This window comes from Mobula birostris, chromosome 4, assembly GCF_030028105.1.
Source record: "Mobula birostris isolate sMobBir1 chromosome 4, sMobBir1.hap1, whole genome shotgun sequence".
In the NCBI taxonomy this organism is placed as follows: Eukaryota; Metazoa; Chordata; class Chondrichthyes; order Myliobatiformes; family Myliobatidae; genus Mobula; species Mobula birostris.
The window spans coordinates 210826975-210897069 of NC_092373.1; the positions used below are offsets into that span (position 1 = coordinate 210826975).

The window sequence follows — 70095 nt, forward strand, 5'->3', positions numbered from 1 at the left end:
GGTGTTAGCTTTCATATGTCGAGGGATAGAGTTTAAGAGTCGCGATGTAATGATGCAGCTCTATAAAACTCTGGTTAGGCCACACTTGGAGTACTGTGGCCAGTTCTGGTCGCCTCACTATAGGAAGGATGTGGAAGCATTGGAAAGGATACAAAGGAAATTTACCAGGATGCTGCCTAGTTTAGAGAGTATGCATTATGATCAGAGATTAAGGGAACTAGGGCTTTACTCTTTGAAGAAAAGGAGGATGAGAGGAGACATGATAGAGGTGTACAAGATAATAAGAGGAATAGATAGAGTGTATAACCAGCGCCTCTTCCCCGAGGCACCACTGCTCAATACAAGAGGACACGGCTTTAAGGTAAGGGGTGGGAAGTTCAAGGGGGATGTTGGAGGAAGGTTTTTTACTCAGAGAGTGGTTGGTGCGTGGAATGCACTGCCTGAGTCAGTGGTGGAGGCAGATGCACTAGTGAAGTTTAAGAGACTACTAGACTGGTATCTGGAGGAATTTAAGGTGGGGGGCTTATATGGGAGGCAGGGTTTGAGGGTCGGCACAATATTGTGGGCCAAAGGGTCTGTACTGTGCTGTACTATTTTATGTTCTATAAACTTGAAGTATGGACATAGACAAGCACACTCGTTTCTCTATTGCTGATTACTTTGGGATGATTCTCGTGGAGTTTAGTATTATAGATTTCCGGAGATTTGCATTAATATTTCCGTTTCGACCTAGTTGTTTAATATCATTCCGTAGTTACTTTGGAATGAAACCAGTTGTATATATCATAATTGGGACAATGTATACACTGTACGTGTGCCAAAGACTTTCTATTTCCTCTACCGAGTCAGTATATTTCTGATCTTTTTCACTACTTAATTTCTGTAAGATGTGTGCGTTTAGAATGGCGATATAGAAACCACAGAAACCATAGAAAAACTACAGCACAGAAACAGGCCTTTTCAGTACAGGAGATTGCATGATATATTGAAGGTTTTTAAAACGTCAATGAGGTCCAATTTGGAATATTCTGTACAGTTTACATAGAAAAAAAAACATAGAAACTACAGCACAGAAACGGGCCTTTTGGCCCTTCTTGGCTGTGCCGAACCATTTTCTGCCTAGTCCCACTGACCTGCACACGGACCATATCCCTCCATGCACCTCCCATCCATGTATCTGTCCAATTTATTCTTAAATGTTAAAAAAGAACCCGCATTTACCACCTCGTCTGGCAGCTCATTCCATACTCCGACCACTCTCTGTGTGAAGAAGCCGCCCCCCCCAATGTTCCCGTTAAACTTTTCCCCCCTCACCCTTAACCCATGCCCTCTGGTCTTTTTCTCCCCTTGCCTCAGTGGAAAAAGCCTGCTTGCATTCACTCTATCTATACCCATCATAATTTTATATACCTCTATCAAATCTCCCCAACCTTTCTCTGTAACTGAGTTTCTCAAGTCCCAGCAACATCCTTGTAAACATTCTCTGCACTCTTTCAACCTTATTCATATCCTTCCTGTAATTTGGTGACCAAAACTGAACACAATACTCCAGATTTGGCCTCACCAATGCCTTATACAACCTCATCATAACATTCCAGCTCTTATACTCAATACTTTGATTAATAAAGGCCAATGTACCAAAAGCTCTCTTTACGACCCTATCTACCTGTGATGCCAATTTTAGGGAATTTTGTATCTGTATTCCCAGATCCCTCTGTTCTACTGCACTCCTCAGTGCCTTACCATTAACCCTGTACGTTCTACCTTGGTTTGTCTTTCCAACGTGCAATACCTCACACTTGTCTGTATTAAACTCCATCTGCCATTTTTCAGCCCATTTTTCCAGCTGGTCCAAATCCCTCTGCAGGCTCTGAAAACCTTCCTCATTGTCTACTACACCTCCAATCTTTGTATCATCAGCAAATTTGCTGATCCAATTTACCACATTATCATCCAGATCATTGATATAGATGACAAATAACAATGAACCCAGCACTGATCCTTGTGGCACACCACTAGTCACAGGCCTCCACTCGGAGAAGCAATTCTCTACTACCACTCTTTAGCTTCTACCATTGAGCCAATGTCTAATCCAATTTACCACCTCTCCATGTATACCCGCGACTGAATTTTGCTAACTAACCTCCCATGCGGGACCTTGTCAAGGGCCTTACTGAAGTCCATGTAGACAATATCCACTGCCTTCCCTTCATCCACTTTCCTGGTAACCTCCTCGAAAAACTCCAATAGATTGGTCAAACATGACCTACCACGCACAAAGCCATGTTGACTCTCCCTAATAAGTCCTTGTCTATCCAAATGCTTGTCGATTCTGTCTCTTAGTACTCCCTCCAATAACTGACCTACTACCGACGTTAAATTTACCGACCTATAATTTGCCGGATTACTTTTCAATCCTTTTTTAAACAACGGAACAACATGAGCCACTCTCCAATCCTCCAGCACCTCACCTGTAGACAGCGACATTTTAAATATTTCTGCCAGGGCCCCTGCAATTTCAACACTAGTCTCCTTCAAGGTCCGAGGGAACACCCTGTCAGGTCCCGGGGATTTATCCACTTTAATTTTCCTCAAGACAGCAAGCACCTCCTCCTTTTCAATCTGTACAGTTTCCATGATCTCACTACTTGTTTCCCTTAATTCCATAGACTTCATGCCAGTTTCTTTAGTAAATACAGACGCAAAAAAAACCTATTTAAGATCTCCCCCATTTCCTTTGGTTTCGCACATAGCAGACCACTCTGATCTTCAAGAGGACCAATTTTATCCCTTACGATCCTTTTGCTCTTAATATACCCGTAAAACCTCTTTGGATTATCCTTCACTTTGACTGCCAAGGCAACCTCATGTCTTCTCTTAGTCCTCCTGATTTCCTTCTTAAGTATTTTCTTGCATTTCTTATACTCCTCAAGCACCTTATTTACTCCCTGTTTCCTATACATGTCATACAACTCCCCCTTCTTCTTTATCAGAGTTGCAATATCCCTTGAGAACGATGGTTCCGTATTCCTATTCACTTTGCCTTTAATCCTGACAGGAACATACAAACTCTGCACTCTCAAAATGTCTCCTTTGAAGGCTTCCCACCTACCGATCACACCTTTACCAAAGAACAACCTGTCCCAATCCACGCTTTTTAGATCCTTTCTCATTTCCTCAAATTTGGCCTTCTTCCAGTTCAGAACCTCAACCCTAGGACCCGATCTATCCTTGTCCATGATCAAGTTGAAACTAATGGTGTTATGATCACTGGAACCAAAGTGCGCCCCTACACTGACTTCCGTCACTTGTCCTAACTGGTTTCCTGACAGGAGATCCAATATTACATCCCCTCCAGTTGGTCCCTCTATATATTGATTTAGAAAACTTTCCTGAACACATTTTACAAACTCTAATCCATCTGGACCCCTAACAGTATGGGAGTCCAAATCAATATATGGAAAATTAAAATCCCCTACCACCACAACTTTATGTTTCCTGCAGTTGCCCGCTATCTCTCTGCAGATTTGCTCTTCCAATTCTCGTTGACTATTGGGTGGTCTGTAATACAATCCCACTAGTGTGGCCATACCTTTCCTGTTTCTCAGCTCCACCCATAAGGACTCAGTAGACAAGCCCTCTAATCTGTCCTGCCTGAGAACTGCTGTAATATTTTCCTTAACAAGCAATGCTACTCCCCCACTTTTCATTCCTCTGCCTCGATCACATCTGAAACATCGGAACCCTGGAATATTAAGCTGCCAGTCCTGCCCCTCCTGTAGCCAAGTTTCACTAATTGCTATAATGTCATAATTCCACGTGTCAATCCACGCCCTCAGCTCATCCGCCTTCCCCGCAATACTCCTAGCATTGAAGTATATGCACCTCAGAAGATTTTTACCACCACTCACAACCTTTCTATTAGCGGATTTGCTTGAACTTTTAACATCATTTATTTTCACTCCAGTCACACTGTCAGCTCTGGCACTCTGGTTCCCATTGCCCTGCAAATCTAGTTTAAAGTCTCCTTAATATCAATTAAGGAAGTTGGTTTTGCTTGTATATCCTGTAATATTATATCTGGACCGACATCATTTATTGCCCTATCTCTAATAATGGATCGATCACAATATAGATGTGGCTCTCTGAGTCTGAAACTGGATCAGGACTGTATTTATAGCAACGCCTTGCATTCTTCATGAGTTTGGTGAATGATGCTTCCCACTAGATTGTGTCAGTGTAAGTAATGAGATTGAATTAAACTGATTGCGGGATCCTGTGATGTGTTGGAGTATTTCTGTTTGCTCTTGCTACTTTCTGCGTTTATCGTCTTAAATGTGTTGCCATTTTATTCTGTATTTTTTGATATTTCTCGGTTAACCACCAGGACCTGTATTACCACAAGGAACCACTCCTTTTCTGGGAAGTGGTCTCCGACTTTGAGCCAGGGTTTAGTCGCTTTCTTGTCAACACCTGGTCTGCTCAGATCGTGAGGATTTGTTCCATGGAGGGTCATGTTCATCCATTGGTTAACGTTTTCTTCAATAGTGATAATATCTTCATATTTTTGGACTGAGCTTTCATTTCAGTTTCGTGGTCTGTACTTCTTACCAGAATAACCCATGTTCACACTGTTACATACCTCGTGGGTATCTTGTAACTGTCTTATGACCATGATATTATTGAGTCTCTTGTGAGCATGATGTAATGGTCTTGTGATGTGGGGTGTGAGGTCACGTGACAAAACTGGGGGCTCGTCTGGATTGTTCCGGTTTTGAGCTTAAGTGTTTCTCTAATTATCAATCTGATTTGGAAAAGAAAAATACCCGATTCTTTTGTTTGATTGGCCTGTGGGTGGTATTCGGCAGCAGTGAATATTGACGAGTTTATGGCATCGCCAGACTCTGAGTTATTAGCGATGGCGGAAAAGAGTGATGTATCCGAGATTGCTAGAAGGTTGGACCTTAAAGGAATTCCGAAGGTTACAGCAAAGCCAGTAATTCAGAGAAAAATCGCGGCACACTATAAAGAGTCGGGTGTTTTGATGAAAAAGTGTCAGATACGTTTCCAATGAGTAACCTAGGGATGCAATTACATGTTGAACAAATATAGTTAAAACAATTAGAAGCTGATTCGGAACGAAGTCGGTTAGAAGCTGCAAGTAAACAGAAGGAATTTAAAGGTAAAGGAGAAGATAAACAGAAGGAATTCGCAACTAGAGAAGCAGATAAAAAGAGAGAATTTGAGCTAGTGATGGAGAAATTAAAGATGGAGAAACAGTCCTCTGGTTCTAGGAAACAGTTTGTTGCTAGTCGGGGAGTTACATTGGCTCCTCCATTTAATAAAACAGAAGTGGATGAATATTTCCAACATTTTGAAACTGTTCCTCTGATTTCAGAGCAGCCGAAAGCGAAATGCCCACTGATGTTACAAAATGTAATTAAAGGTAAGGGACAGCAAGTTTATACAGCTTTTACTACTGAGCAAGCACTTGATTATGATATTGTGAAGCAGCATATACTGAAAGCGCATGAACTGGTGCCAGAAGCTTATAGAGAAAGATTCAGAAATTTGAAGAAATCCGTGGAAAAAAAAACTTACGTGGAATTTGCCTATGATAAATTTGTGTGTTTTGAGCGATGGGTTTCCTCTAAAAATGTGAATGGGGAGTATAATAAAATAAAAGAGTTGATTTTATTGGAGGAATTTAAAAGGAGCATCCCAGTTGAAGTAAGGACATACTTAACTGAGAGGGAGTCTGCTAAATTAGCAGATGAGTATGCTTTCATTCACAAGAATAAATTTCCTCCGGGTAGAACTTTTATAAGGAAAAATAGCACAGAGAGTCAAGGTAAACCAGAAATTAAATCAGATGCTAGTGAGAAAAGTAAGGATGAAGGGAAACATGTGAAGGAAAGACATTTTGGTCCTGTTTGTAATTATTGTAAGGAACCTGGTCACGTATTAGCTAACTGTTTCCAACTGAAGAAGAAGGAGAAGGAGGCAGTCCCAGATGCTTGTGTGCAACATATTGAAACACCTGTAAATCCACAGGGTTCGATTAAATACAAATGAAGGTTTGTCGGAGTCTGACCAAGTTAAGAGGGCATATGATCATTTTATAACCGAAGGATTTCTATCCTTGAAAGAGGGACCCACTTCAGTGCCAATAAATATCTTTAGGGATACTGGACCTTCTCAGTCACTTATGTTAGACAGTGTTCTAAAGTTTAGTGATGAGTCTGATATTGGTGAGGTAAACTATATACGAGGTGTTGGGAGTGCCCTAATGTCTGTACATTTGCATAAAGTAAACTTAAGGTCAGGGTTCGTTACAGGACCTATTAAAGTAGGACTACAACCCAGTTTACTAGTGAATGGTGTTTCTCTATTGTTAGGAAATGACTTAGCAGATGGAGAAGTTTTTCCTCAAGTGCATTTGACAATAAGGTTATGTTGTGGGTCAAGGTAAGTTAGCTTATGTTCAGGCAAAAGTTCGGGCAATTTTAGAGGTACCCGTTCCAACTGGTAAAAAGACACTCAGAAGATTCTTGCGAATGGTAGGATATTACCATAAATTCTGTACGAATTTTGCTGACATTGCCCTGCCGTTAATTACTCTCTTGAAGAAAAGTGAAAAGCTTGTTTGGAGAGAGCCTTGTCAGAAGACATTTGATAAATTGAATACTATTGTATGTCACAAACCTGTGCTCAGGTCACCTGACTTTGAAAAATCATTTTCATTAGCTGTAGATGCTAGTGATGACACTGCAGGAGCAGTGTTACTTCAAAGGGATGAGGGTGATGAAGTTGATCGTCCGGTAGCTTACTTTTTCTAAGAAATTTAATGCCCATCAAAGAAATTCTTCAACTATAGACAAGGAATTATTATCTCTTGTCTTGGCTTTACAACATATTGAAGTGTATGTTGGTACTACTCAGAAACCACTCATAGTTTATACCGATCATAATCCGTTAGTGTTTTTGAGTAAGATGAAAAACAAAATTAGAAGCTTACTAAATTGGAGTTTGATGTTACAGAAATATAAATTTTGATAAATCTTATTAAAGGTAAAGATACTATGATCGCTGATTGTCTATCTAGCTGTTAAATGTACAATGTAAATTTTTAACAAGGCCAAAAGTCCTCTAACTCTAAGCCCAAACACAAGTTCAAAAGACTAAAACCTAAGGATTCCTGCACGGACTCCCGTACTGCAAATAGAAATAAATGTACGCCCTCATCCCAATCATTTTATTTTCTACAGAATACATCCTAATCATAGTTTTGAGGGTAGAATGGAACCTCTCCAAGGCTCCTTGCGATTTTGGATGGTGTGCAGACGAGGTAATCTGTTTTGCTTCCAGATTATAAACTATCTGGTGGAACAATCCAGACATAAAATTACTTCCTCGATCAGGTTGTATTTCCTTAGGCAACCCAAAGTAAGTAAAGAATTTTATAAGAGCCTTTATTACAGTTTTAGCCGTTATATTCCTAAGTGGTATTGCCTCTGGAAACCTAGTCGCTGTGCACATGATGGTCAGCAAATATTGATGGCCAGTTTTGGTTTTTGGCAATGGGCCTACACAATCAATAATAATTTTTGAAAACGGTTCACCAAATGTGGGAATAGGCTGCAGTGGGGCCACTGGAGTAACTTGATTAGGTTTACCCACAATTTGACAAGTATGACAAGTTCGGCAAAATGTCGTCACATCTTCTCTTAAACTAGGCCAGTAAAAATGTTTAAAAATCTTGTTTGCAGTTTTCTTCACAACTTGATGGCCACCCACAGGCATACTATGAGCCAAAGTTAAAATGTCATTCCGATAAACTTTAGGAACTACTTCCTGGTGAAAACCCCAGGAATCGTAGGTGATCTCGACTTCCTCATTCATATTCCCTTCTCAAAATAATATCCTACTGGCACCTTCTCAATTCACTATCTGGAAGAGCTTGTTCCTTTAACTTCACTATCTCAGGGTCTCCCTCACGTGACGTTACCCATAGGCTCCCCGCATCTGCATCTGCTGTCACGTGCACAGCGCCTTACGTCACACACGCGCTGCTGTGATCGAGCTTGGTCAGTTTAATGGCTGAGCAACTAAGCACGGGTCCCCAACCCACTCCCACTGACAACGGAGCACTACTCCCAGCTGCGACTTGGACAACAAAAGAAGAATAGGGATGGCAAAAGACACCTTTACAAGAATGAAGAGTATACTGACCAATACTGAACTAGGCATGACAACCCGCCTCAGAGTACTGAAATGTTATGTTATATGGCTCAGAACGTTGGACAATATCTAGTGACATGAGGAAATGAATTGTAGCAGCAGAGATGTGGTTTTTGAGGAGGATGCAAAGAATATCATGGACGAAACGAATATCCAATGAGGATGTCATAAGCAGAGCAAACAAAAAAATAAATAATGTATGAGATCATGAAAAGGCAATGTAACTTCACTGGACATGTGATTAGGAAAGAGGAGTTAGAATGCATGGTAATTATGGGAAAGATTGAAGGGAAGAACATAGAATAGTACAGCACAGTAGAGGCCCTTCGGCCCACAATGTTGTGCCGACCCTCAGACCCTGCCTCCCATATAACTCCCCATCTTAAATTTCTAAGAAAGCAAGGCAAAGACAAATGATGATGGAGACAGCAGCCAGAGAATTGGAAATGAATGCCAATAAATTGATCCACTTGACCCGAAACAAAAGTGTGTGGGCCATGGCAGCCAAAACTCAAACTGGGCACAGCACCTGATGATGATGATGATGCTCCTCCCATTGCTGCAAGGCAACGTCGATCACTGGTTACACCCAGTAAGGTTATGCCACTCACTCCATCTATCTCTCATGCTCCCGCACCGAAATCCCTATTAGAGCGGAACAAACCTCAAAGTAGATGTCCCGTTTTTTTTTTAGTTATTTCCATTTTCCTCCGATGGAAGTTCGGAGCGTTTGTGAAGTGTCTCTTGCGGCCGGAGTCCGACGTACCGCAGGTAGGAGGAGACCACTCGGCACGTCATTTTGATTCCTGCTCCCCAGGAAGGGATCCCAGCTGAAGAAGGAGGGAAAGAAGGGCTTTTATTTAAAGTATAAAGATGGTGTGAGAGGTGGTGGACAGGATGTTTGTCCGGGTGGCGACAGGAGGAGCTCATCTGTGGATATGTCTGAGCCCACGGTGGTGGCGAGCAGAGATATTCACCACATTGGAGGCCAAACACCAGCAGACTGTTGACTTGCAAGCGGGCCGATGGTCTGGGGAAAGTGACATTTGTTTGGGCTTTGTTGAGATTGTACCTGGAATACGGTGTAAAATCCTGCCCCCTAAAGAACAAGCTTCCAGAGGAACTCAGTGGGTCGGGCAGCATCTGTGGAGGGAAATGGACAGTTAACATTTCAGGCCGAGACCCTCCCTCTGCTCTGAGAGTGGACAGGAAATAGTCAGAGAAAAGAGCTGAGGGGTGGGGATGGGGCAACAGCTGGGGAGTGAGAGGTGGATCCAGGTGAGGGGGAGGTGGGAAGGTGGAAATAGTAACAGAGGTGGAAGGTGAGTGGTTGGGTCAACACGGGGCTGCAAAAGATGGAAATTAATTCAATAGAGGATTAACAAAGAGGTTAGAGGGTATTTGTTATAGAGAGTGTAATGAAGATTCACCAGACTGATCCCTGGAGCGGTGGGGTCATCATATGAGGAAAGATCAAATGGGATAACTCTTTCATTTAGAGAATTGAGGACTGAGAGGTGAACACATTGTAATGCACATCATTACCGGTTGAACCAGGGATCCCAGTCTCTGAAAAAGGGAGTGGACTGTCCGGGACTGAGATGAGGGGAAATGTCTCCACTCCAAAGGTGGTGAATGTCTGTAAATCCCACCACAGCCGGCGGTGAAACCTCAGCGATCGTCCTCACATAGAACAGAGGTCAGCAGATGTGTGGAGACCGAAGGGATCGAGGAAATGAGGATCAGGCAAAAACATGTGGCTGAGATGGGAGAGCAGCCGTCATCTTGTTGATGGTTTGAGGGGCCGAATGTTTCTCACTTGATGTTTCAGTGTTCCTGTCCAGTGAGGCCAGAGCAATGTGAATAGAAATTAGTGTTTATAAACATAGACTGATTTAAATGAAACTTACACATTTCCAGTTTGGGTCTGAAAGGTGTGTCGGACCGGGATGGGAATCGAGCCGTGACTCTGTAACCTGGAGGTGGAGGGAAAGGGACAGGGAAGATATGGAGGGAAAAAATAAAAATGTATCAAATGTAAATATGGAATAATGTGGGAAATGCAGCGGATGGGTCGGGCAGAGTGTTAGGGGCGAGGGGCAGAGTCACCGGTTCAGGTGGGAGACCCCTCAGCCGTCACCTGATCCTGTTTCCTGCAGATCTGCGGGTCACTGCTTTACATGTACGTGTAGCTTCATCTTTCGCCCATTCAGACAAGGCAGTGAGATCTGGATCTGTCCTCTCGTGGGTGGACAATATGTTTTTTTTTGCAATATTTTCAGCATGTTCTATTGCACTGTTTTTACCTGCTGAAGTGCAGCCAATGTATCTGGGTGTATGACCCATTTATGTGAGAATTTAGGCTTTTGTATTTATCTGAGCTTCTCATAAATATGTACCGTTTAGTTGAGCTTCACTCCAGAATTTCCAAAGCAACAACCCAGTCAGTCAAATAGTTCCACACAATTAAAATAGTTTATTACGTTTTTATTTTGTACTACTTATATAATTTAACTATTTAATATGTATATTCTTATTTCAAATCACAATTGTTAAAATCTATTGTTATGAATTAGGTTCTATTGCTGCCGCAGAGACAACGAATGTCATGACATGGGCCGGTGCTGTTAAACCTGATTGTGATATTGGTATGGGAGACCCACCACCGGTCACCTGATCCCGGTTACCGCAGTTCGTAATGTGAGTTTGAAGCCTTTTCCATTTATTTGCATTCCTCAGAAATGATAAGAGTTAGGTTTCCTTCTGTGGTTCCAGAGCAGAAGCTAAGTCTGTCTAATATGTCGTCACAATTAAAATGGGGAATTTGTTTATTATTATCATCATCATGTACTGAGCTACAGTGAAAATCTTGCCTGATGTACCATCCACACAGATCGATACATTACGACAGTACATTGAGCTGATATAGGACAAAACAATAACTGTAACAAAGCATTATGGCTGCACAGAGAAAGTGCAGTGCAGATAGACATATGTGCAGGGTCACGTGGAGTTACATTGTGAGGTCGAGACCATTTTATCGTATTGGAGACCATTCATTTGGTTTATAACCGCAAACAGGAAGCTGTCCTTGAGTCTGGTGGTACACGCTTTAAGGCTTTTGCCTCTCTTCCCCGATGGGGGAGCGGGTTTGCAGCAAGACTGTCCAGGTTGTGAAGATCTTTGAGTACATGGCCTGCTTTTCCGTGGCGGGGGAAGTGTAGGAAGAGTCCATGGTGGTGAGGCTTGTTTCCCTGATGTTCTCTGTTCCCCAAAGTTCTCTGCAGTTCATTGCAGTCATGGGCAGAGCAGTAGCCATACGAAGGCATGAAGTATCGACTAGAAGCTCAGAGACCTCAGCCTTCACCCTGCCTCGTGTAGCTAGACCCTGGACTTCCTGTCAGATCACCGGCAGGTGTTAAGAGTGGGCTCCCTCACCTCTGTCTCTTTGACCTTCAGCACACATACCCCACAGGGTTGTCTCCTTGGCCCCCTCCTTTACTCTCTGTGTACCCATAACTGTGTCGCTACCCACAGCTCAAATCCGCTAATTAAATTTGCTGATGACACTACATTGATTGGCCTAATCTCAAGGCTCGGTCCAAACAAACTTTTCACCCTTCAAAATACACAAACCTCTCATAAGCAAATTCCATACAAGTCTGGTTCACAGCTTTCCTCAAATTTCTAAACTTTTGCCTGTATGCTTCTGGGACCAGCTCGTAAGCTTTGAGCACAGCCTGTTTCACTATGTCATAATGGTAGGGCATTGAAGAATGCAGTAGTGCAGAGAGATCTAGGAATAATGGTGAATAGTTCCCTGAAGGTGGAATCTCATGTGGATAAAGTGGTGAAGAAAGCTTTTGGTATGCTGGCCTTTATAAATCAGAGCATTGAGTATAGAAGTTGGGAGGTAATGTTGAAATTGTACAAAACTTAGGAACATAGAAAATAGGTGCAGGAGTAGGCCATTCAGCCCTTCGAGCCTGCACCGCCATTCAGTATGATCATGGCTGATTATCCAACTCAGAACCCTGTACCAGCCTTCCCCCCATACCCTCTGATCCCTTCAGCCACAAGGGCCATATCTAACTCCCTCCAAGGCATTGGTGAGGCCAAATTTGGAGTATTGTGTACAGTTTTGGTCACCGAATTATAGGAAAGATGTAGGAAAACCATAGGAAAATAGAGAGAGTACAGAGAAGATTTACCAGAATGTCACCTTGGTTTCATCACCTAAGTTACAGAGAAAGGTTGAAGTTGGATCTTTATTCTTTGGAACGTAGGAGGTTGAGGGGGGACTTGATAGAGGCATTTAAAATTATGAGGGGGATGGACAGAGTTGATGTGGATAGGCTTTTTCCATTGAGAGTGGGGGAGATCCAAACAAGAGGACATGAGTTGAGAGTTAAAGGGCAAAAGTTTAGGCATAACATGAGGGGGAACTTCTTTACTCAGAGCATGGTAGCTGTGTGGAACGAGCTTCCGGCAGAAGTGGTTGAGGCAGGATCGATGTTGTCATTTAAAGTTAAATTGGACAGCTATACGGACAGGAAAGGAATGGAGGGTTATGGGCTGAGTGCAAGTCAGTGGGACTAGGTGCGAGTAAGAGTTCAGCACGGATTAGAAGGATCGAGATGGCCTGTTTACGTGCTGTAATTGTTATATGGTTATATAATCAGCTGCTTCATCAACTGTCAAGCAGAATAGGTTTGCTGAGCCTTCCCCTTAATTACACTTTGAAAGAGAATAGGCCAACCCTCTTTTGGCTACTTTAAACTCTGAGCAACCTTCTCAAAATGCTAAAAGTATTTATCAACCTCTGCCTCGTCAAATGGAGGTACCAATTTAACTTCCCGACTGGCCTCAAACTTATCAGCAGAGTCTAACATTAAACCCCTTTGCTGCAATCTCTCTCTCTTTTCCTGCTCGAACAGCCTGTGTCTTTCTGCTTCCTCCCTCTGTTTTCCTACCTCTGGCCTTCCGCAGCCTCCATGTTTAATTTTTCTAACTTGTACGGGAGCTCAAGCTCACTAGGTTTACTTTCAGGAAACACCTCCAACTCCTCCACTTTAAACACATCCTCAGATACACATTGCTCAGCTATTATCCTCTGCATCTGTGCCCTCTTCATTGTCGATTTCACCTTAGTTAGTTTTAGCAATACTCAATAACTCAATCCTTCTGGTGTCCTCTAATGCCTCAGAGGTTGGCGCTTCCAGAGATCTATCAACCTCCATTGCTGCTGATTTTCCACACACAAATAAATCAAAAGGGATTTCCCCAATGAAATTGATAATTAATCAATCGATACGCTCCCAAATTTGTTCATATCCCAAAAGCAGATCCCAATTTTGTTACGAATCGTAACACTTTAGAAACAAACCAGCAGCAATAGACTACACCTGGAGTTTGGTTTTGAGGTTAAACCCACTACCTTTATTAGTACCTACTTAGAATATAGTAACTTAAGCAAAATAAACAAAAGTTAGCAGTGTTATGTGTATATATGTGTGTAAATATAACTCCCAGTCTATTGAGCTCGGGGGAATCAAGGCTTAGAATCTTGAGATGCTAAAATATGGAAGTTCAGTTCAACCACAGAATAGGTGATGAGAGAGAGATATTTGTAATCCAGTGTAAATGTCTGGAGAAGGCAATTATGTTGAATTCCACAGGTTCCACGGTGGGACAACGAGAGAATAATCACTGTAGATTTTATCCATTGTTGTTCCAAATCCACATACGAATTATCACCGAAAGTGACTTGTCACAAGGGGTATCGTCTTCAAGTGAATTACCACACCACACCCAGGCAAGGGTTAACACAGGATACGCCAAATCCGATCCACTCCTATGGCTCACACAAGGTGACAACCACACATTCGATGTATGCTGAATCGATAATTAACCCACCCTTGTGGGCATAGGAAAGTTCTAAACAGTGACCCTTGGCCACTAGTTCCCTTGTTTCAATCCTCCCATTTTTCCTCCTTCGTCTCCATCTGACTCTGAGTGTCTGTGTCCTTGGTTAAAACTGAACAAGCTGCAAGCAATGTAAACAAGCTGCAAGTCAGACTGATTCACCTTCTTAATCTCTGTCTTAAAATGAATGTCCACAGCAAATGAAACCAAGGGATTCATAACAACGGCCTTTCCCCACTGTGAACTGACTGGTGCGCCTGTAGTTGGGATGACTGAGTGAATCCTTTCCCACATTCTGAGCAGGTGTACGGCTTTTCCCCAGTGTGAACTCGCTGATGACTCTGTAGGTGGGATGACTGAGTGAATCCCTTCCCACAGACTGAGCAGGTGAACGGCTTCTCCCCAGTGTGAACTCGATGGTGTCTCTGTAGGGTGGAAGAGTGAGTGAATCTCTTCTCACAGACTGAGCAGGTGAACGGCTTCTCCCCGGTGTGAACTCGCTGGTGTCTCTGTAGATGGGATGACTGAGTGAATCTCTTCCCACAGTCTGAGCAGGTGAATGGCCTCTCTCCAGTGTGAACTCGCTGATGTACCTTCAGTGTAGATGAGCAACTGAATCTCCTCCCACAGTCTGAGCAGGTGAATGGCTTCTCCCCAGTGTGAACTCGCTGATGACTCTGTAGGTGGGATGACAGTGTGAATCCCTTCCCACATTCTAAGCAGGTGAACGGCTTCTCCCCAGTGTGAACTCGCTGATGACTCTGTAGGTGTGATGACTGAGTGAATCCCTTCCCACAGACTGAGCAGGTGAACGGCTTCTCCCCAGTGTGAACTCGCTGGTGTCTCTGTAGGGCGGAAGAGTCAGTGAATCTCTTCTCACAGACTGAGCAGGTGAACGGCTTCTCCCCGGTGTGGACTCGCTGGTGTGTCAGTAGTTTAGATGACAAAGTGAATCCCTTCCCACAGTCTGAGCAGGTGAACGGCCGCTCCCCGGTGTGAACTCGCTGGTGAGCCATTAGGCTAGATGAAAAAGTGAATGCCTTCCCACAGTCTGAGCAGGTGAACGGCTTCTCCCCAGTGTGAACTCGCTGATGACTCTGCAGGTTGGATGACTGAGTGAATCTCTTCCCACAGACTGAGCAGGTGAATGGCTTCTCCCCAGTGTGAACTCGCTGGTGACTCTGTAGGGTGGATGAATCAGTGAATCTCATCCCACAGACAGAGCAGGTGAACGGCTTCTCCCCAGTGTGAACTCGATGGTGTCCCTGCAGGGTGGAAGAGTGAGTGAATCTCTTCTCACAGACTGAGCAGGTGAACGGCTTCTCCCCGGTGTGAACTCGCTGATGACTCTGTAGGGTGGAAGAGTGAGTGAATCTCTTCTCACAGACTGAGCAGATGAATGGCTTCTCCCCAGTGTGAACTCGCTGGTGTCTCTGTAGTTGGGATGACAGTGTGAATCCCTTCCCACATTCTGAGCAGGTGAACGGCTTTTCCCCAGTGTGAACTCGCTGATGACTCTGCAGGTTGGATGACTGAGTGAATCTTTTCCCACATTCTGAGCAGGAGAACGGCTTCTCCCCAGTGTGAACTCGCTTGTGTCTCTGTAGGGTGGAAGAGTGAGTGAATCTCTTCTCACAGACTGAGCAGGTGAACGGCTTCTCCCCGGTGTGAATTCGCTGGTGTGTCAGTAGTTTAGATGACAAAGTGAATCCCTTCCCACAGTCTGAGCAGGTGAATGGCCGCTCCCCGGTGTGAACTCGCTGGTGAGCCATTAGGTCAGATGACTGAGTGAATGCCTTCCCACAGTCTGAGCAGGTGAACGGCTTCTCCCCAGTGTGAACTCGCTGATGACTCTGCAGGTTGGATGACTGAGTGAATCTTTTCCCACAGACTGAGCAGGTGAATGGCTTCTCCCCAGTGTGAACTCGCTGGTGACTCTGTAGGGTGGATGAATCAGTGAATCTCATCCCACAGACGGAGCAGGTAAATGGCTTCTCCCCAGTGTGAACTCGATGGTGTCTCTGTAGGGTTGAAGGGTGAGTGAATTTTTTCCCACAGACAGAGCAGGTGAACAGCTTCTCCCCCGTATGAACTCGCCGGTGTGTCAGTAGTTGAGATGACAAAGTGAATCCCTTCCCACAGTCTGAGCAGGTGAACAGCCGCTCCCCGGTGTGAACTCGCTGGTGAGCCATTAGGCTGGATGAAAAAGTGAATCCCTTCCGACAGTCAGAGCAGGTGAACGGCCTCTCCTCAGTGTGAACTCGCTGGTGACTCTGTAGGGTGGATTACAGTGTGAATCCTTTCCCACTGGCTGAGCAGGTGAATAGCTTCTCCCCAGTGTGAACTCGCTGGTGTCTCAGTAGGTCAGATGACAAAGTGAATCCCTTCCCACAGTCCGAGCAGGTGAATGGCCTCTCTCCAGTGTGAACTGACTGGTGAGTCATTAGGTCCGATGACCAAGTGAATCCTTTCCCAGAAATTCAGCAGATGCCCAGCCTCTGACTGGTGTGTCTATAGGTGGAATGACCGACCGAATCCTTTTTCACACACAGAACAGATGACTGGCCTTGCCAGTGTGAACTTACTGATATTCCTTCAACTGAGATGACCCTGAATTCATTCCCACAGTTTGTGCAGGAAGGATGGTCGACTGAATCCCTTGCTCCACTTCTTAAATATCTAGACAGAGACAGCAAAACTGGCGTGCCGTGTTTGAGATGCCTGGAGACAAATTCCTTCTCGTTTTTAACCTGTAAAAAGATTTACAAAATCTATCAATGGGTGTAGGACAACATTTCAGATGAGATTACTTGAGTTGCCAAGGTTTGATCTAGTATCACTGTTACAGTGAAGTTCAACCCAAGTTGAAGAGAGAAATTATCTTCTAACTGGGCACAGTACTGGCATCTAGAATGACCGTCAATTCCCTGATGCCCTTCCTGCCTCTATAAGAATGGGGCATTTCTGCCATCTCCAATTTGTGCCTTGGCTCAGTTTGACTCTCTCCATTGGTATTATTCCCTGTTCCTGTTGAGCTGCATGGGTGCCTGACCCCACAGTAACTGAAACATTCTCATGCAAATAGTTTTTCTTGACGTGCAGCTGGGATTTTCTTTTATGTATTATTAACTTGAAGTGCCACAGTTTAACGCCATATAAAAAATTTCTTCTGAGATGAATGGTTGGTCCGCACAGCTGTTTAAAGGACTTTGAGTGAATATTAGTATTATTTCAGGTTCTTGTCACACTTATAGAAAAATACAACACAGAAACAGGCCCTTTGGGCCATTTAGTTTGTGCTAAACTATTTAAACCGCCCACTCCGATACCCCTACCATCCAGGTACTTATACAAACCTCTTAAATGTTGAAATTGAGCTCGCATGCACCACTTGTGCTGGCTGCTCATTCCACACCCAGATGACCATCTGTGTGAAGCAGTTTCCCCTCATGTTCTCCTTAATGTTTCACCTTTCACCCTTAACCCATGGCCTCTGGTTGTAGTCCCACCCAATATCAGTGGAGAAAGCCAGCTTGCATTTACCCTATCTATGCTCCCCTATCACAATCAAATCTCCCCTCAGTCTTCTACATTTCAAGGAATAAAGTCCTAACCTGTTCAATCTTTCCTTATAACCCAAGTCCTCCAGACCTGGCAACATCCTTGTGAATTTTCTCTGAACTCTCGGAACCTCTTTTACATCTTTCCTGTAGGTAGGTGACCAAAACTGCACACAATACTCCAAATTAGGCCTCACCAATGTCTTCTACAAGTCAACATAACATCCATCTATTGTTGTCGGTACTTTTGGTTCATGAAGGCCAATGGGCTGAAATCTTTCTTTCTGTCTCTATCTAACTGTGATACCACTTTCAGTGAATTAAAAACTTGTATTCCCAGGTCCCTTTCTTCTACAACACACCTCCATGCCCAAACAGTCACTGTGAAAGACCTCCCTTGGTAGGTCATATCAAAGTGCAAAAACTCACCCTTGTCTGCATTAAATTCCATTTTCCATTTCTCAAACCGTTTTTCCAGCTGGTCCAGATTGCACTGCAAGCCATGATAGTCTTCCTCTCTGTTCACTACACCACTAATCTTGGTGTCATTCCACAAATTTGCTGATCCAGTTAACCACACTATCATCCAGATTACTGATATAGATGACAAACAACAACAGATCCGGCACTGATCCCTATGGCAACCACTAGTCACAGGCTCTGGTCAGAGAGGCAACCATCTGCTACCACACTCTGGCTTCTCCCAAAGCCAGTGTCTCATCCAATTTACTATCGCATCTTGAATGCTGAGTGACTGAACCTTCTTGACCAACCTCCCAGATGAGACTTTGTCAAGTGCTTTGCTGAAGTCCATGTAGACAACATCCACTGTCTTGCTTTCATCCATTTTCCTGATAACTTCCTCGAGAGACTCTGTAAGATTGGTTAGACATGACCTACCATGCACAAAGCCATGCTGCCTATCCTTAATCAGTCCACATCTATCCAAATATTTATATACCTGGTTCCTGCACACATGTTCCAATAACTTTCCCACTACTGATGTCAAACTCATCAATGTACAATTTCTTAGTTTATTTTTACAGCCTTTCTTGAACAGCGGAACAACATTGGCTGCCCTCCAATCCTCCAGTACCTCACCCGTCACTGAGGATGATTTAAGTATCTGTGCTTGTGCCCCGACAATTTCTGCACTTGTCTTCTGCAGAGTCCCAGGGAATAACTTGTCAGGCCCTGGGGATTTATCCATGGTAATTTGCCTTAAGACAGCAAACACCTCCACCTCTGTAATCTGTACAGGGTCCATAAAGTTGATGCTGCTTTGCCTCAATTCTACAGACTCTGTGTCCATCTCCTGAGTAAATAAGGATGCAAAAAAAAACTCCCACATCTATTTTGTCTCCTCATATGGACTACCATTCTGATCTTGCAGAGGATTAATTTTTTTCCCTTGCAATCTTTTCACTCTTAAACAGATCTGCAGAATCCTTGAGGATTGAAAATTATGAGGGGGATAGATAGAGTTGACATGGATAGGCTTTTTCCATTGAGAGTGCGGAAGAAGAGGACATGAATTGAGAGTTAAAGGGCAAAAGTTTAGGGGTAACATGAGGGGGAACTTCTTTACTCACAGAGTGGTAGCTGTGTGGAACGAGCTTCCAGCAGAAGTGGTTGAGGCAGGATCGATTTTGTCATTTAAATTTAAATTGGACAGCTATATGGACAAGAAAGGAATGGAGGGTTATGGGCTGAGTGCAGGTCGGTGGGACTAGGTGAGAGTAAGAGTTCGGCACGGACTAGAAGGGCCGAGATGGCCTGTTTCTGTGCTGTAATTGTTACCTGGTTATTTTCCTTCACCTTGTCTGCTGGGGCAACCTCATGCCTTCTTTTATTTCTTTCTTAAGTGTTCACTTGAATTTCCTGTACTTCATAAGTACCCCATTTGTTCTGATCTGCCCGTACCTAGTATGCACCTCCGATTTATTAATCTGGGAGATGAAAGCCAAAGGGGTGATAGAGCTGCATGGTGGGAGATGGGGGTAGGGAGGGTTAAACTAAAGTTGCAAGGGGAATGGGAGCCTGAATAACAGAACATATAGTGGAGGGGTTGTGGAGACAGATGTTGTTCAGACCTCAAAGTCAGGAATGAAAAAGTTGAGCATGGTGCAGTGAATATGCTGAGCCCTGTATATTTCAAAACAAGGAGCAGAGTAGGAAGGGTGGATGTGTTCAGGGCATGGATCAACACCTGGAATTCTGACACTAGGATCTGGCAACTGTGGACTGGGACAGGCTCTTTATGTCAAAGGTGTGCTTGGTAAATTGAGGCCTTCAAAGCGAAATTTTGAAAGTACAAAGCAGGTATGTGCCTGTCAGAAAAAAAGTTAAAGATAGAAACTGTCGTGAACCTTGGTTTTCAAGAGATATTGAGACCCTGGTGAAGCACAAAATGGAGTTGCAGAACAGGGATAGGCAGGTAGGTTCTTATGGAGTATAAGAAATGCAAGAGAACACATAAGAAATAAATCAGGATGGCTAAAAGAAAGCATGAGATACCCCTCGCAGAAAAGATAAAGGATAATCCTCAGGGATTCTGGATATAGATCAAGAGCAAAAGGATTGCAAGGCACAAAGCTGGTCCTCTGGAAGACCGGAATGGCAATCCACGTGTGGAACCAAAGCAGATCGGGGAGATCTTAAATATTTTTTTATCTCATTTACTCAGGAGATGAACACAGGGTCAATGAGAGTGTGGAAAAGCGGCATTAAAATCATGGACTTTTTTCATATTAAAGAAGAGGAGATATTTCCCTTCCTGAGGAAGATTAGAGTGGATAAATCCCAGGGCATGACAAGGTGCTTCCTCAGACCCCACGGGAGGCAAGTGCAAATATTGTTGGGGCCCTAGCAGAGATAATTAAATCATCTTTAGTGACAGGAGAGTTATCACAGGATTGTAGGATAGCCAAAGTTATTTCTCTGTTCAACAGAGAACAAAGAACATAGAAATCTACAGCATATTTCTATGTTCTTCAGCATATTTCTGTGTTCAGCAGATGTAGTGGCCATTACAGAGACTTGGCTGGCACCAGGGCAGGAATGCATTCTCAACATTCCTGGGTTTCCGTGCTTTAAGAAGAATAGAGAGGGGGGAAAAGGGGAGGAGGGGTGACATTACTGGTCAGGGATACTATTACAGCTACAGAAAGGGTGGGTAATGGAGCAGGATCCTCTTTTGAGTCAGTATGGGTAGAAGTCAGGAACAGGAAGGGAGGAGTCACTCTATTGGGGGTATTCCATAGGCCCCCTGGTAGCAGCAGAGATACAGAGGAGCAGATTGGGAGGCAGATTTTGGAAAGGTGCAAAAATAACAGGGTTGTTATAATGGGTGACTTTAACTTCCCTAATATTGATTGGCACCTGATTAGTTCCAAGGGTTTAGATGAGTCAGAGTTTGTAAAGTGTGACCAGGATGGATTCCTGTCACAGTATGTGGACAGGCTGATGAGGGGGAACGTCATACTAGATCTAGTACTAGGTAACGAACCGGGTCAGGTCACAGATCTCTCAGTGGGTGAGCATCTGGGGGACAGTGACCACCGCTCCCTGGCCTTTAGCATTATCATGGGAAAGGAAAGAATCAGAGAGGACAGGAAAATTTTGAATTGGGGAAGGGCAAATTATGAGGCTATAAGGCTAGAACTTGCGGCTGTGAATTGGGATGATGTCTTTTCAGGGAAATGTACTATGGACATGTAGTTGATGTTTAGAGATCTCTTGCAGGATGTTAAAGATAAATTTGTCCTGGTGAGGAAGATAAAGAATGGTAGGGTGAAGGAACCATGGGTGACAAGTGAGGTGGAAAATCTAGTCAGGTGGAAGGAGGCAGCATACACGAGGTTTAGGAAGCAAGGATTAGATGGGTCTATTGAGAAATATAGGGAAGCAAGAAAGAAGCTTAAGAAGGGGCTGAGAAGAGCAAGAAGGGGGCATGATAAGGCCTTGGCAAGTAGGGTAAATGAAAAACCCAAGGCATTCTTCAATTATGTGAAGAACAAAAGGATGACAGGAGTGAAGGTAGGACCAATTAGAGATAAAGGTGGGAAGATGTACCTGGAGGATATGGAAGTGAGCGAGGTCCTCAATGAATACATCTCTTCGGTATTCACCAATGACAGGGAACTTGATGGTGAGGACAATATGAGTGAGGTTGATGTTCTGGAGCATGTTGATATTAAGGCAGAGGAGGTGTTGGAGTTGTTAAAATACATTAGGACGGGTAAGTCCCCGGGGCCTAAGGAATTCCCCAGGCTGCTCCATGAAGCGAGGGAGGAGATTGCTGAGCCCCTGGATAGGATCTTTATGTCCTCGTTGTCCACGGGAATGGAACCCGAGGATTGGAGGAAGGCGAATATTGTCCCCTCGTTCAAAAAAGGTAATAGGGATAGTCCAAGTAATTATAGACCAATAAGCCTTACGTCTGTGGTGGGAAAGCTGTAAGAAAAGATTCTTACAGATAGGATCTATGGGCATTCAGAGAATCATGGTCTGAACAGGGACAGTCAGCATGGCTTTGTGAAGGGCAGATTGTGTCTAACAAGCCTGATAGAGTTCTTTGAGGAGGTGACCAGGCATATAGATGAGGATAGTGCAGTGGATGAGATCTACATGGATTTTAGTAAGGCATTTGACAAGGTTCCACACGGTAGGTTTATTCACAAAGTCAGAAGGCATGGGATCCAGGGAAGTTTGGCCAGGTGGATTCAGAATTGGCTTGCCTGCAGAAGGCACAGGGTCGTGGTGGAGGGAGTACATTCAGCCTGGAGGATTGTGACTAGTGATGTCCCACAGGGATCTGTTCTGGGACCTCTACTTTTCATGATTTTTATTAACGACCTGGATGTGGGGGTAGAGAGGTGGGTTGGCAAGTTTGCAGACGACACAAAAGTTGGTGGTGTTTTAGATAGTGTAGAGGATTGTCGAAGATTGCAGAGAGACATTGATAGGATGCAGAAGTGGGTTGAGAAGTGGCAGATGGAGTTCTACACTTTGGAAGGACAAAATCCAAGGCAGAGTACAAAGTAGGTGGCAGGGTACTTGGTAGTGTGGAGGAGCAGAGGGATCTGGGGGCACATGTCCACAGATCCCTGAAATTTGCCTCACAGGTAGATAGGGTAGTTAAGAAAGCTTATGGGGTGTTAGCTTTCATAAGTCGAGGGATAGAGTTTAATAGTCGCGATGTAATGATGCGCTATAAAACTCTGGTTAGGCCACAATTGGAGTACTGTGTCCAGTTCTGGTCGCCTCACTATAGGAAGAATGTGGAAGCATTGGAAAGGGTACAGAGGAGATTTACCGGGATGCTGCCTGGTTTAGAGAGTATGCATTATGATCAGAGATTAAGGGAGCTAGGGCTTTACTTGTTGGAGAGAAGAAGGATGAGAGGAGACATGATAGAGGTGTACAAGATAATAAGAGGAATAGATAAAGTGTATAGCCAGCGCCTCTTCCCCAGGACACCATTGCTCAATACAAGAGGACATGGCCTTAAGGTAAGGGGTGGGAAGTTCAAGGGGAATATTAGAGGAAGGTTTTTTACCCAGAGAGGGGTTGGTGCGTGGAATGCACTGCCTGAGTCAGTGGTGGAGGCAGATACACTTGTGAAGTTTAAGAGACTACTAGACAGGTATATGGAGGAATTTAAGGTGGGGGCTTATATGGGAGGGAGGGTTTGAGGGTCGGCACAACATTGTGGGCCGAAGGGCCTGTAATGTGATGTACTATTCTATGTTCTATATTCCACGCCATTCAGCCCACAATATTGTGCCAACCATGTAACTTACTGTAGAAACTGCCTAGAAATTCCATAGCGCATAGACCTCTATATTTTGCTTCAACTTCAACTTCCTCACAGACAGGACCCAGGCTGTAAAAATAGGGGACAAGCTCTCCTCTAAAATCACTCTGAGCACCGGTGCCCCACAAGGCTGAGTACTCAGCCCCCTGCTGTACTCACTGTACACCCATGATTGTATCGCCAAGTTTCCATCAAACTCAATATATAAGTTTGCTGATGACAAAACAATTGTAGGCCGTATCTCGGGTAATGATGAGTTTGAGTACAGAGAGGAAATTAAGAACCTGGTGGCATGGTGCGAAGATAATAACCTATCCCTCAATGTCAGCAAGAGAAGGGAATTGGTTGTTGACTTCAGAAGGAGTAGCGGACCGCACGACTCAATTTACATCGGTGGTGCGCAAGTGGAGCAGGTCAAAAGCTTTAAGTTCCTCGGGGTCAATATCACAAATGACCTGACTTGGTCCAACCAAGCAGAGTCCACTGCCAAAAAGGCCCACCAGTGCCTTTACTTCCTAAGGAAACTCTAGAAATTTGGCCTGTCCCCTAAAACCCTCACTAATTTTTATAGATGCACCATAAAAAGCATTCTTCTAGGGTGCATCACAACCTGGTATGGAAGTTGTCCTGTCCAAGACCGGAAGAAGCTGCAGAAGATCGTGAACACGGCGCAGCACATCACACAAACCAATCTTCCATCCTTGGACTCACTTTACACCGCACACTGTCAGAGCAGTGCTGCCAGGATAATCAAGGACACGACCCAGCCAGCCAACACACTTTTTGTCCCTCTTCCCTCTGGGAGAAGGCTCAGGAGCTTGAAGACTCATACAGCCAGATTTGGGTACAGCTTCTTTCCAACTCTGATCAGGATGGAGGCTCAACAGGCAGGGATATTCAATATTCAAGAGGGAGAGACATGAAAGAAAAGGAGGTGGGGTAGCATTGCTGGTTGGAGAGGAGATTAACGCAATAGAAAGGAAGGACATTAGCCGGAAGGATGTGGAATCGATATGGGTAGAGCTGCATAACACTAAGGGGCAGAAAACGCTGGCGAGAGTTGTGTGCAGGCCACCTAACAGTAGTAGTGAGGTTAGGGATGGTATTAAACAGGAAATTAGGAATGCGTGCAATAAAGGAACAGCAGTTATAACGGATGATTCCAATCTACATATAGATTGGGTGAACCAAATTGTTAAGGGTGCTGAGGAAAAGGATTTCTCGGAATGTATGCGGGATGGTTTTTTCAACCAACATGTCGAGGAACCAACTAGAGAGCAGGCTATTCTAGACTGGGTATTGAGCAATGAGGAAGGGTTAATTAGCAATCTTGTTGTGAGAGGCCCCTTGGGTAAGAGTGACCATAATATGGTGGAATTCTTCATTAAGATGGAGACTGACATAGTTAACTCAGTAACAAAGGTTCTGAACTTAAAGAAGGGTAACTTTGAAGGTATGAGACGTGAATTAGCTAAGATAGACTGGCAAATGTCACTTAAAGGGTTGATAAGCATTTAAAGATCGCATAGATGGACTACAACAATTGTTCATCCCAGTTTGGCAAAAGAATAAACAGGGAAGGTAGTGCACCCGTGGCTGACAAGGGAAATTAGGGATAGTATCAATTCCGAAGAAGAAGCATACAAATTAGCCAGAAAAAGTGGCTCACCTGAGGACTGGGAGAAATACAGGTCCAGCAGAGGAGGACAAAGGGCTTAATTAGGAAAGGGAAAAAAGATGATGAGAGAAAACTGGCAGGGAACATAAGAACTGACTGTAAAAGCTTTTATAGATACGTGAAAAGAAAAAGATTGGTTAAGACAAATGTAGGTCCCCTACAGACAGAAACAGGTGAATTGATTATGGGGAGCAAGGACATGGCAGACCAATTGAATAACTACTTTGGTTCTGTGTTCACTAAGGACGACATAAATAATCTTCCGGAAATTATAGGGGACAGCGGGTCCAGTGAGATGGAGGAACTGAGGGAAATACATGTTAGTAGGGAAGTAGTGTTAGGTAAATTGAAGGGATTAAAGGCAGACAAATCCCCAGGGCCAGATGGTCTGCATCCCAGAGTGCTTAAGGAAGTAGCCCAAGAAATAGTGGCTGCATTAGTGATAATTTTTCAAAACTCTTTAGATTCTGGCCTAGTTCCTGAGGATTGGAGGGTGGCTAATGTAACCCCACTTTTTAAAAAAAGGAGGGAGAGAGAAACCGGGGAATTATAGACCGGTTAGCCTAACATCGGTGGTGGGGAAAATGCTAGAGTCAGTTATCAAAGATGTGATAACAGCACATTTGGAAAGTGGTAAAATCATCGGACAGAGTCAGCATGGATTTGTGAAAGGAAAATCATGTCTGACGAATCTCATACAATTTTTTGAGGATTTAACTAGTAGAGTGGATAGCGGAGGACCAGTGGATGTGGTATATTTGGATTTTCAAAAGGCTTTTGACAAGGTACCACACAGGAAATTAGTGTGCAAACTTAAAGCACACGGTATTGGGGTAGGGTATTGATGTGGATAGAGAATTGGTTGGCAGACAGGAAGCAAAGAGTGGAAATAAACGGGACCTTTTCAGAATGGCAGGCTGTGACTGGTGGGGTACCGCAAGGCTCAGTGCTGGGACCCCAGTTGTTTACAATATATATTAATGACTTGGATGAGGGCATTAAATGCAGCATCTCCAAGTTTGCGGATGACACGAAGCTGGGGGACAGTGTTAGCTGTGAGGAGAATGCTAAGAGAATGCAGGGTGACTTGGATAGGTTAGGTGAGTGGGCAAATTCATGGCAGATGCAATTTAATGTGGATAAATGTGAGGTTATCCACTTTGATGGCAAAAACAGGAAAACAGATTATTATCTGAATAACAACACACATCAAAGTTGCTGGTGAACGCATCAGGCCAGGCAGCATCTGTAGAAAGAGGTGCGGTCGACGTTTCAGGCCGAGACCCTTCGTCAGGGCTAACTGAAGGAAGAGTGAGTAAGGGATTTGAAAGTTGGAGGGGGATCCAAAATGATAGGAGAAGACAGGAGGGGGAGGGATGGAGCCAAGAGCTGGACAGGTGATTGGCAAAAGGGGATACGAGAGGATCATGGGACAGGAGGTCCGGGAAGAAAGACAAGGGGGGGGGGTGGACCCAGAGGATGGGCAAGAGGTATATTCAGAGGGACAGAGGGAGAAAAAGGAGAGTGAGAGAAAGAATGTGTGCATAAAAATAAGTAACAGATGGGGTACGAGGGGTGCAAAAGGGGATACGAGAGGATCATCTTCCTTCAGTTAGTTCTGACGAAGGGTCTCTGCCTGAAACGTCGACTGCACCTCTTCCTACAGATGCTGCCTGGCCTGCTGCGTTCACCAGCAACTTTGACGTGTGTTGCTTGAATTTCCAGCATCTGCAGAATTCCTGTTGTTTGCGTTATTATCTGAATGGTGGCCGATTAGGAAAAGGGGAGGTGCAACGAGACTTGGGTGTCATTATACACCAGTCATTGAAAGTGGGCATGCAGGTACAGCAGGCGCTGAAAAAGGCGAATGGTATGCTGGCATTCATAGCAAGAGGATTCGAGGACAGGAGCAGGGAGGTACTACTGCAGTTGTACAAGGCCTTGGTGAGACCACACCTGGAGTATAGTGTGTAGTTTTGGTCCCCTAATCTGAGGAAAGACATCCTTGCCATAGAGGGAGTATAAAGAAGGTTCACCAGATTGATTCCTAGGATGGCAGGACTTTCATATGATGAAAGACTGGATCAACTAGGTTTATACTCACTGGAATTTAGAAGATTGAGGGGGGGATCATATTGAAACGTATAAAATCCTAAAGGGATTGGACAGGCTAGATGCAGGAAGATTGTTCCCAATGTTGGGAAAGTCCAGAACGAGGGGTCACAGTTTGAGGAGAAAGGGGAAGCCTTTTAGGACCGAGATTCGGAAAAACTTCTTCACACAGAGTCGTAAATCTCTGGAATTCTCTGCCACAGGAAACAGTTGAAACCAGTTCATTGGCTATATTTAAGAGGGAGTTAGATATGGCCCTTGTAGCTAAAGGGATCAGGGGGTATGGAGGAAAGGCTGGTAGAGGGTTCTGAGTTGGATGATCAGCCATGATCATACTGAATGGTGGTGCAGGCTCGAAGGGCCGAATGGCCTACTCCTGCACCTATTTTCTGTTTCTATGTTTCTCAGACTGCTGAACGGATCTTGACCCTGATCTAGGCTGTACCCTCCAAATATCCGGACCTGCCTCTTGGTTTTTTTTTTGCACTACCTTACTTTCCATTTTTCTATTTTCTATTTATGATTTATAATTTAAAATTTTAATATTTACTATCGATTTGTAATCCAGGGAGCGGGAAGCGCAGAATCAAATATCGCTGTGATGATCGTATGTTCTAGTATCAATTGTTTGGTGACAATAAAGTATAAAGTATTCTCCTAAGCTCCAAGTACCTATCTAAGAGGCTGTTAAAAGAGCCTATTGTATCTGCCTCGACCACCGCTGCTGGCAGTGCATTCCATGCACCCACCACTCTCTGTGTAAAAAAACTTACCCCTGACATCCCCCTCCGTACCTATTTCTAAGCACCTTAAAAATATGCCCCTTGTGTTAGCCATTTCTGCCCTAGGAAAAGCCTCTGGCTATCCACACGATCAATGCCCCTCATCACCTTATACACCTAAAAAAGGCTCTAAGCATAAACAGGGAAATTAGACATTGCTTTGAGGATTTGTTGGAAGTATACAGAAGTATGAGGGTACAGATAGGGTAAATGCAAGCAGTTTTTTTCCACTGATATTGGGTGGGACGACAACCAGAGGTCATGGGTAAGAGACTTCCCCATTTATACAACACAATACAAGCCCTTCGGCCCACAATGCTGTGCCGAACATTACTTCCTTTAGAAATTACCTAGCGTCCCCCATAGCCCTCTATTTTTCTACGCGCCATGTACCTATTCAGGAGCCTCTTTAAAAAAATCCTATTGTATCCGGCTTCATCACAGTCACCGGCAGCCCATTCCACGCACTCACCACCCTGCGTAAAAAACTTACCTCTTGTGGTGATATCACGTGTCAGGTCGTGACTGAACAGAGTTCCCAGCATACGCAGAAATGAAGAATGATCGAGAAGCATGGCAGTGTAAAACTTGGTTTTGTTGCTATTAAATAAAAGTTGAATTCTGCCAGAATATGGTTTGTTATTAGTAATCCACGGTATGTATAAAGAACACATCCCTGACATCTCCTTCGTACCTGCTTCCAAGCGCTCTCTACAGATTTTCTCGTTTGAAATTGGAGGTGGAACAAAGGTGATTTTCTCAACAGCTGATGTAAAAGATTTTGTTCCCTTTCTCCGAGTTCCCAATCCTTGCATTTAGACAGCTGGAGCTCAGCTCTGTCTGAGAGATCCATCGCTTCCCATTCCCTCATCAGCCGGTAGCTCCCTGGGGCCTGTGTACGGGTCGTGGGGCTGAGAGAGAGGGAAGAGAGCAGGACTGTCCCGGGATTGAGGGTCACGGTGTCCGGAGCTCACAACAATTGTCCCGTGTCCCTAAGTCGGTGTTCAAACCCCCTGCCCTTCTCCCTTACCCCGGAGAACCGCTCTTACCTCAACCGATTTCCAGAGGCCTATTGTGTGCTGCGCGCATGTGTGATATTCGGTAACGTCACAACCATGACGCCTGCGCATTTGATCGGTGCTTCGGCGACGGCGAAATTTTCAACGCAGGGTTTTACGGGTAATTAAGTTGCCATTAAAAGTTTCTGCAAGCACCTGCTCTATGTCCATACCTCAGATTTTTTTGTGTGTATCGAAAATTCAGCAGCTGTTTTAACGCAGAAATAGGCCCTCATAAACAATACACTTAATATAAACGTGTATCTAATGCCAAAGTACAATCCTGTTACAAATGTAGATATAAAACACGGGATATTCTGCATATGCTAGAAATACAGTACAGAGAGACACACACCCACAAAAAATGCTTTTATTTTTAAATCAAACCTTTTATTTCCAATCAAACTGTTTCAAAATGTTTCTGTTCTTTCATTTGTAGCCACATCCTGCCGGTCTGATTCCTCTTCCTACCCCTCCTTGTAAACTCTAGGTCCCATCTCTTTCTGGAGCCCCAAAGCCCTGAGTCAGGCTGATAACTCTTCGGTTTCTGACTCTGCTCCATCGAAGATTCACTCGCTAGTCTGCTATCAGACTTTAGAGGTGCATTGCAACAACTCAGCTGTCTGAGGCACAGTCATTTGAAATGAGTGAAAATAACACAAAACGTTGAAAAGAGCGGGGACGAAGGAGTTTAACCAATTTCATCCAAAGCCTGAAGGACGTCAAAATCACAGTGAGCTCATCGTTTTATTCAGCCTGGAGAGAAGCAGGCAGGAAGTTCAAGCAGGTGTATAGGATGATGAGACACGCTGGTCGTGTGCATAGCCAGAGGCTTTTTCCCAAGGCTGAAACGGATAACATGAGGGGGAATAGGTTTAAGCTGCATGGAAGTAGGTACAGAGGAGATGTCAGAGATATTTTTTTTAAAACAAAGAGTGGTGTGTGTGTGGAATGCACTGCCAGCGACAGTGGTAGAGGCGGATACAATAGGGTCTTTTAAGAGACTCCTAGATTTCACATATTACATATTATAGAAACATAGAAACATAGAAAATAGGTGCAGAGTCTGGAACTAGTCCAGAAGCAGATATGTTAGATAGTACATGGAGATTAAGAAAATAGAGGGCTATCCGAAGCAGATATGTTAGATAGTACATGGAGATTAAGAAAATAGAGGGCTATGCGGTAGGGTAATTCTAGGCAGTTTCTAGGAGTTACATGGTCGGCACAACACTGTGTGCCGAATGGGCTGTAACGTGCTGTAGATCTGTATGATTCTATGAAATTCAAGGGAAATATCTTCTCCTACGGAGTAGTGACCAGCTGCAACCTGTCATCACAGGGAGAGTGAGAGGGGGAAGGAAGTCTGAGAATCGGAACGGCAGTGCGGAGGAGGCCATTTTTGAATTTTTCGTTTTTTTTCATCGGAGTTCAGAGAGGTGGGAGTGCGCAGGCGTGTGACGTCGGAGAGTGAAGCGCGGAAGATTTAAAAGGACAGAAATCCTGATTCGGCTGTAATTCGGAGAACATAGAACATAGAATAGTACAGCACAGTGCAGGCCCTTCGGCCAACAATGTTGTGCCGACCCTCAAACCCTGCCTCCCATATAAGACCCACCTTAAATTCCTCCATATACCTGTCTAGTAGTCTCTTAAACTTCACTAGTGTATCTGCCACCACCACTCAGGCAGTGCATTCCACGCACCAACCACTCTCTGAGTGAAAAACTTTCCTCTAATATCCCCCTTGAACTTCTCACCCCTTATCTTAAAGCCATGTCCTCTGGTATTGAGCAGTGGTGCCCTGGGGAAGGGGCGCTGGCTATCCGCTCTATCTATTCCTCTTATTATCTTGTACACCTCAATTATGTCTCCTCTCATCCTTCTTCTCTCTAAAGAGTAAACCCCTAGCTCCTTTAATCTCTGATAATAAGGCAGCATCCTGGTAAATCTCCTCTGTACCCTCTCCAATGCTTCCACATCCTTCCTGTAGTGAGGCGACCAGAACTGGACACAGTACTCCAGAGCATAGGATTCAAGACAGGAGTTACAGGGCAGGAGTTTCAGGGCATTAGCTTCAGGACATGAGATTCAGGGCAGAAGTTTCAGGGTATGAGATTCAGGGCAAGAGCTTCAGGGCAGGAATTTAAGCACAGCAGTTTCAGGACAACAGTTTCAGGGCATGAGTTTCAAGGCAGGACTTCCAGGGCATGAGATTCAGGGCAGGAGATTCAGTGCAGTAGATTTAGGGCACGAGATTCAGGGCAGAGGTTTGAGGGCAGGAGTTTCAGAGCAGCAGTTTCAGGGCAGCAGTTTCAGAGTTGGAGTTTCACGGCAGTAGTTCCAGGGCAGGAGATTAAGCGCAGGAGTTTCAGGGGTGCAGTTTCAAGGCATGAGATTGAAGGCAGGACTTTCAGTGCAGGAGTTTCCTGGCATGAGTTTCAGTGCAGGAGATTCACGGCAGGAGATTCAGTGCAATAGTTTCAGGACATTAGCTTCAGGGCAGAAGTTTCAGGGTTGGAGTTTCAGGGCAGGAGATTCAGTGCCGGACGGCCAGGGCAGGAGATTCATTGCAGTAGATTCAGGGTAGGGGTTTCAGGGCAGGAGTTTCAGAGCAACAGTTTCAGGGCAGGAGTTTCAGAGTTGGAGTTTCACGGCAGTAGAGCAGGGCTGGAGATTAAGAGCAGGAGTTTCAGGGCAGTAGTTTCAGGGCAGCAGATTCAGGGCAGGAGATTCAGGGCATGAGATTCATGGCAGGAGTTTCAGGGCAGGAGATTCAGGGCAGGAGTTCCAGGGCTGGACTTTCAGGGCAGCGGTTTCAGGGCAGGAGATTCAGGGCAGGAGTTTCAGGGTTGGAGTTTCAGGGCTGTAGTTCCAGGGCAGGACTTTCAGGGCATGAGATCAAAGGCAGGATATTCAGGGCATGATTTTAAGTGCAGGAGTTTCAGGGCAGGAGATTCAGGGCAGGAGTTTCAGGTCAACAGTTTCAGGGCAGGAGTTTCAAGGCAGTAGTTTCAGGGCAGGAGTTGAGGGCAAAAGTTTCAGGGCAGGAGTTTCAGGGCCTGAGATTCAGGGCAGGTGTTTCAGGGCATGAGATTCAGGGCAGTAGTTCCAGGGCAGGTGTTTTAGGGCAGGAGTTCCAGGGCTTCAGATTCAGGGCAGGAGTTGCAGGGCCTGAGATTCAGGGCAGGAGTTCCAGGGCTTGAGATTCAGTGCAGGAGTTTCAGGGCAGGAGATTAAGGGCAGTAGTTCCAGGGCAGGTGTTTTAGGGCAGGAGTTCCAGGGCTTGAGATTCAGGGCAGGAGTTGCAGGGCCTGAGATTCAGGGCAGGAGTTCCAGGGCTTGAAATTCAGTGCAGGAGTTTCAGGGCAGGACTTTCAGAGCAGCTGTTTCAGCGCAGGAGTTTCAGAGTTGGAGTTTCACGGCAGTAGTTTCAGGGCAGGAAATTAAGCGCAGGACTTTCAGGGCAGCAGTTTCCCGGCATGAGTTTTAGGGCAAGAGTTTCAGAGTTGGAGTTTCACGGCAGGAGTTTCAGGACAGCAGTTTCAGGGCATGAGATTGAAGGCATCACTTTCAGGGCAGGAGATTCAGAGCAACAGTTTCACGGCAGGAGATTCAGGGCAAGAGTTGCAGGACATGAGATTCAGGGCAGAAGTTTCAGTGCTGGATGTTCAGGAAAGGAGATTCAGGGCAGCAGTTTCAGGCCAGCAGGTTCAGGGCAGGAGATTCAATTCCAGAGTGTCGGAGCATGAGATTCATGGCAGGAGTTTTAGGTCAGGACATTCATGGGAGGAGATTCAGGGCCTGAGTTTCAGGGCTGGAGTTTCAAGGAAATAGTTTCAGGGCAGGAGTTTTATGGCATGAGTTTCAGGGCAGGAGTTTCAGGGCATGCGTTTAAGGGCAGGAGTTCCAGGGCTTGAGATTCAGTGCAGGAGTTTCAGGGCAGGAGTTTCAGAGCAGCTGTTTCAGTGCAGAAGTTTCAGAGTTGGTGTTTCACGGCAGTAGTTTCAGGGCAGGAAATTAAGCGCAGGAATTTCAGGGCAGCAGTTTCAGTGCATGAGATTGAAGGCAGGACTTTCAGGGCAGGAGTTTCCCAGCATGAGTTTTAGGGCAGGAGTATCAGAGTTGGAGTTTCACGGCAGTAGTTTCGGGGCAGGAGATTAAGCACAGGAGTTTCAGGGCAGCAGTTTCAGGGCATGAGATTGAAGGCATCACTTTCAGGGCAGGAGATTCAGAGCAGCAGTTTCACGGCAGGAGGTTCAATGCCAGAGTGTCGGGGCATGAGATTCATGGCAGGAGTTTTAGGTCAGGATATTCATGAGAGGATATTCAGGGCCGGAGTTTCAGGGCTGTAGTTTCAGGGCAGGATTTTCTGGGAAGTAGTTTCAGGGCTTGAGATTCAGGGCAGCAGTTTCAGGGTAGGAGATTCAGGGCAGGAGATACACAGCAGGAGATTCAGGGCAAGAATTTCAGGGTTGGAGTTTCAGTGCAGGGGTGTCAGGGTATGAGATTCAGTGCAGGAGTTGCATGGCTTGAGATTCGGGGCCGGAGTTTCAGGGCAGGAGTTTTAGGGCATGCGTTTAAGGGCAGGAGTTTGAGGGCAGAATTTTCGGGGTGGTAGTTTCAGGGCAGAAGTTTAAGGGCAGGACTTTCAGAGCACGAGTTTGAGGGCAGGAGCTTCAGGTCAGCAGTTTCAGGGCAGGAGTTTCAGGACAGTAGATTCAGGGCTGGAGAATCAGGGCGGGAGATTCAGGGCTGGAGAATCAGGGCGGGAGATTCAGGGCAGGAGTTTCAGGGCAGCAGTTTCAGGGCAGCAGTCTCTGGGCAGGAGTTTAAGGGCAGAAGTTTAAGGACAGGAGTTTCGAGGCATAATATTCAGGGCACTAGCTTGAGGGCAGAAGTTTCAGGGCAGGAGTTTGAGAGCAGTAGCTTCAGGGCAAAAGTTATATTGAGGAATTTGAGGGCAGGAGTTTCGGGGCATGAGATTCAGGGCAGGAGATTCAGAGCAGGAGTTTCAGGGCAGGAGTTTCAGGGCAGGAGGTTCAGGGTATGAGTTTTATGGCAGAAGTTTCAGTTCATGAGTTACAGGACAGGAAATTCAGGGCCAGAGAATCGGGGCAGGAGATTCAGGACAGCAGTTTCAGGGCGGGAGTTTCAGGGCAGTGGTATCAGGGCAGCAGTTTCAGGGCAGGAGTTTCAGGAAATGAGTTTCAGGGCAGGAAATTCAGGGCAGGAGTTTGAGGGCTGCGGTTTCAGGGCTGTAGTTTCAGGGCAGGAGGTTTATGGCAGGAGGTTTAGGGGAGGAGTTTCAGGGCAGGAGATTCAGGGCATGATTTTCAGGACAGGCGTTTCATGTCATGCGATTCAGGGCAGGAGTTTCAGGGCACTAGTTTGAGGGCAGGAGTTTCAGGGCAGGAGATTCAGGGCAACAGTTTCAGGGCAGGGGTTTCAGGGCCCCAGATTCAGGGCAGGAGTTTTATTGAGGATTTTCAGGGCAGGGGTTTCGTGGCATAAGATTCAGGCAGGGGGTTAGGGCAGGAAGTTCAGGGCAGCAGTTTCCGGTCAGGAGTTTCAGGGCATGAGTTTTGGGGCCGGAGATTCAGGGCTGGAGAATCAGTGCAGGAGATTCAGGGCAGGAGTTTCAGGGAAGGAGTTTCAGGGCAGAAGTTTCAGGACATGAGTTTCAGGGCAGGAGTTCACGGCAGGAGACTGAGGGCAGGAGTTTCAGTGCAGGAGATTCAGGGCAGTCGTTTCAAGGCAGGAGTTTCAGGGGAGGAGATTTAGGACAGGAGTTTCACGGCAGGAGATTAGGCCCACGATTTTCAGGTCCGGAGTTTTAGGGCATGCGTTTAACGGCATGAGTTTGAGGGCAGGATTTTTAGGGCAGCAGTTTCCGGTCAGGAGTTTCAGGGCATGAGTTTCGGGGCAGGAGTTTCAAGGCAGTAGTTTCAGGGCAGGTGTTGAGGGCAAGAGATTCAGGGCAGGAGTTTCAGGGCATGAGATTCAGGGCAGGTGTTTTAGGGCAGGAGTTCCAGGGCTTGAGATTCAGTGCAGGAGTTTCAGGGCAGGACTTTCAGAGCAGCTGTTTCAGTGCAGGAGTTTCAGAGTTGGAGTTTCACGGCAGTAGTTTCAGGGCAGCAAATTAAGCGCAGGAGTTTCAGGGCAGCAGTTTCAGTGCATGAGATTGAAGGCAGGACTTTCAGGGCAGGGATTTCCCGGCATGAGTTTTAGGGCAAGAGTTTCAGAGTTGGAGTTTCACGGCAGGAGTTTCAGGACAGCAGTTTCAGGGCAAGAGATTGAAGGCATCACTTTCAGGGCAGGAGATTCAGAGCAACAGTTTCACGGCAGGAGATTCAGGGCAAGAGTTGCAGGACATGAGATTCAGGGCAGAAGTTTCAGTGCTGGATGTTCAGGAAAGAAGATTCAGGGCAGGAGATTCAGGGCAACGTTTCAGGGCAGCAGGTTCAGGGCAGGAGATTCAATTCCAGAATGTCGGGGCATGAGATTCATGGCAGGAGTTTTAGGTCAGGATATTCATGGGAGGAGATTCAGGGCCGGAGTTTCAGGGCTCTAGTTTCAGGGCAGGATTTTCAGGGAAGTAGTTTCAGGGCAGGAGTTTTAGGGCATGAGTTTCAGGGCAGAAGTTGCAGGGCAGGAGATTCAGGGCAAGAATTTCAGGGTTGGAGTTTCAGGGTATGAGATTCAGTGCAGGATCTTTAGGGCAGGAGTTTCAGGTCAGTACTGTAAGGCATGAGGTTCAGGGCAGTAGTTTCAGGGCAGGAGTTTTAGGGCAGTAGTTTCAGGGCAGGAGTTTTAGGGCAGTAGTTTCAGGGCAGGAGTTACAGGGCTTGAGATTCGGGGCCGGAGTTTCAGGGCAGGAGTTTTAGGGCATGCGTTTAAGGGCAGGATTTTGAAGGCAGAATTTTCGGGGTGGTAGTTTCAGGGCAGGAGTTTAAGGGCAGGACTTTCAGAGCACGAGTTTGAGGGCCGGAGTTTGAGGGCAGGAGCTTCGGGTCAGCAGTTTCAGGGCAGTAGTTTAAGGGCAGGAGTTTCAGGGCAGGAGATTCAGGGCTGGAGAATCAGGGTGGGAGATTCAGGGCAGGAGTTTGAGGGCAGCAGTTTCAGGGCAGCAGTCTCTGGGCAGGAGTTTAAGGGCAGAAGTTTAAGGACAGGAGTTTCGAGGCATAATATTCAGGGCACTAGCTTGAGGGCAGGAGTTTCAGGGCAGGAAATTAAGCGCAGGACTTTCAGGGCAGCAGTTTCCCGGCATGAGTTTTAGGGCAAGAGTTTCAGAGTTGGAGTTTCACGGCAGGAGTTTCAGGACAGCAGTTTCAGGGCATGAGATTGAAGGCATCACTTTCAGGGCAGGAGATTCAGAGCAACAGTTTCACGGCAGGAGATTCAGGGCAAGAGTTGCAGGACATGAGATTCAGGGCAGAAGTTTCAGTGCTGGATGTTCAGGAAAGGATATTCAGGGCAGCAGTTTCAGGCCAGCAGGTTCAGGGCAGGAGATTCAATTCCAGAGTGTCGGGGCATGAGATTCATGGCAGGAGTTTTAGGTCAGGACATTCATGGGAGGAGATTCAGGGCCTGAGTTTCAGGGCTGGAGTTTCAAGGAAATAGTTTCAGGGCAGGAGTTTTATGGCATGAGTTTCAGGGCAGGAGTTTCAGGGCATGTGTTTAAGGGCAGGAGTTCCAGGGCTTGAGATTCAGTGCAGGAGTTTCAGGGCAGTAGTTACAAGGCAGGAGTTTTATTGAGGATTTTCAGGGCAGGAGTTTCGTGGCATAAGATTCAGGGCAGGGGGTTAGGGCAGGAGTTTCACGGCAGGAGGTTCAGGGCAGCAGTTTCCGGTCAGGAGTTTCAGGGCATGTATTTCGGGGCAGGAGATTCAGGGCTGGAGAATCAGTGCAGGAGATTCAGGGCAGGAGTTTCAGGTCAAGAGTTTCAGGGCAGGAGTTTCAAGGCAGTAGTTTCAGGGCAGGTGTTGAGGGCAAGAGATTCAGGGCAGGAGTTTCAGGGCATGAGATTCAGGGCAGGTGTTTTAGGGCAGGAGTTCCAGGGCTTGAGATTCAGTGCAGGAGTTTCAGGGCAGGACTTTCAGAGCAGCTGTTTCAGTGCAGGAGTTTCAGAGTTGGAGTTTCACGGCAGTAGTTTCAGGGCAGCAAATTAAGCGCAGGAGTTTCAGGGCAGCAGTTTCAGTGCATGAGATTGAAGGCAGGACTTTCAGGGCAGGGATTTCCCGGCATGAGTTTTAGGGCAAGAGTTTCAGAGTTGGAGTTTCACGGCAGGAGTTTCAGGACAGCAGTTTCAGGGCAAGAGATTGAAGGCATCACTTTCAGGGCAGGAGATTCAGAGCAACAGTTTCACGGCAGGAGATTCAGGGCAAGAGTTGCAGGACATGAGGTTCAGGGCAGTAGTTTCAGGGCAGGAGTTTTAGGGCAGTAGTTTCAGGGCAGGAGTTACAGGGCTTGAGATTCGGGGCCGGAGTTTCAGGGCAGGAGTTTTAGGGCATGCGTTTAAGGGCAGGAGTTTGAAGGCAGAATTTTCGGGGTGGTAGTTTCAGGGCAGGAGTTTAAGGGCAGGACTTTCAGAGCACGAGTTTGAGGGCTGGAGTTTGAGGGCAGGAGCTTCGGGTCAGCAGTTTCAGGGCAGTAGTTTAAGGGCAGGAGTTTCAGGGCAGGAGATTCAGGGCTGGAGAATCAGGGCGGGAGATTCAGGGCAAGAGTTGCAGGACATGAGATTCAGGGCAGAAGTTTCAGTGCAGGAGGTTCAATGCCAGAGTGTCGGGGCATGAGATTCATGGCAGGAGTTTTAGGGCATGAGTTTCAGGGCAGGAGTTGCAGGGCTTGAGATTCAGGGCAGGAGTTTCAGGATAGGAGATTCAGGGCAGGAGATTCACGGCAGGAGATTCAGGGCTTGAGATTCGGGGCCGGAGTTTCAGGGCAGGAGTTTTAGGGCATGCGTTTAAGGGCAGGAGTTTGAGGGCAGCAGTTTCAGGGCAGCAGTCTCTGGGCAGGAGTTTAAGGGCAGAAGTTTCAGGACAGGAGTTTCGGGGCATAAGATTCTGGGCACTAGCTTGAGGGCAGGAGTTTCAGAGCAGGAGTTTGAGAGCAGTAGTTTCAGGGCAGGAGTTATATTGAAGAATTTCAGGGCAGGAGTTTCGGGGCATGAGATTCAGGGCAGAAGTTTCAGTGCAGGAGGTTCAATGCCAGAGTGTCGGGGCATGAGATTCATGGCAGGAGTTTTAGGTCAGGACATTCATGGGAGGAGATTCAGGGCCTGAGTTTCAGGGCTGGAGTTTCAGGGCAGGATTTTCAGAGATGTAGTTTCAGGGCAGGAGTTTAATGGCATGAGTTTCAGGACAGGAGTTTCAGGGCATGCGTTTAAGGGCAGAAGTTCCAGGGGTTGAGATTAAGTGCAGGAGTTTCAGAGCAGCTCTTTCAGTGGAGGAGTTTCAGAGATGGTGTTTCACAGCAGTAGTTTCAGGGCAGGAAATTAAGTGCAGGATTTTCAGGGCAGCAGTTTCAGTGCATGAGATTGAAGGCAGGACTTTCAGGGCAGGAGTTTCCCGGCATGAAATTTAGGGCAGGATAATCAGAGTTGGAGTTTCACGGCAGTAGTTTTGGGGCAGGAAAATAAGCGCAGGAGTTTCAGGGCAGCAGTTTCAGGGCATGAGATTGAAGGCATCACTTTCAGGGCAGGAGATTCAGAGCAGCAGTTTCACAGCAGGAGATTCAGGGCAAGAGTTGCAGGACATGAGATTCAGGGCAGAAGTTTCAGTGCAGGAGGTTCAATGCCAGAGTGTCGGGTCATGAGATTCATGGCAGGAGTTTTAGGTCAGGACATTCATGGGAGGAGATTCAGGGCCTGAGTTTCAGGGCTGGAGTATCAGGGCAGGATTTTCAGGGAAGTAGTTTCAGGGCAGGAGGTTAATGGCATGAGTTTCAGGACAGGAGTTTCAGGGCATGCGTTTAAAGGCAGGAGTTCCAGGGCTTGAGATTCAGTGCAGGAGTTTCAGAGCAGCTGTTTAAGTGCAGGAGTTTCAGAGTTGGTGTTTCACGGCAGTAGTTTCAGGGCAGGAAATTAAGCGCAGGAATTTCAGGACAGCAGTTTCAGTGCATGAGATTGAAGGCAGGACTTTCAGGGCAGGAGTTTCCCGGCATGAGTTTTAGGGCAGGAGTATCAGAGTTGGAGTTTCACGGCAGTAGTTTCGGGGCAGGAGAATAAGTGCAGGAGTTTCAGGGCAGCAGTTTCAGGGCATGAGATTGAAGGCAGGACTTTCAGGGCAGGAGTTTCCCGGCATGAGTTTTAGGGCAGGAGTATCAGAGTTGGAGTTTCACGGCAGTAGTTTCGGGGCAGGAGATTAAGCGCAGGAGTTTTAGGGCAGCAGTTTCAGGGCATGAGATTGAAGGCATCACTTTCAGGGCAGGAGATTCAGAGCAGCAGTTTCACGGCAGGAGATTCAGGGCAAGAGTTGCAGGACATGAGATTCAGGGCAGAAGTTTCAGTGCAGGAGGTTCAATGCCAGAGTGTCGGGGCATGAGATTCATGGCAGGAGTTTTAGGGCATGAGTTTCAGGGCAGGAGTTGCAGGGCTTGAGATTCAGGGCAGGAGTTTCAGGGTAGGAGATTCAGGGCAGGAGATTCACGGCAGGAGATTCAGGGCAAGAATTTCAGGGTTGGAGTTTCAGGGAAGGAGTTTCAGGGTATGAGATTCAGTGCAGGAGCTTCAGGGCAGGAGTTTCAGGTCAGTACTGTAAGGCATGAGGTTCAGGGCAGTAGTTTCAGGGCAGGAGTTTTAGGGCAGTAGTTTCAGGGCAGGAGTTGCAGGGCTTGAGATTCGGGGCCGGAGTTTCAGGGCAGGAGTTTTAGGGCATGCGTTTAAGGGCAGGAGTTTGAGGGCAGAATTTTCGGGGTGGTAGTTTCAGGGCAGGAGTTTAAGGGCAGGACTTTCAGAGCACGAATTTGAGGGGAGGAGCTTCGGGTCAGCAGTTTCAGGGCAGTAGTTTAAGGGCAGAAGTTTCAGGGCAGGTGATTCAGGGCTGGAGAATCAGGGCTTGAGATTCAGGGCAGGAGTTTCAGGATAGGAGATTCAGGGCAGGAGATTCACGGCAGGAGATTCAGGGCTTGAGATTCGGGGCCGGAGTTTCAGGGCAGGAGTTTTAGGGCATGCGTTTAAGGGCAGGAGTTTGAGGGCAGCAGTTTCAGGGCAGCAGTCTCTGGGCAGGAGTTTAAGGGCAGAAGTTTCAGGACAGGAGTTTCGGGGCATAAGATTCAGGGCACTAGCTTGAGGGCAGGAGTTTCAGAGCAGGAGTTTGAGAGCAGTAGTTTCAGGGCAGGAGTTATATTGAGGAATTTCAGGGCAGGAGTTTCGGGGCATGAGATTCAGGGCAGGAGTTTCAGAGCAGTTGTTTCAGTGCAGGAGTTTCAGAGTTGGTGTTTCACGGCAGTAGTTTCAGGGCAGGAAATTAAGCGCAGGAATTTCAGGGCAGCAGTTTCAGTGCATGAGATTGAAGGCAGGACTTTCAGGGCAGGAGTTTCCCGGCATGAGATTTAGGGCAGGATTATCAGAGTTGGAGTTTCACGGCAGTAGTTTCGGGGCAGGAGAATAAGCGCAGGAGTTTCAGGGCATGAGATTGAAGGCATCACTTTCAGGGCAGGAGATTCAGAGCAGCAGTTTCACGGCAGGAGATTCAGGGCAAGAGGTGCAGGACATGAGATTCAGGGCAGAAGTTTCAGTGCAGGAGGTTCAATGCCAGAGTGTTGGGGCATGAGATTCATGGCAGGAGTTTTAGGGCAGGAGTTGCAGGGCTTGAGATTCAGGGCAGGAGTTTCAGGGTAGGATATTCAGGGCAGGAGATTCACGGCAGGAGATTCAGGGCAAGAATTTCAGCGTTGGAGTTTCAGGGAAGGAGTTTCAGGGTATGAGATTCAGTGCAGGAGCTTCAGGGCAGGAGTTTCAGGTCAGTACTGTAAGGCATGAGGTTCAGGGCAGTAGTTTCAGGGCAGGAGTTTTAGGGCAGTAGTTTCAGGGCAGGAGTTACAGGTCTTGAGATTCGGGGCCGGAGTTTCAGGGCAGGAGTTTTAGGGCATGCGTTTAAGGGCAGGAGTTTGAAGGCAGAATTTTCGGGGTGGTAGTTTCAGGGCAGGAGTTTAAGGGCAGGACTTTCAGAGCACGAGTTTGAGGGCCGGAGTTTGAGGGCAGGAGCTTCGGGTCAGCAGTTTCAGGGCAGTAGTTTAAGGGCAGGAGTTTCAGGGCAGGAGATTCAGGGCTGGAGAATCAGGGCGGGAGATTCAGGGCAGGAGTTTGAGGGCAGCAGTTTCAGGGCAGCAGTCTCTGGGCAGGAGTTTAAGGGCAGAAGTTTAAGGACAGGAGTTTCGAGGCATAATATTCAGGGCACTAGCTTGAGGGCAGTAGTTTCAGGGCAGGAGTTATATTGAGGAATTTCAGGGCAGGAGTTTCGGGGCATGAGATTCAGGGCAGGAGATTCAGAGCAGGAGTTTCAGGGCAGGAGATTCAGGGCTGGAGAATCAGGGCATGAGATTCAGGGCAGGAGTTTCAGGGTAGGAGTTTCAGGGCAGGAGTTTAAGCGCAGGAGTTTCAGGGCAGCAGTTTAAGGGCAGAAGTTTCAGGGCAGAAGTTTCAGGGCATAAGATTCAGGGCAGGAGTTTGAAGGCAGGAGTTTCAGGACATGTGTATCAGGGCATGATTTTCAGGGCAGTAGTTTCTGGACATCAGTTTCAGGGCATGAGTTTTCCAGCAGGAAATTCAGCGCATGAGTTTCAAAGCAGGAGATTCAGGGCAAGAGTTTCAGGACAGTAGATTCAGGGCTGGAGTTTCAGGGCAGGAATTTCAGGGCATGAGTTTCAGGGCAGGAGTTATAGGGCAGGAGTTTCAGGGCTGTCGTTTCAGTACAGGAGGTTTAGAGCAGGAGTTTTAGGGCAGGAGATTCAGGGCATGATTTTCAGGGCAGGAGTTTCAGGGCAGAAGTTTCAGGACATGAGTTTCAGGGTAAGAGTTTAAGGCAGGAGACTGAGAGCAGGAGTTTCAGGGCAGGAGGTTCAGGGCAGTTGTTTCAGGGCAGGAGTTTCAGGGCAGGAGATTTAGTGCAGCAGTTTCAGCGCAGGAATTTCAGTGCATGGATTTCAGGGCAGGAGTTTTCAGGGCAGGAGTTTCAGGGCAAGAGTTGCAGGACATGAGATTCAGGGCAGAAGTTTCAGTGCAGGAGGTTCAATGGCAGAGTGTCGGGGCATGAGATTCATGGCAGGATTTTCCGGGAAGTAGTTTCAGGGCAGGAGATTTATGGCATGAGTTTCAGGACAGGAGTTTCAGGGCATGAGATTGAAGGCATCACTTTCAGGGCAGGAGATTCTGAGCAGCAGTTTCACGGCAGGAGATTCAGGGCAAGAGCTGCAGGACATGAGATTCAGGGCAGCAGTTTCAGTGCAGGAGGTTCAATGCCAGAGTGTCGGGGCATGAGATTCATGGCAGGAGTTTTAGGGCATGAGTTTCAGGGCAGGAGTTGCAGGGCTTGAGATTCAGGGCAGGAGTTTCAGGGTAGGAGATTCAGGGCAGGAGATTCACGGCAGGAGATTCAGGGCAAGAATTTCAGGGTTGGAGTTTCAGGGAAGGAGTTTCAGGGTATGAGATTCAGTGCAGGAGCTTCAGGGCAGGAGTTTCAGGTCAGTACTGTAAGGCATGAGGTTCAGGGCAGTAGTTTCAGGGCAGGAGTTTTAGGGCAGTAGTTTCAGGGCAGGAGTTGCAGGGCTTGAGATTCGGGGCCGGAGTTTCAGGGCAGGAGTTTTAGGGCATGCGTTTAAGGGCAGGAGTTTGAGGGCAGAATTTTCGGGGTGGTAGTTTCAGGGCAGGAGTTTAAGGGCAGGACTTTCAGAGCACGAATTTGAGGGGAGGAGCTTCGGGTCAGCAGTTTCAGGGCAGTAGTTTAAGGGCAGAAGTTTCAGGGCAGGTGATTCAGGGCTGGAGAATCAGGGCTTGAGATTCAGGGCAGGAGTTTCAGGATAGGAGATTCAGGGCAGGAGATTCACGGCAGGAGATTCAGGGCTTGAGATTCGGGGCCGGAGTTTCAGGGCAGGAGTTTTAGGGCATGCATTTAAGGGCAGGAGTTTGAGGGCAGCAGTTTCAGGGCAGCAGTCTCTGGGCAGGAGTTTAAGGGCAGAAGTTTCAGGACAGGAGTTTCGGGGCATAAGATTCAGGGCACTAGCTTGAGGGCAGGAGTTTCAGAGCAGGAGTTTGAGAGCAGTAGTTTCAGGGCAGGAGTTATATTGAGGAATTTCAGGGCAGGAGTTTCGGGGCATGAGATTCAGGGCAGGAGTTTCAGAGCAGTTGTTTCAGTGCAGGAGTTTCAGAGTTGGTGTTTCACGGCAGTAGTTTCAGGGCAGGAAATTAAGCGCAGGAATTTCAGGGCAGCAGTTTCAGTGCATGAGATTGAAGGCAGGACTTTCAGGGCAGGAGTTTCCCGGCATGAGATTTAGGGCAGGATTATCAGAGTTGGAGTTTCACGGCAGTAGTTTCGGGGCAGGAGAATAAGCGCAGGAGTTTCAGGGCATGAGATTGAAGGCATCACTTTCAGGGCAGGAGATTCAGAGCAGCAGTTTCACGGCAGGAGATTCAGGGCAAGAGGTGCAGGACATGAGATTCAGGGCAGAAGTTTCAGTGCAGGAGGTTCAATGCCAGAGTGTTGGGGCATGAGATTCATGGCAGGAGTTTTAGGGCAGGAGTTGCAGGGCTTGAGATTCAGGGCAGGAGTTTCAGGGTAGGATATTCAGGGCAGGAGATTCACGGCAGGAGATTCAGGGCAAGAATTTCAGCGTTGGAGTTTCAGGGAAGGAGTTTCAGGGTATGAGATTCAGTGCAGGAGCTTCAGGGCAGGAGTTTCAGGTCAGTACTGTAAGGCATGAGGTTCAGGGCAGTAGTTTCAGGGCAGGAGTTTTAGGGCAGTAGTTTCAGGGCAGGAGTTACAGGTCTTGAGATTCGGGGCCGGAGTTTCAGGGCAGGAGTTTTAGGGCATGCGTTTAAGGGCAGGAGTTTGAAGGCAGAATTTTCGGGGTGGTAGTTTCAGGGCAGGAGTTTAAGGGCAGGACTTTCAGAGCACGAGTTTGAGGGCCGGAGTTTGAGGGCAGGAGCTTCGGGTCAGCAGTTTCAGGGCAGTAGTTTAAGGGCAGGAGTTTCAGGGCAGGAGATTCAGGGCTGGAGAATCAGGGCGGGAGATTCAGGGCAGGAGTTTGAGGGCAGCAGTTTCAGGGCAGCAGTCTCTGGGCAGGAGTTTAAGGGCAGAAGTTTAAGGACAGGAGTTTCGAGGCATAATATTCAGGGCACTAGCTTGAGGGCAGTAGTTTCAGGGCAGGAGTTATATTGAGGAATTTCAGGGCAGGAGTTTCGGGGCATGAGATTCAGGGCAGGAGATTCAGAGCAGGAGTTTCAGGGCAGGAGATTCAGGGCTGGAGAATCAGGGCATGAGATTCAGGGCAGGAGTTTCAGGGTAGGAGTTTCAGGGCAGGAGTTTAAGCGCAGGAGTTTCAGGGCAGCAGTTTAAGGGCAGAAGTTTCAGGGCAGAAGTTTCAGGGCATAAGATTCAGGGCAGGAGTTTGAAGGCAGGAGTTTCAGGACATGTGTATCAGGGCATGATTTTCAGGGCAGTAGTTTCTGGACATCAGTTTCAGGGCATGAGTTTTCCAGCAGGAAATTCAGCGCATGAGTTTCAAAGCAGGAGATTCAGGGCAAGAGTTTCAGGACAGTAGATTCAGGGCTGGAGTTTCAGGGCAGGAATTTCAGGGCATGAGTTTCAGGGCAGGAGTTATAGGGCAGGAGTTTCAGGGCTGTCGTTTCAGTACAGGAGGTTTAGAGCAGGAGTTTTAGGGCAGGAGATTCAGGGCATGATTTTCAGGGCAGGAGTTTCAGGGCAGAAGTTTCAGGACATGAGTTTCAGGGTAAGAGTTTAAGGCAGGAGACTGAGAGCAGGAGTTTCAGGGCAGGAGGTTCAGGGCAGTTGTTTCAGGGCAGGAGATTTAGTGCAGCAGTTTCAGCGCAGGAATTTCAGTGCATGGATTTCAGGGCAGGAGTTTTCAGGGCAGGAGTTTCAGGGCAAGAGTTGCAGGACATGAGATTCAGGGCAGAAGTTTCAGTGCAGGAGGTTCAATGGCAGAGTGTCGGGGCATGAGATTCATGGCAGGATTTTCCGGGAAGTAGTTTCAGGGCAGGAGATTTATGGCATGAGTTTCAGGACAGGAGTTTCAGGGCATGAGATTGAAGGCATCACTTTCAGGGCAGGAGATTCTGAGCAGCAGTTTCACGGCAGGAGATTCAGGGCAAGAGCTGCAGGACATGAGATTCAGGGCAGCAGTTTCAGTGCAGGAGGTTCAATGCCAGAGTGTCGGGGCATGAGATTCATGGCAGGAGTTTTAGGGCATGAGTTTCAGGGCAGGAGTTGCAGGGCTTGAGATTCAGGGCAGGAGTTTCAGGGTAGGAGATTCAGGGCAGGAGATTCACGGCAGGAGATTCAGGGCAAGAATTTCAGGGTTGGAGTTTCAGGGAAGGAGTTTCAGGGTATGAGATTCAGTGCAGGAGCTTCAGGGCAGGAGTTTCAGGTCAGTACTGTAAGGCATGAGGTTCAGGGCAGTAGTTTCAGGGCAGGAGTTTTAGGGCAGTAGTTTCAGGGCAGGAGTTGCAGGGCTTGAGATTCGGGGCCGGAGTTTCAGGGCAGGAGTTTTAGGGCATGCGTTTAAGGGCAGGAGTTTGAGGGCAGAATTTTCGGGGTGGTAGTTTCAGGGCAGGAGTTTAAGGGCAGGACTTTCAGAGCACGAATTTGAGGGGAGGAGCTTCGGGTCAGCAGTTTCAGGGCAGTAGTTTAAGGGCAGAAGTTTCAGGGCAGGTGATTCAGGGCTGGAGAATCAGGGCTTGAGATTCAGGGCAGGAGTTTCAGGATAGGAGATTCAGGGCAGGAGATTCACGGCAGGAGATTCAGGGCTTGAGATTCGGGGCCGGAGTTTCAGGGCAGGAGTTTTAGGGCATGCATTTAAGGGCAGGAGTTTGAGGGCAGCAGTTTCAGGGCAGCAGTCTCTGGGCAGGAGTTTAAGGGCAGAAGTTTCAGGACAGGAGTTTCGGGGCATAAGATTCAGGGCACTAGCTTGAGGGCAGGAGTTTCAGAGCAGGAGTTTGAGAGCAGTAGTTTCAGGGCAGGAGTTATATTGAGGAATTTCAGGGCAGGAGTTTCGGGGCATGAGATTCAGGGCAGGAGTTTCAGAGCAGTTGTTTCAGTGCAGGAGTTTCAGAGTTGGTGTTTCACGGCAGTAGTTTCAGGGCAGGAAATTAAGCGCAGGAATTTCAGGGCAGCAGTTTCAGTGCATGAGATTGAAGGCAGGACTTTCAGGGCAGGAGTTTCCCGGCATGAGATTTAGGGCAGGATTATCAGAGTTGGAGTTTCACGGCAGTAGTTTCGGGGCAGGAGAATAAGCGCAGGAGTTTCAGGGCATGAGATTGAAGGCATCACTTTCAGGGCAGGAGATTCAGAGCAGCAGTTTCACGGCAGGAGATTCAGGGCAAGAGGTGCAGGACATGAGATTCAGGGCAGAAGTTTCAGTGCAGGAGGTTCAATGCCAGAGTGTTGGGGCATGAGATTCATGGCAGGAGTTTTAGGGCAGGAGTTGCAGGGCTTGAGATTCAGGGCAGGAGTTTCAGGGTAGGATATTCAGGGCAGGAGATTCACGGCAGGAGATTCAGGGCAAGAATTTCAGCGTTGGAGTTTCAGGGAAGGAGTTTCAGGGTATGAGATTCAGTGCAGGAGCTTCAGGGCAGGAGTTTCAGGTCAGTACTGTAAGGCATGAGGTTCAGGGCAGTAGTTTCAGGGCAGGAGTTTTAGGGCAGTAGTTTCAGGGCAGGAGTTACAGGTCTTGAGATTCGGGGCCGGAGTTTCAGGGCAGGAGTTTTAGGGCATGCGTTTAAGGGCAGGAGTTTGAAGGCAGAATTTTCGGGGTGGTAGTTTCAGGGCAGGAGTTTAAGGGCAGGACTTTCAGAGCACGAGTTTGAGGGCCGGAGTTTGAGGGCAGGAGCTTCGGGTCAGCAGTTTCAGGGCAGTAGTTTAAGGGCAGGAGTTTCAGGGCAGGAGATTCAGGGCTGGAGAATCAGGGCGGGAGATTCAGGGCAGGAGTTTGAGGGCAGCAGTTTCAGGGCAGCAGTCTCTGGGCAGGAGTTTAAGGGCAGAAGTTTAAGGACAGGAGTTTCGAGGCATAATATTCAGGGCACTAGCTTGAGGGCAGTAGTTTCAGGGCAGGAGTTATATTGAGGAATTTCAGGGCAGGAGTTTCGGGGCATGAGATTCAGGGCAGGAGATTCAGAGCAGGAGTTTCAGGGCAGGAGATTCAGGGCTGGAGAATCAGGGCATGAGATTCAGGGCAGGAGTTTCAGGGTAGGAGTTTCAGGGCAGGAGTTTAAGCGCAGGAGTTTCAGGGCAGCAGTTTAAGGGCAGAAGTTTCAGGGCAGAAGTTTCAGGGCATAAGATTCAGGGCAGGAGTTTGAAGGCAGGAGTTTCAGGACATGTGTATCAGGGCATGATTTTCAGGGCAGTAGTTTCTGGACATCAGTTTCAGGGCATGAGTTTTCCAGCAGGAAATTCAGCGCATGAGTTTCAAAGCAGGAGATTCAGGGCAAGAGTTTCAGGACAGTAGATTCAGGGCTGGAGTTTCAGGGCAGGAATTTCAGGGCATGAGTTTCAGGGCAGGAGTTATAGGGCAGGAGTTTCAGGGCTGTCGTTTCAGTACAGGAGGTTTAGAGCAGGAGTTTTAGGGCAGGAGATTCAGGGCATGATTTTCAGGGCAGGAGTTTCAGGGCAGAAGTTTCAGGACATGAGTTTCAGGGTAAGAGTTTAAGGCAGGAGACTGAGAGCAGGAGTTTCAGGGCAGGAGGTTCAGGGCAGTTGTTTCAGGGCAGGAGTTTCAGGGCAGGAGATTTAGTGCAGCAGTTTCAGCGCAGGAATTTCAGTGCATGGATTTCAGGGCAGGAGTTTTCAGGGCAGGAGTTTCAGGGCAAGAGTTGCAGGACATGAGATTCAGGGCAGAAGTTTCAGTGCAGGAGGTTCAATGCCAGAGTGTTGGGGCATGAGATTCATGGCAGGAGTTTTAGGGCAGGAGTTGCAGGGCTTGAGATTCAGGGCAGGAGTTTCAGGGTAGGATATTCAGGGCAGGAGATTCACGGCAGGAGATTCAGGGCAAGAATTTCAGCGTTGGAGTTTCAGGGAAGGAGTTTCAGGGTATGAGATTCAGTGCAGGAGCTTCAGGGCAGGAGTTTCAGGTCAGTACTGTAAGGCATGAGGTTCAGGGCAGTAGTTTCAGTGCAGGAGCTTCAGGGCAGGAGTTTCAGGTCAGTACTGTAAGGCATGAGGTTCAGGGCAGTAGTTTCAGGGCAGGAGTTTTAGGGCAGTAGTTTCAGGGCAGGAGTTACAGGTCTTGAGATTCGGGGCCGGAGTTTCAGGGCAGGAGTTTTAGGGCATGCGTTTAAGGGCAGGAGTTTGAAGGCAGAATTTTCGGGGTGGTAGTTTCAGGGCAGGAGTTTAAGGGCAGGACTTTCAGAGCACGAGTTTGAGGGCCGGAGTTTGAGGGCAGGAGCTTCGGGTCAGCAGTTTCAGGGCAGTAGTTTAAGGGCAGGAGTTTCAGGGCAGGAGATTCAGGGCTGGAGAATCAGGGCGGGAGATTCAGGGCAGGAGTTTGAGGGCAGCAGTTTCAGGGCAGCAGTCTCTGGGCAGGAGTTTAAGGGCAGAAGTTTAAGGACAGGAGTTTCGAGGCATAATATTCAGGGCACTAGCTTGAGGGCAGTAGTTTCAGGGCAGGAGTTATATTGAGGAATTTCAGGGCAGGAGTTTCGGGGCATGAGATTCAGGGCAGGAGATTCAGAGCAGGAGTTTCAGGGCAGGAGATTCAGGGCTGGAGAATCAGGGCATGAGATTCAGGGCAGGAGTTTCAGGGTAGGAGTTTCAGGGCAGGAGTTTAAGCGCAGGAGTTTCAGGGCAGCAGTTTAAGGGCAGAAGTTTCAGGGCAGAAGTTTCAGGGCATAAGATTCAGGGCAGGAGTTTGAAGGCAGGAGTTTCAGGACATGTGTATCAGGGCATGATTTTCAGGGCAGTAGTTTCTGGACATCAGTTTCAGGGCATGAGTTTTCCAGCAGGAAATTCAGCGCATGAGTTTCAAAGCAGGAGATTCAGGGCAAGAGTTTCAGGACAGTAGATTCAGGGCTGGAGTTTCAGGGCAGGAATTTCAGGGCATGAGTTTCAGGGCAGGAGTTATAGGGCAGGAGTTTCAGGGCTGTCGTTTCAGTACAGGAGGTTTAGAGCAGGAGTTTTAGGGCAGGAGATTCAGGGCATGATTTTCAGGGCAGGAGTTTCAGGGCAGAAGTTTCAGGACATGAGTTTCAGGGTAAGAGTTTAAGGCAGGAGACTGAGAGCAGGAGTTTCAGGGCAGGAGGTTCAGGGCAGTTGTTTCAGGGCAGGAGTTTCAGGGCAGGAGATTTAGTGCAGCAGTTTCAGCGCAGGAATTTCAGTGCATGGATTTCAGGGCAGGAGTTTTCAGGGCAGGAGTTTCAGGGCAAGAGTTGCAGGACATGAGATTCAGGGCAGAAGTTTCAGTGCAGGAGGTTCAATGCCAGAGTGTTGGGGCATGAGATTCATGGCAGGAGTTTTAGGGCAGGAGTTGCAGGGCTTGAGATTCAGGGCAGGAGTTTCAGGGTAGGATATTCAGGGCAGGAGATTCACGGCAGGAGATTCAGGGCAAGAATTTCAGCGTTGGAGTTTCAGGGAAGGAGTTTCAGGGTATGAGATTCAGTGCAGGAGCTTCAGGGCAGGAGTTTCAGGTCAGTACTGTAAGGCATGAGGTTCAGGGCAGTAGTTTCAGTGCAGGAGCTTCAGGGCAGGAGTTTCAGGTCAGTACTGTAAGGCATGAGGTTCAGGGCAGTAGTTTCAGGGCAGGAGTTTTAGGGCAGTAGTTTCAGGGCAGGAGTTACAGGTCTTGAGATTCGGGGCCGGAGTTTCAGGGCAGGAGTTTTAGGGCATGCGTTTAAGGGCAGGAGTTTGAAGGCAGAATTTTCGGGGTGGTAGTTTCAGGGCAGGAGTTTAAGGGCAGGACTTTCAGAGCACGAGTTTGAGGGCCGGAGTTTGAGGGCAGGAGCTTCGGGTCAGCAGTTTCAGGGCAGTAGTTTAAGGGCAGGAGTTTCAGGGCAGGAGATTCAGGGCTGGAGAATCAGGGCGGGAGATTCAGGGCAGGAGTTTGAGGGCAGCAGTTTCAGGGCAGCAGTCTCTGGGCAGGAGTTTAAGGGCAGAAGTTTAAGGACAGGAGTTTCGAGGCATAATATTCAGGGCACTAGCTTGAGGGCAGTAGTTTCAGGGCAGGAGTTATATTGAGGAATTTCAGGGCAGGAGTTTCGGGGCATGAGATTCAGGGCAGGAGATTCAGAGCAGGAGTTTCAGGGCAGGAGATTCAGGGCTGGAGAATCAGGGCATGAGATTCAGGGCAGGAGTTTCAGGGTAGGAGTTTCAGGGCAGGAGTTTAAGCGCAGGAGTTTCAGGGCAGCAGTTTAAGGGCAGAAGTTTCAGGGCAGAAGTTTCAGGGCATAAGATTCAGGGCAGGAGTTTGAAGGCAGGAGTTTCAGGACATGTGTATCAGGGCATGATTTTCAGGGCAGTAGTTTCTGGACATCAGTTTCAGGGCATGAGTTTTCCAGCAGGAAATTCAGCGCATGAGTTTCAAAGCAGGAGATTCAGGGCAAGAGTTTCAGGACAGTAGATTCAGGGCTGGAGTTTCAGGGCAGGAATTTCAGGGCATGAGTTTCAGGGCAGGAGTTATAGGGCAGGAGTTTCAGGGCTGTCGTTTCAGTACAGGAGGTTTAGAGCAGGAGTTTTAGGGCAGGAGATTCAGGGCATGATTTTCAGGGCAGGAGTTTCAGGGCAGAAGTTTCAGGACATGAGTTTCAGGGTAAGAGTTTAAGGCAGGAGACTGAGAGCAGGTGTTTCAGGGCAGGAGGTTCAGGGCAGTTGTTTCAGGGCAGGAGTTTCAGGGCAGGAGATTTAGTGCAGCAGTTTCAGCGCAGGAATTTCAGTGCATGGATTTCAGGGCAGGAGTTTTCAGGGCAGGAGTTTCAGGGCAAGAGTTGCAGGACATGAGATTCAGGGCAGAAGTTTCAGTGCAGGAGGTTCAATGGCAGAGTGTCGGGGCATGAGATTCATGGCAGGATTTTCCGGGAAGTAGTTTCAGGGCAGGAGATTTATGGCATGAGTTTCAGGACAGGAGTTTCAGGGCAGGAGTTCCAGGGCTTGAGATGCAGTGCAGGAGTTTCAAAGCAGCTGTTTCAGTGCAGGAGTTTCAGAGTTGGTGTTTCACGGCAGTAGTTTCAGGGCAGGAAATTAAGCGCAGGAATTTCAGGGCAGCAGTTTCAGTGCATGAGATTGAAGGCAGGACTTTCAGGGCAGGAGTTTCCCGGCATGAGTTTTAGGGCAGGAGTATCAGAGTTGGAGTGTCACGGCAGTAGTTTCGGGGCAGGCGATTAAGCGCAGGAGTTTCAGGGCAGCAGTTTCAGGGCATGAGATTGAAGGCATCACTTTCAGGGCAGGAGATTCAGAGCAGCAGTTTCACGGCAGGAGATTCAGGGCAAGAGTTGCAGGACATGAGATTCAGGGCAGAAGTTTCAGTGCAGGAGGTTCAATGCCAGAGTGTCGGGGCATGAGATTCATGGCAGGAGTTTTAGAGCATGAGTTTCAGGGCAAGAGTTGCAGGGCTTGAGATTCAGGGCAGGAGTTTCAGGGTAGGAGATTCAGGGCAGGAGATTCACGGCAGGAGATTCAGGGCAAGAATTTCAGGGTTGGAGTTTCAGGGAAGGAGTTTCAGGGTATGAGATTCAGTGCAGGAGCTTCAGGGCAGGAGTTTCAGGTCTGTACTGTAAGGCATGAGGTTCAGGGCAGTAGTTTCAGGGCAGGAGTTTTAGGGCAGTAGTTTCAGGGCAGGAGTTGCAGGGCTTGAGATTCGGGGCCGGAGTTTCAGGGCAGGAGTTTTAGGGCATGCGTTTAAGGGCAGGAGTTTGAGGGCAGCAGTTTCAGGGCAGCAGTCTCTGGGCAGGAGTTTAAGGGCAGAAGTTTCAGGACAGGGGTTTCGGGGCATAAGATTCAGTGCACTAGCTTGAGGGCAGGAGTTTCAGAGCAGGAGTTTGAGAGCAGTAGTTTCAGGGCAGGAGTTATATTGAGGAATTTCAGGGCAGGAGTTTCGGGGCATGAGATTCAGGGCAGGAGTTTCCCGGCATGAGATTTAGGGCAGGATTATCAGAGTTGGAGTTTCACGGCAGTAGTTTCGGGGCAGGAGAATAAGCGCAGGAGTTTCAGGGCAGCAGTTTCAGGGCATGAGATTGAAGGCATCACTTTCAGGGCAGGAGATTCAGAGCAGCAGTTTCGCAGCAGGAGATTCAGGGAAAGAGTTGCAGGACATGAGATTCAGGGCAGAAGTTTCAGTGCAGGATGTTCAATGCCAGAGTGTCGGGGCATGAGATTCATGGCAGGAGTTTTATGTCAGGACATTCATGGGAGGAGATTCAGGGCCTGAGTTTCAGGGCAGGAGTTTAATGGCAGGAGTTTAATGGCATGCGTTTAAGGGCAGGAGTTCCAGGGCTTGAGATTCAGTGCAGGAGTTTCAGAGCAGCTGTTTCAGTGCAGGAGTTTCAGAGTTGGTGTTTCACGGCAGTAGTTTCAGGGCGGGAAATTAAGCGCAGGAATTTCAGGACAGCAGTTTCAGTGCATGAGATTGAAGGCAGGACTTTCAGGGCAGGAGTTTCCCGGCATGAGTTTTAGGGCAGGAGTATCAGAGTTGGAGTTTCACGGCAGTAGTTTCGGGGCAGGAGATTAAGCGCAGGAGTTTTAGGGCAGCAGTTTCAGGGCATGAGATTGAAGGCATCACTTTCAGGGCAGGAGATTCAGAGCAGCAGTTTCACGGCAGGAGATTCAGGGCAAGAGGAGCAGGACATGAGATTCAGGGCAGAAGTTTCAGTGCAGGAGGTTCAATGCCAGAGTGTCGGGGTATGAGATTCATGGCAGGAGTTTTAGGGCATGAGTTTCAGGGCAGGAGTTGCAAGGCTTGAGATTCAGGGCAGGAGTTTCAGGGTAGGATATTCAGGGCAGGAGATTCACGGCAGGAGATTCAGGGCAAGAATTTCAGCGTTGGAGTTTCAGGGAAGGAGTTTCAGGGTATGAGATTCAGTGCAGGAGCTTCAGGGCAGGAGTTTCAGGTCAGTACTGTAAGGCATGAGGTTCAGGGCAGTAGTTTCAGGGCAGGAGTTTTAGGGCAGTAGTTTCAGGGCAGGAGTTACAGGGCTTGAGATTCGGGGCCGGAGTTTCAGGGCAGGAGTTTTAGGGCATGCGTTTAAGGGCAGGAGTTTGAAGGCAGGATTTTCGGGGTGGTAGTTTCAGGGCAGGAGTTTAAGGGCAGGACTTTCAGAGCACGAGTTTGAGGGCCGGAGGTTGAGGGCAGGAGCTTCGGGTCAGCAGTTTCAGGGCAGTAGTTTAAGGGCAGGAGATTCAGGGCTGGAAAATCAGGGCGGGAGATTCAGGGCAGGAGTTTGAGGGCAGCAGTTTCAGGGCAGCAGTCTCTGGGCAGGAGTTTAAGGGCAGAAGTTTAAGGACAGGAGTTTTGAGGCATAATATTCAGGGCACTAGCTTGAGGGCAGGAGTTTCAGGGCAGGAGTTTGAGAGCAGTAGTTTCAGGGCAGGAGTTATATTGAGGAATTTCACGGCAGGAGTTTCGGGGCATGAGATTCAGCGCAGGAGATTCAGAGCAGGAGTTTCAGGGCAGGAGATTCAGGGCTGGAGAATCAGGGCATGAGATTCAGGGCAGGAGTTTCAGGGTAGGAATTTCAGGGCAGGAGTTTAAGGGCAGGAGTTTCAGGGCAGCAGTTTAAGGGCAGAAGTTTCAGGGCAGAAGTTTCAGGGCATAAGATTCAGGGCAGGAGTTTGAAGGCAGGAGTTTCAGGACATGTGTATCAGGGCAGGAGTTTCAGGGCAGTATTTTCTGGACATCAGTTTCAGGGCATGAGTTTTCCAGCAGGAAATTCAGCGCATGAGTTTCAAAGCAGGAGATTCAGGGCAAGAGTTTCAGGACAGTAGATTCAGGGCTGGAGTTTCAGGGCAGGAATTTCAGGGCATGAGTTTCAGGGCAGGAGTTATAGGGCAGGAGTTTCAGGGCTGTCGTTTCAGTACAGGAGGTTTAGAGCAGGAGTTTTAGGGCAGGAGATTCAGGGCATGATTTTCAGGGCAGGAGTTACAGGGCAGGAGTTTCAGGGCTGTAGTTTCAGTACAGGAGGTTTACAGCAGGAGTTTTAGGGCAGGAGATTCAGGGCATGATTTTCAGGGCAGGAGTTTCAGGGCAGAAGTTTCAGGACATGAGTTTCAGGGTAAGAGTTTATGGCAGGAGACTGAGAGCAGGAGTTTCAGGGCAGGAGATTTAGTGCAGCAGTTTCAGCGCAGGAATTTCAGTGCATGGATTTCAGGGCAGGAGTTTTCAGGGCAGGAGTTTCAGGGCAAGAGTTGCAGGACATGAGATTCAGGGCAGAAGTTTCAGTGCAGGAGGTTCAATGGCAGAGTGTCGGGGCATGAGATTCATGGCAGGATTTTCCGGGAAGTAGTTTCAGGGCAGGAGATTTATGGCATGAGTTTCAGGACAGGAGTTTCAGGGCAGGAGTTCCAGGGCTTGAGATTCAGTGCAGGAGTTTCAGAGCAGCTGTTTCAGTGCAGGAGTTTCAGAGTTGGTGTTTCACGGCAGTAGTTTCAGGGCAGGAAATTAAGCGCAGGAATTTCAGGGCAGCAGTTTCAGTGCATGAGATTGAAGGCAGGACTTTCAGGGCAGGAGTTTCCCGGCATGAGTTTTAGGGCAGGAGTATCAGAGTTGGAGTTTCACGGCAGTAGTTTCGGGGCAGGCGATTAAGCGCAGGAGTTTCAGGGCAGCAGTTTCAGGGCATGAGATTGAAGGCATCACTTTCAGGGCAGGAGATTCAGAGCAGCAGTTTCACAGCAGGAGATTCAGGGCATGAGTTGCAGGACATGAGATTCAGGGCAGAAGTTTCAGTGCAGGAGGTTCAATGCCAGAGTGTCGGGGCATGAGATTCATGGCAGGAGTTTTAGGGCATGAGTTTCAGGGCAGGAGTTCCAGGGCTTGAGATTCAGGGCAGGAGTTTCAGGGTAGGAGATTCAGGGCAGGAGATTCACGGCAGGAGATTCAGGGCAAGAATTTCAGGGTTGGAGTTTCAGGGAAGGAGTTTCAGGGTATGAGATTCAGTGCAGGAGCTTCAGGGCAGGAGTTTCAGGTCAGTACTGTAAGGCATGAGGTTCAGGGCAGGAGTTTTAGGGCAGTAGTTTCAGGGCAGGAGTTGCAGGGCTTGAGATTCGGGGCCGGAGTTTCAGGGCAGGAGTTTTAGGGCATGCGTTTAAGGGCAGGAGTTTGAGGGCAGCAGTTTCAGAGCAGCAGTCTCTGGGCAGGAGTTTAAGGGCAGAAGTTTCAGGACAGGAGTTTCGGGGCATAAGATTCAGGGCACTAGCTTGAGGGCAGGAGTTTCAGAGCAGGAGTTTGAGAGCAGTAGTTTCAGGGCAGGAGATATATTGAAGAATTTCAGGGCAGGAGTTTCGGGGCATGAGATTCAGGGCAGGAGTTTCAGAGCAGTTGTTTCAGTGCAGGAGTTTCAGAGTTGGTGTTTCACGGCAGTAGTTTCAGGGCAGGAAATTAAGTGCAGGAATTTCAGGGCAGCAGTTTCAGTGCATGAGATTGAAGGCAGGACTTTCAGGGCAGGAGTTTCCCGGCATGAGTTTTAGGGCAGGAGTATCAGAGTTGGAGTTTCACGGCAGTAGTTTCGGGGCAGGCGATTAAGCGCAGGAGTTTCAGGGCAGCAGTTTCAGGGCATGAGATTGAAGGCATCACTTTCAGTGCAGGAGCTTCAGGGCAGGAGTTTCAGGTCAGTACTGTAAGGCATGAGGTTCAGGGCAGTAGTTTCAGGGCAGGAGTTTTAGGGCAGTAGTTTCAGGGCAGGAGTTACAGGTCTTGAGATTCGGGGCCGGAGTTTCAGGGCAGGAGTTTTAGGGCATGCGTTTAAGGGCAGGAGTTTGAAGGCAGAATTTTCGGGGTGGTAGTTTCAGGGCAGGAGTTTAAGGGCAGGACTTTCAGAGCACGAGTTTGAGGGCCGGAGTTTGAGGGCAGGAGCTTCGGGTCAGCAGTTTCAGGGCAGTAGTTTAAGGGCAGGAGTTTCAGGGCAGGAGATTCAGGGCTGGAGAATCAGGGCGGGAGATTCAGGGCAGGAGTTTGAGGGCAGCAGTTTCAGGGCAGCAGTCTCTGGGCAGGAGTTTAAGGGCAGAAGTTTAAGGACAGGAGTTTCGAGGCATAATATTCAGGGCACTAGCTTGAGGGCAGTAGTTTCAGGGCAGGAGTTATATTGAGGAATTTCAGGGCAGGAGTTTCGGGGCATGAGATTCAGGGCAGGAGATTCAGAGCAGGAGTTTCAGGGCAGGAGATTCAGGGCTGGAGAATCAGGGCATGAGATTCAGGGCAGGAGTTTCAGGGTAGGAGTTTCAGGGCAGGAGTTTAAGCGCAGGAGTTTCAGGGCAGCAGTTTAAGGGCAGAAGTTTCAGGGCAGAAGTTTCAGGGCATAAGATTCAGGGCAGGAGTTTGAAGGCAGGAGTTTCAGGACATGTGTATCAGGGCATGATTTTCAGGGCAGTAGTTTCTGGACATCAGTTTCAGGGCATGAGTTTTCCAGCAGGAAATTCAGCGCATGAGTTTCAAAGCAGGAGATTCAGGGCAAGAGTTTCAGGACAGTAGATTCAGGGCTGGAGTTTCAGGGCAGGAATTTCAGGGCATGAGTTTCAGGGCAGGAGTTATAGGGCAGGAGTTTCAGGGCTGTCGTTTCAGTACAGGAGGTTTAGAGCAGGAGTTTTAGGGCAGGAGATTCAGGGCATGATTTTCAGGGCAGGAGTTTCAGGGCAGAAGTTTCAGGACATGAGTTTCAGGGTAAGAGTTTAAGGCAGGAGACTGAGAGCAGGAGTTTCAGGGCAGGAGGTTCAGGGCAGTTGTTTCAGGGCAGGAGTTTCAGGGCAGGAGATTTAGTGCAGCAGTTTCAGCGCAGGAATTTCAGTGCATGGATTTCAGGGCAGGAGTTTTCAGGGCAGGAGTTTCAGGGCAAGAGTTGCAGGACATGAGATTCAGGGCAGAAGTTTCAGTGCAGGAGGTTCAATGCCAGAGTGTTGGGGCATGAGATTCATGGCAGGAGTTTTAGGGCAGGAGTTGCAGGGCTTGAGATTCAGGGCAGGAGTTTCAGGGTAGGATATTCAGGGCAGGAGATTCACGGCAGGAGATTCAGGGCAAGAATTTCAGCGTTGGAGTTTCAGGGAAGGAGTTTCAGGGTATGAGATTCAGTGCAGGAGCTTCAGGGCAGGAGTTTCAGGTCAGTACTGTAAGGCATGAGGTTCAGGGCAGTAGTTTCAGTGCAGGAGCTTCAGGGCAGGAGTTTCAGGTCAGTACTGTAAGGCATGAGGTTCAGGGCAGTAGTTTCAGGGCAGGAGTTTTAGGGCAGTAGTTTCAGGGCAGGAGTTACAGGTCTTGAGATTCGGGGCCGGAGTTTCAGGGCAGGAGTTTTAGGGCATGCGTTTAAGGGCAGGAGTTTGAAGGCAGAATTTTCGGGGTGGTAGTTTCAGGGCAGGAGTTTAAGGGCAGGACTTTCAGAGCACGAGTTTGAGGGCCGGAGTTTGAGGGCAGGAGCTTCGGGTCAGCAGTTTCAGGGCAGTAGTTTAAGGGCAGGAGTTTCAGGGCAGGAGATTCAGGGCTGGAGAATCAGGGCGGGAGATTCAGGGCAGGAGTTTGAGGGCAGCAGTTTCAGGGCAGCAGTCTCTGGGCAGGAGTTTAAGGGCAGAAGTTTAAGGACAGGAGTTTCGAGGCATAATATTCAGGGCACTAGCTTGAGGGCAGTAGTTTCAGGGCAGGAGTTATATTGAGGAATTTCAGGGCAGGAGTTTCGGGGCATGAGATTCAGGGCAGGAGATTCAGAGCAGGAGTTTCAGGGCAGGAGATTCAGGGCTGGAGAATCAGGGCATGAGATTCAGGGCAGGAGTTTCAGGGTAGGAGTTTCAGGGCAGGAGTTTAAGCGCAGGAGTTTCAGGGCAGCAGTTTAAGGGCAGAAGTTTCAGGGCAGAAGTTTCAGGGCATAAGATTCAGGGCAGGAGTTTGAAGGCAGGAGTTTCAGGACATGTGTATCAGGGCATGATTTTCAGGGCAGTAGTTTCTGGACATCAGTTTCAGGGCATGAGTTTTCCAGCAGGAAATTCAGCGCATGAGTTTCAAAGCAGGAGATTCAGGGCAAGAGTTTCAGGACAGTAGATTCAGGGCTGGAGTTTCAGGGCAGGAATTTCAGGGCATGAGTTTCAGGGCAGGAGTTATAGGGCAGGAGTTTCAGGGCTGTCGTTTCAGTACAGGAGGTTTAGAGCAGGAGTTTTAGGGCAGGAGATTCAGGGCATGATTTTCAGGGCAGGAGTTTCAGGGCAGAAGTTTCAGGACATGAGTTTCAGGGTAAGAGTTTAAGGCAGGAGACTGAGAGCAGGTGTTTCAGGGCAGGAGGTTCAGGGCAGTTGTTTCAGGGCAGGAGTTTCAGGGCAGGAGATTTAGTGCAGCAGTTTCAGCGCAGGAATTTCAGTGCATGGATTTCAGGGCAGGAGTTTTCAGGGCAGGAGTTTCAGGGCAAGAGTTGCAGGACATGAGATTCAGGGCAGAAGTTTCAGTGCAGGAGGTTCAATGGCAGAGTGTCGGGGCATGAGATTCATGGCAGGATTTTCCGGGAAGTAGTTTCAGGGCAGGAGATTTATGGCATGAGTTTCAGGACAGGAGTTTCAGGGCAGGAGTTCCAGGGCTTGAGATGCAGTGCAGGAGTTTCAAAGCAGCTGTTTCAGTGCAGGAGTTTCAGAGTTGGTGTTTCACGGCAGTAGTTTCAGGGCAGGAAATTAAGCGCAGGAATTTCAGGGCAGCAGTTTCAGTGCATGAGATTGAAGGCAGGACTTTCAGGGCAGGAGTTTCCCGGCATGAGTTTTAGGGCAGGAGTATCAGAGTTGGAGTGTCACGGCAGTAGTTTCGGGGCAGGCGATTAAGCGCAGGAGTTTCAGGGCAGCAGTTTCAGGGCATGAGATTGAAGGCATCACTTTCAGGGCAGGAGATTCAGAGCAGCAGTTTCACGGCAGGAGATTCAGGGCAAGAGTTGCAGGACATGAGATTCAGGGCAGAAGTTTCAGTGCAGGAGGTTCAATGCCAGAGTGTCGGGGCATGAGATTCATGGCAGGAGTTTTAGAGCATGAGTTTCAGGGCAAGAGTTGCAGGGCTTGAGATTCAGGGCAGGAGTTTCAGGGTAGGAGATTCAGGGCAGGAGATTCACGGCAGGAGATTCAGGGCAAGAATTTCAGGGTTGGAGTTTCAGGGAAGGAGTTTCAGGGTATGAGATTCAGTGCAGGAGCTTCAGGGCAGGAGTTTCAGGTCTGTACTGTAAGGCATGAGGTTCAGGGCAGTAGTTTCAGGGCAGGAGTTTTAGGGCAGTAGTTTCAGGGCAGGAGTTGCAGGGCTTGAGATTCGGGGCCGGAGTTTCAGGGCAGGAGTTTTAGGGCATGCGTTTAAGGGCAGGAGTTTGAGGGCAGCAGTTTCAGGGCAGCAGTCTCTGGGCAGGAGTTTAAGGGCAGAAGTTTCAGGACAGGGGTTTCGGGGCATAAGATTCAGTGCACTAGCTTGAGGGCAGGAGTTTCAGAGCAGGAGTTTGAGAGCAGTAGTTTCAGGGCAGGAGTTATATTGAGGAATTTCAGGGCAGGAGTTTCGGGGCATGAGATTCAGGGCAGGAGTTTCCCGGCATGAGATTTAGGGCAGGATTATCAGAGTTGGAGTTTCACGGCAGTAGTTTCGGGGCAGGAGAATAAGCGCAGGAGTTTCAGGGCAGCAGTTTCAGGGCATGAGATTGAAGGCATCACTTTCAGGGCAGGAGATTCAGAGCAGCAGTTTCGCAGCAGGAGATTCAGGGAAAGAGTTGCAGGACATGAGATTCAGGGCAGAAGTTTCAGTGCAGGATGTTCAATGCCAGAGTGTCGGGGCATGAGATTCATGGCAGGAGTTTTATGTCAGGACATTCATGGGAGGAGATTCAGGGCCTGAGTTTCAGGGCAGGAGTTTAATGGCAGGAGTTTAATGGCATGCGTTTAAGGGCAGGAGTTCCAGGGCTTGAGATTCAGTGCAGGAGTTTCAGAGCAGCTGTTTCAGTGCAGGAGTTTCAGAGTTGGTGTTTCACGGCAGTAGTTTCAGGGCGGGAAATTAAGCGCAGGAATTTCAGGACAGCAGTTTCAGTGCATGAGATTGAAGGCAGGACTTTCAGGGCAGGAGTTTCCCGGCATGAGTTTTAGGGCAGGAGTATCAGAGTTGGAGTTTCACGGCAGTAGTTTCGGGGCAGGAGATTAAGCGCAGGAGTTTTAGGGCAGCAGTTTCAGGGCATGAGATTGAAGGCATCACTTTCAGGGCAGGAGATTCAGAGCAGCAGTTTCACGGCAGGAGATTCAGGGCAAGAGGAGCAGGACATGAGATTCAGGGCAGAAGTTTCAGTGCAGGAGGTTCAATGCCAGAGTGTCGGGGTATGAGATTCATGGCAGGAGTTTTAGGGCATGAGTTTCAGGGCAGGAGTTGCAAGGCTTGAGATTCAGGGCAGGAGTTTCAGGGTAGGATATTCAGGGCAGGAGATTCACGGCAGGAGATTCAGGGCAAGAATTTCAGCGTTGGAGTTTCAGGGAAGGAGTTTCAGGGTATGAGATTCAGTGCAGGAGCTTCAGGGCAGGAGTTTCAGGTCAGTACTGTAAGGCATGAGGTTCAGGGCAGTAGTTTCAGGGCAGGAGTTTTAGGGCAGTAGTTTCAGGGCAGGAGTTACAGGGCTTGAGATTCGGGGCCGGAGTTTCAGGGCAGGAGTTTTAGGGCATGCGTTTAAGGGCAGGAGTTTGAAGGCAGGATTTTCGGGGTGGTAGTTTCAGGGCAGGAGTTTAAGGGCAGGACTTTCAGAGCACGAGTTTGAGGGCCGGAGGTTGAGGGCAGGAGCTTCGGGTCAGCAGTTTCAGGGCAGTAGTTTAAGGGCAGGAGATTCAGGGCTGGAAAATCAGGGCGGGAGATTCAGGGCAGGAGTTTGAGGGCAGCAGTTTCAGGGCAGCAGTCTCTGGGCAGGAGTTTAAGGGCAGAAGTTTAAGGACAGGAGTTTTGAGGCATAATATTCAGGGCACTAGCTTGAGGGCAGGAGTTTCAGGGCAGGAGTTTGAGAGCAGTAGTTTCAGGGCAGGAGTTATATTGAGGAATTTCACGGCAGGAGTTTCGGGGCATGAGATTCAGCGCAGGAGATTCAGAGCAGGAGTTTCAGGGCAGGAGATTCAGGGCTGGAGAATCAGGGCATGAGATTCAGGGCAGGAGTTTCAGGGTAGGAATTTCAGGGCAGGAGTTTAAGGGCAGGAGTTTCAGGGCAGCAGTTTAAGGGCAGAAGTTTCAGGGCAGAAGTTTCAGGGCATAAGATTCAGGGCAGGAGTTTGAAGGCAGGAGTTTCAGGACATGTGTATCAGGGCAGGAGTTTCAGGGCAGTATTTTCTGGACATCAGTTTCAGGGCATGAGTTTTCCAGCAGGAAATTCAGCGCATGAGTTTCAAAGCAGGAGATTCAGGGCAAGAGTTTCAGGACAGTAGATTCAGGGCTGGAGTTTCAGGGCAGGAATTTCAGGGCATGAGTTTCAGGGCAGGAGTTATAGGGCAGGAGTTTCAGGGCTGTCGTTTCAGTACAGGAGGTTTAGAGCAGGAGTTTTAGGGCAGGAGATTCAGGGCATGATTTTCAGGGCAGGAGTTACAGGGCAGGAGTTTCAGGGCTGTAGTTTCAGTACAGGAGGTTTACAGCAGGAGTTTTAGGGCAGGAGATTCAGGGCATGATTTTCAGGGCAGGAGTTTCAGGGCAGAAGTTTCAGGACATGAGTTTCAGGGTAAGAGTTTATGGCAGGAGACTGAGAGCAGGAGTTTCAGGGCAGGAGATTTAGTGCAGCAGTTTCAGCGCAGGAATTTCAGTGCATGGATTTCAGGGCAGGAGTTTTCAGGGCAGGAGTTTCAGGGCAAGAGTTGCAGGACATGAGATTCAGGGCAGAAGTTTCAGTGCAGGAGGTTCAATGGCAGAGTGTCGGGGCATGAGATTCATGGCAGGATTTTCCGGGAAGTAGTTTCAGGGCAGGAGATTTATGGCATGAGTTTCAGGACAGGAGTTTCAGGGCAGGAGTTCCAGGGCTTGAGATTCAGTGCAGGAGTTTCAGAGCAGCTGTTTCAGTGCAGGAGTTTCAGAGTTGGTGTTTCACGGCAGTAGTTTCAGGGCAGGAAATTAAGCGCAGGAATTTCAGGGCAGCAGTTTCAGTGCATGAGATTGAAGGCAGGACTTTCAGGGCAGGAGTTTCCCGGCATGAGTTTTAGGGCAGGAGTATCAGAGTTGGAGTTTCACGGCAGTAGTTTCGGGGCAGGCGATTAAGCGCAGGAGTTTCAGGGCAGCAGTTTCAGGGCATGAGATTGAAGGCATCACTTTCAGGGCAGGAGATTCAGAGCAGCAGTTTCACAGCAGGAGATTCAGGGCATGAGTTGCAGGACATGAGATTCAGGGCAGAAGTTTCAGTGCAGGAGGTTCAATGCCAGAGTGTCGGGGCATGAGATTCATGGCAGGAGTTTTAGGGCATGAGTTTCAGGGCAGGAGTTCCAGGGCTTGAGATTCAGGGCAGGAGTTTCAGGGTAGGAGATTCAGGGCAGGAGATTCACGGCAGGAGATTCAGGGCAAGAATTTCAGGGTTGGAGTTTCAGGGAAGGAGTTTCAGGGTATGAGATTCAGTGCAGGAGCTTCAGGGCAGGAGTTTCAGGTCAGTACTGTAAGGCATGAGGTTCAGGGCAGGAGTTTTAGGGCAGTAGTTTCAGGGCAGGAGTTGCAGGGCTTGAGATTCGGGGCCGGAGTTTCAGGGCAGGAGTTTTAGGGCATGCGTTTAAGGGCAGGAGTTTGAGGGCAGCAGTTTCAGAGCAGCAGTCTCTGGGCAGGAGTTTAAGGGCAGAAGTTTCAGGACAGGAGTTTCGGGGCATAAGATTCAGGGCACTAGCTTGAGGGCAGGAGTTTCAGAGCAGGAGTTTGAGAGCAGTAGTTTCAGGGCAGGAGATATATTGAAGAATTTCAGGGCAGGAGTTTCGGGGCATGAGATTCAGGGCAGGAGTTTCAGAGCAGTTGTTTCAGTGCAGGAGTTTCAGAGTTGGTGTTTCACGGCAGTAGTTTCAGGGCAGGAAATTAAGTGCAGGAATTTCAGGGCAGCAGTTTCAGTGCATGAGATTGAAGGCAGGACTTTCAGGGCAGGAGTTTCCCGGCATGAGTTTTAGGGCAGGAGTATCAGAGTTGGAGTTTCACGGCAGTAGTTTCGGGGCAGGCGATTAAGCGCAGGAGTTTCAGGGCAGCAGTTTCAGGGCATGAGATTGAAGGCATCACTTTCAGGGCAGGAGATTCAGAGCAGCAGTTTCACAGCAGGAGATTCAGGACATGAGTTGCAGGACATGAGATTCAGGGCAGAAGTTTCAGTGAAGGAGGTTCAATGCCAGAGTGTTGGGGCATGAGATTCATGGCAGCAGTTTTAGGGCATGAGTTTCAGGGCAGGAGTTGCAGGGCTTGAGATTCAGGGCAGGAGTTTCAGGGTAGGAGATTCAGGGCAGGAGATTCACGGCAGGAGATTCAGGGCAAGAATTTCAGGGTTGGAGTTTCAGGGAAGGAGTTTCAGGGTATGAGATTCAGTGCAGGAGCTTCAGGGCAGGAGTTTCAGGTCAGTACTGTAAGGCATGAGGTTCAGGGCAGGAGTTTTAGGGCAGTAGTTTCAGGGCAGGAGTTGCAGGGCTTGAGATTCGGGGCCGGAGTTTCAGGGCAGGAGTTTTAGGGCATGCGTTTAAGGGCAGGAGTTTGAGGGCAGCAGTTTCAGAGCAGCAGTCTCTGGGCAGGAGTTTAAGGGCAGAAGTTTCAGGACAGGAGTTTCGGGGCATAAGATTCAGGGCACTAGCTTGAGGGCAGGAGTTTCAGAGCAGGAGTTTGAGAGCAGTAGTTTCAGGGCAGGAGTTATATTGAAGAATTTCAGGGCAGGAGTTTCGGGGCATGAGATTCAGGGCAGGAGTTTCAGAGCCGTTGTTTCAGTACAGGAGTTTCAGAGTTGGTGTTTCACGGCAGTAGTTTCAGGGCAGGAAATTAAGTGCAGGAATTTCAGGGCAGCAGTTTCAGTGCATGAGATTGAAGGCAGGACTTTCAGGGCAGGAGTTTCCCAGCATGAGATTTAGGGCAGGATTATCAGAGGTAGAGTTTCACGGCAGTAGTTTCGGGGCAGGAGAATAAGCGCAAGAGTTTCAGGGCAGCAGTTTCAGGGCATGAGATTGAAGGCATCACTTTCAGGGCAGGAGATTCAGAGCAGCAGTTTCACGGCAGGAGATTCAGGGCAAGAGTTGCAGGACATGAGATTCAGGGCAGAAGTTTCAGTGCAGGAGGTTCAATGCCAGAGTGTCGGGGCATGAGATTCATGGCAGGAGTTTTAGGTCAGGACATTCATGGGAGGAGATTCAGGGCCTGAGTTTCAGGGCTGGAGTTTCAGGGCAGGATTTTCAGGGAAGTAGTTTCAAGGCAGGAGTTTAATGGCATGAGTTTCAGGACAGGAGTTTCAGGGCATGCGTTTAAGAGCAGAAGTTCCAGGGCTTGAGATTCAGTGCAGGAGTTTCAGAGCAGCTGTTTCAGTGCAGGAGTTTCAGAGTTGGTGTTTCACGGCAGTAGTTTCAGGGCAGGAAATTAAGCACAGGAATTTCAGGACAGCAGTTTCAGTGCATGAGATTGAAGGCAGGACTTTCAGGGCAGGAGTTTCCCGGCATGAGTTTTAGGGCAGGAGTATCAGAGTTGGAGTTTCACGGCAGTAGTTTCGGGGCAGGAGATTAAGCGCAGGAGTTTTAGGGCAGCAGTTTTAGGGCATGAGATTGAAGGCATCACTTTCAGGGCAGGAGATTCAGAGCAGCAGTTTCACGGCAGGAGATTCAGGGCAAGAGTTGCAGGACATGAGATTCAGGGCAGAAGTTTCAGTGCAGGAGGTTCAATGCCAGAGTGTCAGGGCATGAGATTCATGGCAGGAGTTTTAGGTCAGGATATTCATGGGAGGAGATTCAGGGACAGAGTTTCAGGGCAGGATTTTCAGGGAAGTAGTTTCAGGGCAGGAGTTTTAGGGCATGAGTTTCAGGGCAGGAGTTTCAAGGCAGGAGTTTGAAGGCAGGAGTTTCAGGACATGTGTATCAGGTCAGGATTTTCAAGGCAGGAGTTTCAAGGCAGTAGTTTCTGGACATCAGTTTCAGGGCATGAGTTTTCCAGCAGGAGATTCAGCGCATGAGTTTCAAAGCAGGAGATCCAGGGCAAGAGTTTCAGGACAGTAGATTCAGGGCTGGAATTTCAGGGCAGGAATTTCAGGGCATGAGTTTCAGGGCAGGAGTTTCATGGCAGGAGATTAGGTTCAGGAGTTTCAGGTCAGCAGTTTCAGGGCATGAATTTCGGGGCAGGATATTCAAGGCTGGAGAATCAGTGCAGGAGATTCAGGGCAGGAGTTTCAGGGCAGGAGTTTCAGGGCAGAGGTTTCAGGACATGAGTTTCAGGGCAGGAGTACACGGCAGGAGACTGAGGGCAAGGTTAGGTTGAGAGTATGCGGGCAGTGGGCAAATCAGCCCTCTTGTGCTTTTTGATCTCCTCACTCGAGATTCAATTTCACGCGACCCTGCCACTTTGATCTGGCCCACGCCTTCATTAACCAGGTCCAACACTTGCCTTTCTTGGATCTTGCCCCTCCTGACAAAGGTAATCGGGTTTGTGGGGGAGTGGCCAGGGTTAGTCGGGGTGTGCCTAGGGTTTGTGGGGGTGTGGCATGATCTCTGGGATGTGCCGAGGGTTTGTGGGGGTGTGTGCCCCCTTCGACTTTAGGATTAGGTTTGAGTGTTGGGCTGGTGGATGTATATGTGTGACTGGGAGAGTAAGGCTGCAGAGTTTGGAGTGGTGAGGTATGAGGTGCTGTGGCGCATAGGCTCATGTGGTGAAGCCAGGTGAATCTGGCCCATGCCTTTCATTATCATGGTCCGACACCACTTGGTTCAATGGACCGGGTGTGCACTGGGACACATCATCAGTAATGCATCCTCGGATCCTGGGGTGTTTCGGGTCTTTCATCATTAGACACGCACCCCGAGGCGACCGAGCCAGAGTTGATCAAGCTCGGCTTGTGTTTTCCCATGGAACAGGATAATGAGAGGCATGTAACTATGAGGGTAATGACGTTTTTAAACATCATTACCTGGCATCTGTATGCCTGGGGATGCATGGGTTAAATTGACAGTGTTTACTGGGCATTCGGTGTCTCTGCACCTGAGTTTAGTGGTGACTTGTTTTCTGTGGACCCAGCTTGGGTTTAACTTTCTGGTTCTCTCTCGCCTTTTGGGCATCTGGGCTTTTTTGTTGGCATTTTGTCGACAAAGAGAATGAAGAGCGTGTCAGTGTTAGGTTAGGTTGAGAGTATGCGGGCAGTGGGCAAATCAGCCCTCTTGTGCTTTTTGATCTCCTCACTCGAGATTCAATTTCACGCGACCCTGCCACTTTGATCTGGCCCACGCCTTCATTAACCAGGTCCAACACTTGCCTTTCTTGGATCTTGCCCCTCCTGACAAAGGTAATCGGGTTTGTGGGGGTGTGCCTAGGGTTTGTGGGGGTGTGGCATGATCTCTGGGATGTGCCGAGGGTTTGTGGGGGTGTGTGCCCCCTTGGACTTTAGGATTAGGTTTGAGTGTTGGGCTGGTGGATGTATATGTGTGACTGGGATAGGTAAGGCTGCAGAGTTTGGAGTGGTGAGGTATGAGGTGCTGTGGCGCATAGGCTCACGTGGTGAAGCCAGGTGAATCTGGCCCATGCCTTTCATTATCGTGGTCCGACACCACTTGGTTCAATGGACCGGGTGTGCACTGGGACACATCATCAGTAATGCATCCTCGGATCATGGGGTGTTTCGGGTCTTTCATCATGAGACACCCTCCCCGAGACGACCCAGCCAGAGTTGATCAAGCTCGGCTTGTGTTTTCCCATGGAACAGGATAATGAGAGGCATTTAACTATGAGGGTAATGACATTTTTAAACATCATTACCTGGCATCTGTATGCCTGGGATTGCATGGGTTAAATTGACAGTGTTTACTGGGCATTCGGTGTCTCTGCACCTGAGTTTAGTGGTGACTTGTTTCCTGTGGACCCAGCTTGGGTTTAACTTTCTGGTTCTCTCTTGCCGTTTGGGCATCTGGGCTTTGTTCTTGGCATTTTGTCGACCGGGAGAATGAAGAGCGTGTCACTGTTAGCTTAGATTGAGAGTATGCGGGCAGTGGGCAAATCAGCCCTCCTGTGCTTTTTGATCTCCTCACTTGAGATTCAATTTCACGCGACCCTGCCACTTTGGTCTGGCCCACGCCTTCATTAACCAGGTCCAACACTTGCCTTTCTTGGATCTTGCCCCTCCTGACAAAGGTAATCGGGTTTGTGGGGGAGTGGCCAGGGTTAGTCGGGGTGTGCCTAGGGTTTGTGGGGGTGTGGCATGATCTCTGGGATGTGCCGAGGGTTTGTGGGGGTGTGTGCCCCCTTGGACTTTAGGATTAGATTTGAGTGTTGGGCATTAGGGTTAGGGTTAGGTTGAGAGTATGCGGGCAGTGGGCAAATCAACCCTCTTGTGCTTTTTGATCTCCTCACTTGAGATTCAATTTCACGCGACCCTGCCACTTTGATCTGGCCCACGCCTTCATTAACCAGGTCCGACACTTTCCTTTCTTGGATCTTGCCCCTCCTGACAAAGGTAATTCGGTTTGTGGGGGAGTGGCCAGGGTTAGTCGGGGTGTGCCTAGGGTTTGTGGGGGTGTGGCATGATCTCTGGGATGTGCCGAGGGTTTGTGGGGGTGTGTGCCCCCTTTGACTTTAGGATTAGGTTTGAGTGTTGGGCTGGTGGATGTATATGTGTGACTGGGATAGGTAAGGCTGCAGAGTTTGGAGTGGTGATGTATGAGGTGCTATTGGGCTTAGGCTTGTGTGGTGAAGCTTGGTGAATCTGGCCCATGCCTTTCATTATCGTGGTCCGACACCACTTGGTTCAATGGACCGGGTGTGCACTGGGATACATCATCAGTGTGCATCCTCGGATCATGGGGTGTTTCGGGTCTTTCATCATTAGACACCCTCCCCGAGGCGACCCAGCCAGAGTTGATCAAGCTCGGCTTGTGTTTTCCCATGGAACAGGATAATGAGAGGCATATAACTATGAGGGTAATGCCGTTTTTAAACATCATTACGTGGCATCTGTATGCCTGGGAATGCATGGGTTAAATTGACAGTGTTTACTGGGCATTCGGTGTCTCTGCACCTGAGTTTAGTGGTGGCTTGTTTTCTGTGGACCCAGCTTGGGTTTAACTTTCTGGTTCTCTCTTGCCGTTTGGGCATCTGGGCTTTGTTCCTGGCATTCTGTCGACCGGGAGAATGAAGAGCGTGTCACTGTTAGGTTAGGTTGAGAGTATGCGGGCAGTGGGCAAATCAGCCCTCTTGTGCTTTTTGATCTCCTCACTTGAGATTCAATTTCACGCGACCCTGCCACTTTGGTCTGGCCCACGCCTTCATTAACCAGGTCCAACACTTGCCTTTCTTGGATCTTGCCCCTCCTGACAAAGGTAATCGGGTTTGTGGGGGAGTGGCCAGGGTTAGTCGGGGTGTGCCTAGGGTTTGTGGGGGTGTGGCATGATCTCTGGGATGTGCCGAGGGTTTGTTGGGGTGAGTGCCCCCTTGGACTTTAGGATTAGGTTTGAGTGTTGGGCTGGTGGATGTATATGTGTGACTGGGATAGGTAAGGCTGCAGAGTTTGGAGTGGTGAGGTATGAGGTGCTGTGGCGCATAGGGTCACGTGGTGAAGCCAGGTGAATCTGGCCCATGCCTTTCATTATCGTGGTCCGACACCACTTGGTTCAATGGACCGGGTGTGCACTGGGACACATCATCAGTAATGCATCCTCGGATCATGGGGTGTTTCGGGTCTTTCATCATTACACACCCTCCCTGAGGCGACCCAGCCAGAGTTGATCAAGCTCGGCTTGTGTTTTTTTATGGACCAGGATAATGAGAGGCATGTAACTATGAGGGTAATGACGTTTTTAAACATCATTACCTGGCATCTGTAAGCCTGGGGATGCATGGGTTAAATTGACAGTGTTTACTGGGCATTCGGTGTCTCTGCACCTGAGTTAAGTGGTGACTTGTTTTCTGTGGACCCAGCTTGGGTTTAACTTTCTGGTTCTGTCTTGCCGTTTGGGCATCTGGGCTTTGTTCTTGGCATTTTGTCGACCGGGAGAATGAAGAGCGTGTCACTGTTAGGTTCGGTTGAGAGTATGCGGGCAGTGGGCAAATCAGCCCTCTTGTGCTTTTTGATCTCCTCACTTGAGATTCAATTTCACGCGACACTGCCACTTTGATCTGGCCCACGCCTTCATTAACCAGGTCCAACACTTGCCTTTCTTGGATCTTGCCCCTCCTGACAAAGGTAATCGGGTTTGTGGGGGAGTGGCCAGGGTTAGTCGGGGTGTGCCTAGGGTTTGTGGGGGTGTGGCATGATCTCTGGGATGTGCCGAGGGTTTGTGGGGGTGTGTGCCCCCTTGGACTTTAGGATTAGGTTTGAGTGTTGGGCTGGTGGATGTATATGTGACTGGGATAGGTAAGGCTGCAGAGTTTGGAGTGGTGAGGTATGAGGTGCTGTGGCGCATAGGCACGTGTGGTGAAGCCAGGTGAATCT

At 48.2% G+C, this 70095-nt stretch overlaps 1 protein-coding gene and 1 long non-coding RNA gene across 2 annotated transcripts; both read right to left on the bottom strand.

The window, feature by feature from the left end:
* Positions 1–7019: 7019 nt before the first annotated feature.
* Positions 7020–29210, bottom strand: LOC140196936 (uncharacterized). Its single transcript, XR_011885834.1, has 3 exons — positions 29166–29210; positions 10152–10217; positions 7020–9071 (listed from the first exon to the last, which is right to left on the bottom strand). It is a non-coding gene; the product is annotated as an uncharacterized lncRNA (long non-coding RNA).
* On the bottom strand, positions 10706–29154 carry LOC140196920 (uncharacterized). Its single transcript, XM_072256865.1, is given in 2 exon segments — positions 10706–16916; positions 28610–29154. A coding segment is annotated over 1 exon segment (2229 nt). The 5' UTR covers positions 16611–16916; positions 28610–29154; the 3' UTR covers positions 10706–14381.
* Positions 29211–70095: the final 40885 nt, after the last annotated feature.